This window comes from Amborella trichopoda, chromosome 3 (genome assembly GCF_054954075.1).
Source record: "Amborella trichopoda isolate Santa Cruz 75 chromosome 3, AtrichopodaSantaCruz75HAP2 v2.0, whole genome shotgun sequence".
In the NCBI taxonomy this organism is placed as follows: domain Eukaryota; kingdom Viridiplantae; phylum Streptophyta; class Magnoliopsida; order Amborellales; family Amborellaceae; genus Amborella; species Amborella trichopoda.
Genome location: NC_142338.1, coordinates 22,100,085 through 22,172,173, shown reverse-complemented (window position 1 = coordinate 22,172,173; position 72,089 = coordinate 22,100,085). Strand labels below are relative to the sequence as shown.

Genomic DNA, 72,089 nt, shown 5'->3' with positions numbered 1-72,089 from the left:
GAGGCTGGACTCCCCGAGGAGTGAGGCTGTGGTGCTGGGGATGACCTTCTTGAGAGTATAGGACGATGGTCCAGCTGAGAGTGCCATGGCATGCGCGTAGCACTAAGTGTCAGATGGCACACTTGGCATTAGGCCCCTTGGTGAAGTGTGCAGCAGTGGCCCTTGGCAAAATGCGCAACGATAATTCTTTCGGCAAGGCACACAAAGATGGCCCTTGACGAAAGTGGGCGGTGATGACCCTTTGACGAGGGTGGGTGGCGATGACCCTTGATGAAGGCACGCGGTGATAGCCCTCAGGGTGAAGGGCGCGACGATAGCCCTCTAGGGTCTCGGGCTTGACCCGCCCCGGCCTGGTCTTATTGACGTCAAGAACTGGGGACTAGAGCATCATTTCATGTTTGTCAAGGGTAGTTTAAGACACTGCTGGGTATAAAAGGGGGAAATCCCCACTTTACTATTTTACCAACGAGTAAGTAGAACGGTTTTTAGTGGGGGAGGGCCAAAGCTTTAGGAGAAGGTGTTTCGGCGAGAACATTCCCGGCCAAAATTTGTAGAGACAAGTGGGTAGGAGCTTTTTTGACAAGCTTCAGGAGGTCGTGAAGCTTCGTGCCATGATTGTGAACCTTTTCGGGAAGTGTCGAGGCTTTCTGAGTAGGGAACAAGGCTTCTCCAGGCCATAGTAAGATTTGCAGAGGTTGTTTGCCAGGGTTTGAACGCTTATCAGGTCGTTCTACTTCTGACGGGGAGATTGCAGCGATTTTAGAGGGCTCTGTAGGTCCTCTGGTTATCGGAGGAGAAGAAGGGAGAATAGCAGTGGGCTCACCGGGAAGTCAGCGAAATTTCGGTGAGTTGGTGGTGACCTCATTGAAGTGGGAAGAGCAGGGAGAAGGGAGATCCGTAGGGTCTCAGGGAAGCCTTCTATGGGATTCTGATGGTTTTCCACAAATTGTGACAGTGAGTGAAAGGTGGGGCAGGGGTTTCCCAGTGGACGGGTGGATTCCCAGCGGTGGGGAATTGCCAGTGGGAACCCGAAGGGTTGGGGGAGGAGAAGGTGGACGGGCGCCACGGGTAGGTAGCTGGGGAAATCGAAGAAACACAACGGTTAATGCCCTCTCGAAATTGGGGATGGTGGGAATCAAGGCACGTCAAGGTCATGCACGACATTAAGTCGTATGCGGCGTCGTCTTCGTGTCCCTAGGCCACATACCACATTCAGGAGCATGCAGGTTCTGGCAATGGTCTCGCACGGCGTTGGTTTTCCCATGGTGATGCTAGAATGCAACATTGTGTTGTGCACTGCCATGGCTGCACATGGTGTTGAGTCACACACGACGATGATCATGGACAACGATATCTCTTAGGGGATGGTAAGAGAGAAGATTGTGCCGCTGCGGTCTGTTGGAAGCCAAATCCTTCGGCACAACCGTGAAGTCCATGTCGTTTCGTCGTGGGCCGGTCCCTTGAAAACCAGCCATGCCTCGTCAGATGAATTGAAGCTGACTCGCAAATGGTTGGCTGCTTCTTTTGGCCTGTAACCCTCCTCTTTTTGTGGGAATGAAGCTAACTTCTCCAAGTGGTTTTTCTTCTTCTTCATGAGGAGAGCATTTCTTTGGTTGGTTTGCTTCTTCTTCATGAGGGAGACATTTCTTTTGTGGGTTTGCTTCTTCTTCATGAGGAAAATGTTGCTTTTTGGCCTGTAGCCGTCCTCTTATCCTCAAATGCAAGGGCTTTGTAACTTCCCTACTAATGAGCCTTTGATTGTAACTTGTAACTCTTTTTAATGCAATGAAAGAAAAGAACTTCTTTTGAACTGGCTCGATGTTCTTCTTTTCCTTTTCCTTATTTTCTTGCTACATTTACTACCTTTAGGGATACATCACGGATAATACTTCTTTAGATGTTGTCCATTGATAGGGGATTGGCCTCTCCTCCATCTGAGTTTGCCAACACAAAGGCCCCGTTTGGCGTGACCTTTTTTACTATGAACGGACCTTCCCATTTGGGCTTGAATTTTCCTTTGTTAGTGAGATGAAAAAGAATATTCCACTCCTTGCTTTGCCTTGTGACAACCTATTGTGGCTTTAATGACCTCGAATGGGGGAACAGTTGCTTTCTCACCGCTTAGTGTTTGATTAGAGAGTGGCCTGTAATTCATGATTCTCATGATTTGATGAGCTTGCTCATTGTAAATGCCCCAGTTTGGGGGAGCTTTGGATTCGATTTCAGGTGCATTGGTCTTGAGCTCGTCATAAGTCTTAGTCTCAGGGACAAGCCCCTTTAAGTGGCTCTGGAGGTTATGAACTTCGCTTCTCTGCTCTGTCATGAGGTCTTGTTCCAGGGAGTCGGAGGGATGCATCTTGTCTGACTGTACTTCTTCAACAACCTTCAAGAAGTGTAAGACCTTCTTTTGGCTACTGATGACCCCCTTGTTCAAGGAGGATGGAACTTGGAGAACCTTCCTTTGTGGTTGGTGTGCCAGTTCTGCTTCTAGAAGAGTGATGGGGACATGTAGGACCTTTTTCTGATCTGATGTATAGGTGACCCTCGGAGCTAGAAGGTTTACCTTTGAGGCTTCCTCAGGCTCGGGGGCTTCTTCTAGCTCACCATTTTGCTCTGGCGGAGTAGAAATAGAGGGGGAAGCTTTGTCTTCAGGAGAGGATACCATGACCTCGGAGAGGTGGCAAGGTATGCTTGGGTGGATAAGTGTCAAGGGGAGGATCTTGTCCTGTCTTTCCTCTTCTTTGAACATTTTAGTGATCATTCACCCCAGATTCTCAACGTCATCATGAGACTAAGGTCCTGTCTCTCTCACAGGCTTCCAATCATCATCCTTTGACTTTTCTGACGTTGAAAGTTCTATGAAATAATACTTGACGGTGGCATAGTGAGTCTCAGCTACAAGGAACGGTCTTTTATCTGCATAGACTGTATGTTTCCTTCCATCTCGGCTGTACTTGAAGCATTGGTGAAGTGTAGAAGGAACCATCCCATGGTCGTGAAGTCAAGGACGATCAAGCAGGACGTTGAAGGAGGTATCGGTGTCGATTACATGGATGTGGGCGTAATTGTTGAGATCACTGATCTTGAGACGAAGGCGCACTGTGCCAGCTGGCTTTTCTCTTGATTGGTTAAACCCTTGCGTAGTGCTTGGTTTATGCTCATTAGTCTTATGTGTTTCTGATCTTGTCACTGGTGTGGGTGGTAGGGCAGGCTTAGGAACAGGTTTTGTTTGGGTTTTAGTTTGTGGCACTGACTAACTTTATTGTTAAGTCGGTGCTGTCTGGGTTAATGGGGAAGTAATAGGAGCTTGTATTAGGGACGTAGAGGTTTGAGATTGAGGTTTAGGGGAAGCAAAGGACCAAGAAACTTGAGGGCCTTGAGCTTTTGAGGTGTGAGTTGTAGCTTCTTTCCCGATCTTAGACCATTTGCCCCATGATAGCTGATACCTCCAAGATCTGCACCATGTGGGAGGCTTCTATGGAACAAGAGCTTGAAGATGAATTGGCTTTTGCTCGGGTTGACAGGGCATCGACGGCTGTTGAGAATCCAGCCTCCTAGGCTAGCATCTCTCTGAGGTGCTCTTACTGTGGTTGCGTGAGGCTGGTGCCTCCAAACTCTTTGTTTAGAGTGTCAAAATCTGGGCACCATTGAGCTGCACTAATGAAGAAAATAGTAGAGAATGGAGGAGAAGAAGAGTTAGAATGTTCCCGACAGCTTTTTACATCATTACCCGAATTGGACGCTCCCAGGGGATATTTTAGGTCTTGTCCTGGGTTTGACCATTGTGGGTGCTTTTAACGTTCTCACCCATATTGAGGGAATCACGAGCTGTTGGTGACTCGAGGATGTCCACCTGATTAGAAAAAAAGACGAGGCGAGCTATGCCTGGGATAAAGTCTTGCAAGGTCGGCAATGGAGGAAGGGGCCTGAGGAATTCTTCCTCGACTGGTGGCTGATGAGGACGATTCCTTCTGTAGGCCGACCTAGGTGTCTGTCGTTTCCTTTGGGATCCTTGAGGGGGTGTCTAGATCACCCTATCAGGCTGGTGAGTAGCCCTAGCTTGGTAGACTGCCTCACATTTCTAGGATTTGAGCCTACTCTATCCAAGGTAGACTTTGTTGGGCTAATTGGTCGAACGCTCTGAAGGGTCCAATGTAAACCCAGGAGGGGCTGGTAGTGTGGCTTCCTTTGGAACTGGAGTGACGGACTGGATGCGTTTGGGAGAATCGTACAAACGATGTGGCCTTGCTGGACTTTCTCTGAGACTATAGCTTCGAACCCAGAGCATTCGTTGAGTTCATGGCCCCATACTTGGTGATATGGGCACTAAAGTTTTTTCGTGCCCTAGGCAAGAGGCCTCGGCTGCCTGGCGGGTTTGGGAGAGACAAGGCCTTGTTGGAGCATCTCCTTGAAGAGGGCCTGTAGAGGGTCTAGCTTAGCGCTTCCTTGGGCTTGCGTCAGGAGGTCTTCTTGCACATGCTAAAGAGGGACTCGAGGGTATCCTTTTGGGTTGCCTTGAACTTCTTAGTACTACTGCATCTTCTTTACCAAGAGCTTGTGGAAGCCAGTGCAATCGTTAACGTCATGGCCTCATATGTGGTGATACGTGCACCAGAAGTTCTCAGTTTCTGGAGGTAGGAACTTGGGCTGCCTTGTCGGCTTGGGAGTGACGAGCCCGTCTTTGAGCATTATGGAGAAAAATGCAAGAAGGATAGCGGGTGCCCCGTCATCCTCTTGGATCGTGACTATGTGAGAAACCTCAATTGTCTCGAACGCTTTCTTCAACTCTTCGAGCTTTATCTGACCCTTGTTGATAAGGGTTTCGATCTTGTCGTTGAGCTTATAGCAGTCGTAAGTGGGGTGTAATACCCTTCTATTATAGGTCCAGTACTTCTCATTTGCCTCTTGCCCAATCGACTTCACAGTATTGGCATTTGACAACTGTATCATGTTCTGTTCTAGTAGCAGCCGAAGTAGTGCAGGCGTTCATTCGGTGTCAAAGGGGTAAACCTTATTTTGGTGCTAAGCCTAGAATTTTTAGGAGGCAGGATGTTGCTGCCCCTGGCCAGAGTGGCCTATGGACTGGAATGGTCCAGGGTTTGAGGAACCGTTCCTTTAGTGTCAACCACGATGACAGTCATGTTGATTACTACCCCGACTGTTGGAGCGAGGGTTTGTACGAGCAGGTTGCTGACGAGGGTTGCCATGATGCTTGAATAATCCCTCAATACAAACTGCCTTGGAGATGAGCTCTGACATGGAGGGTGGATTGGATGCCTCGACATGTAGTGCGATCTTTGGAAGCATGTTTGGTATGCAAGTCTGGACTGCTTCCTTCTCGGCCATTGGAGTGGCATGGAAGGTCGCCAACTCTCTGCAGTGGGTGATGAACTTGTCAACCGACTCACCAGGGTCTTACATCAGGGTGACAAGTTCGATGGTCTCCATGTTCTTTTGGACTTCGTAGAAGCGTTGATAGAACAACTGCTCCATCTCTTGCCATGTGTGTATTGAGTTGGGAGGCAGCTGAGCATACCACTGAAAGGCTGGCCCTTCAAGAGTTTTGATGAACTGGCGGAGGAGAAGTCATCCGTCAGTTGTTGTCTCCCAACAAGCCGCCTAAAAGTGAGCAGTATGCTTGTGCAGAGACGTAGTACCGTTGAATAGGGGGGGCTTCCCCTTTTGATAGTTCGGAGGGAAGGGTACTTGGTCTATGTAAGAAGGGTACGAATTTTGATAAAGCGCTGTCTCTTGCATTCCTGGGACCTTGTTCTTGAGGTTATAGGCCACCATAGCATCTATGTCAGTTTGGGAGACCACGCAGGAGGTAGAACTATCTTAGGATGGAGGAGTTTGCATGGGATCTGTGTCCTCAATAGTCAGAGAATTGTTCGAAGAAGGGGACCTGGAGGCCTCTAGGCATTCCATCTTTCCTAGGATGGCTTGCATCATTCCCTCGAACTTATTCATTCGCTCCTCCTGAGCATCGTCCAGGTCATTGATCACCATGACACTAACCGTCTCTTCTGGAGGGCCAAAGCTTGAGACAGTGGACTACCGTGGTCGGTGAGTGGTGCATGGCAAGTTAGTCTAGAAGGGTTGGGCCTGCCTCGACTAGACTCGTGCCTTGTATTGTCGATCTTGTGAGGACCGGTTCTTGACGATCTTGGGACTGTGGTTTCTGAGTAGTGACGACTCAGCAATACTCTTGAACTCAGTCAGGCTCTAGAGTTTGGAGAGGGAAAAAGGGATTACGAGGCAAGAGATCGCCAAGAGTGACCTCAACTGCCTTAGAGGCTCCTTTCATCAGGATCTAGAGACCTCTCTTCTGCTTAACCTTGACACGGCTGTGGATCTCATTCTAGAACCGATCTTAAGAGCTAGATTGCCCTGCCTTCTATGAACACGCAAGGGCCATGTCTATGAGCTGGAGTAGGGAGTGGGGTCCAAGAACAGAAGCCATCCTGGGTTTTTGCCTTGGAGGTTGGAGGCCTCTGTCTGACATCAAGTTGTTGCTCTGAGTTCCTTTGTGGGGCCCATGAGCACGGCTGATCTGAGACTGGCTCAAGATGGTACTCTTAGGAAAGACCTTTGAGTACCAAGGCTCAAGGTGTTTGCCTAGTGTTGGGAGAGCGACAGAGGAAGGAGCGGGCTCACGACTCGGTTTGAGTTGAGGTTGGGAAGGAACCTGTCAAGATAGTGTGTGTGCACCTTTAAAGTTAGTTGTCCAGGTGACATGAGGGTCGACCCAGGCCCCGTCAATGGGTTCGACCTGAGGAGGTCGAGACCCACGAGCTTGTGTCTGTGAGGGGTGAGGCAGAAGCCCATCTCTCGTAAGGTGAAGCTATGTGTGTTGGGAGGGAGAACGGAGTGGTCGACTCTCATGTGCTCGAGGTGGCGTAGAGCTAGTGCTACCCCGAGCTGTGGAAACCAAATGCATGGCACATGTAGGGTTCGACCCTAGAAGGCCTAGCTCTGGATGTGAGCTCAAGGCAACGCGTGGGTTGCCTCAAGGTGCTGATCAAGTGGATGGACCACGACCCCTTTGATGTATGCGAGGGGTGAAGATCTCAGGACCTCCGCCTCTATGTGCCGACCCTCCAAGTGTGGAGGTTCGGGGTGGTGAAGGAGGATAAGGGGTTGCCTTTCGACGGACCTCAGGAGCGATTGTAACTCGCTTGCCTTTTGCGAGAGTGATGGGGGCGGCCTTTCGGCCTGCCTCGACAATATGACTAGTAAGAGACTTGTCGGTAGCAGGGGGTGTACTGTGTGGTGGCAGATGTGCCACCGATACAAGTGGCCTTGGTAGACGGTCCACCAGCACGAGGTAACAGGGAGGCAAGGATTTTTAAGTCCCCTCTCGCACCGATCCAGGTGAGAACCTGGGAATCAGACCATGAGTCCTAACTCATGAGGAGAGTAGGAAAGGAAGCTTGAGCAATTCGCTTCCCTGGGACAGTCACGAGCGTGGGGATAAAGAAGTCCTTGACTCGGATGAATGGGTTGAATAACCTAGGTGCCATAGAAATTAATACAGAAAGTAAATGAGGATATTGGTTAAACAAGAGCAAGCAGACTAAGGGGTAGTAAGTCCTCAGTGGAGTCGCCAAGCTGGTTAGGTGCCTCGATCTCGCCCTCAAAATCTGGATGATCCAGTGGCATGTGTCTCGGGTTTCTGGCAAACTCGGGATGAGATCGCTCTCTGAAAACCTTGCTCGAGAGCAAGGGTAGGTATACTAACAGATGAGAGAGGAATTGAAGATGGATGTGGGACTTACTCGGGCTGGGTCACATGGGCACCATCCTAGATCAAGAAGAAAGCCCCCCAGCTGCTTTAACTAGTTCGGAATTACCTCCCTTGACCTGTAATCCTCTTATTTTCTTCACAACACTTCTATGGTTAATTTTTAGGACAAGTGGGTCAAAGAGACCCACCCTTGTCTTAGGGCAACATACGTTGACGAAGAGGTGAGACTAGCATGACAACCTGGAAGTTATTGACTTGGAGTGGTAGCAAGACGGGTGTGGCTCTCAAGACCAGCTCGACGTTAATACTACTCGAAACCGAGATCAACATGGCGGTGCTAGGCTAAGTCTACCCTCAGTCAAGTGAAAAGAGAAATGGGAATGAAAAGAAGAGACAAGACAACAGAGACATGAGGAATGAACTACGGACGACGCTAGGCATCGCCGTTGACAACATTAGAAAACAACATGCCCCCGCATGGGCAGCGATAGTTTCCGATTAAGTGCGCAGCGATGGTCATTCATGAAGCACGCAATGGTAATCCTCACAAGGCGCATGGCGATAGACGTGGAATGCAGGAAGGACGACGATGAACGCTGAACACACGAGGGAAGCGCACGGACGACGATTGATGTTGCCAAGGCCTATAACGGGCGGCGACAGGTATCGTCGCTTGCTATAGCTGCGCAACAGGGAAGGATCACTATGAGTGACAACGAGTTTCACCATCTGAGTTCTTCACTAAGACGTCCAAGCTACGTCTGTGGATGACGATGGGCAGCACTGTTTATAGGCTCCACTAGATGAAAGAGATAGAAGGAAAGAAGGAGAAGAAGGCTCGCGCATGGCGCTACCATCGCCATGCACGACCTGTGTGATCTCAGGGGAGGCATGCACGGCACTGCCATTACCGTGCATGACCCCTACGAGGAGCTAAGGCGGGGAAGAGGGAGAAGAGAGGAAAGAAGAGTGAGAGAAGAAGAAAAAGAAAAGAAGAGAGAGAGATTTACCTCAAACCTAGGGGTACCAGTAAAAATTTTCTCCCACCTCACTCTCTCTCTCAAACGTGAGCCAACAATGAGAAGAAAGAGAAGCATGCATTTAGTAAAAACTCTCTCTCTTTTGTGAAAGGTTGAGTCCTCCGGTGCGTATAATGCTGGTACATATATATAGAATTTATCCCAAACATACGTGGAAGATCAAAAGTAACCCTAATTGTTCAAAATTAAGATTGAATTGAATTTAAAGAATTTAGAAAATAGGGTGCAAAATGATAGATTTGCCCCTTCCTAACAATTCCTGGAATTCTATAACAGTTCCTATGTTGCCCTAGAACTTGCGTGATCTTGCATGATTGATCTGGGGTCATTTTTATGCTCAGATTATTGGTTTCTTGAAGGGATTGGCATGGTGATCGATTTGATATCAACTTTGAGCCATGGATCGTGTTTTTAGTGCACGATCATGTCACTTGAAATTTGAATGGATCATGAAACTTCGGATTGATAGTGTACTCCTTCCTTGATGTTTTTCAGTGATTTCTTTTCTGAATTACACTGATCATGCCGTTATGATCGTGGAGAAACAAACGCAGCTCGATTCCGTGCCTAAACGAAGATTTTGCAACTTTAGAATTTTGACAAGAATCTAGAATTTTGATATATAGAATTCAACTGTTCATCACGTATGGGGTTTTTGTCAGTGATAGCCCGAGACTTTATGCACACGATGGAATTTGTCTCGTGACGATCGGGCTCTCGAGCGGCATGATCTGGCGGCTCGAGCGAGGCACGATGCTGTTGAATTTCTTGCTCTTTCTTCCTGGATCAGCAACTTCTCTCTACCTTTTCTTATCTCTTGGATGTCGTCACGGGGCGTGCCACATCTCGAGTCTCTTTTCTTGACAAGACGAACATGCTCACCAAATTTGAGAGCGATCTGACTTGGGACAGGTGAGATATGAGCGTCGAAAGTCACTGGTCCTGATTGTCCCTTCCATGGTGTGGAGTTGTAGGGTGGCCGCACAGGAATAGCGTGCAACCCCTCCAGTTTTACTATTTTTCCTATAACTTCTTCCTGGAGTGTCCATTCAGGCCAAAACCTAGGAGGTTTTTGACCGTGTCGGATCCAATGTAGCTCTAGTTATAGGGGTCATTTCAGGGTGTTAGAGGTCGATTCTGCTGGAATCGTTCCTCAGTCTTCACTGCCTTAGACATGTTGGACTACAACAAAACTTGGCAGGAAACTTTTGAGAGACCTTATGAAGATCCTGGCCAATTTCAGGGCTATTTTGGGACTGCTAGAATTTTCGCTGTTTGCTAGTCCACATATGCCTGAGTGTATTTCTTCCAGCACCTTGTTTTCTTCTTGTGCGTCCACACATCTAAGAAGGATACCGTCAAATGACCGTCTGAGGAGAGCATCCCCTTCAAGGAGGGTATACTTGGTAGACAATCGTCGCACACTAATGCGCTCGACAAGATCTTCCGAGAGTCTACCATGTTTTATTAAATTAATTATGGGCTCTCTCTAATCTTTTACCTGCTCGACTTCCACACATATTGGGTCAAAGAATTCTGATTCCCATTTTTGAACCTTAGCTCCTTGACTCCATACCATTTCATGTGCAGTCTTAATAACTTCTTTGGCTGATAGAAGTACTCCAAATTGATAAGGTGGACACTTGGGAAAGAGAATTCTCTCATCATCTGCGTTCACTTCGGTTCTCAGTTCAATATGTCTCCACCCTGCAACCCAAACAGGCATACTCTCTGGTGAAGACAGTTGAATGTAGTGCCGAGCTTTGCGAGTGCATCAACCTGCAAGTTTAATCTCCTGGGGATGTGACTTAGAGAAACATTCTCAAGCGGAGCCATATATGACTTTGCAGTATCATGATAAGGCTTGAGAGTGTCTTTTCTCATATCATATATTCCCTTAAGCAACCGAATAATCAACTCAGAGTCACCATAGATCTTGAGCTTCTCCAAATCTAGATCAAAGAATATCTCCAATCCAATTATAAAAGCCTGATATTCTGCCTCGTTATGGGAACCAACTTCGGTGAGAGAGAAAGAAAGATGCGGTACTCCTTTTGGAGTCATAAATACCACTCTGGTGCCTCCTTGATCAGATTGGAAGGCTCCGTCAATGTACATCTCCCATGCATGAGTAAGTTCTACACAGAATACTTCTTCATCAAGAAGGTCCCTTGATAAAGGGGATTCCGCCTGTACAGGGTGTGCAGCGAGAAAATCATCAAAAGCTTCGCCCTTGATAGCCTTTTGTGGCACATATGTGATGTCAAATTCCATCAATAATAATGCCCACATAGCAAGACGTTCTGACAGTCATGGGCCTGTCATCAAAAACTTTACAGGATCTGCCTTTGATATAAGTTTACTTCATGACCGAGCAACTAGTGGCGGAGCTTTTATACTGTGAAGATTAGGGACAAGCACATCTTCTCTATAGGGGGATAATTCTTCTCGACCCCTTGCATCCCACGACTGAGAAGGTACAGTGCGATTTTGCGTCATTATTTTTGGCCAACAGTGTCCCGAGGGACTTGTCTAGAGAGGTCACGTACAGGATGAGAGGTCTTCCTAGTATTGGAGGGTTGAGCAAATAATGCTTGATGTCATCAAAGGCTGCCTGACATGCTTCATCCCAGATGTATGGGTTATCTTTCTTTAACAGGTGCGTAACAGGTTTACAGTGACCTGAGAGGTTTGAGATGAACTGCGGATGTACACCAGCTGCCCTTGAAGAGATCGCAGCTCTCACAGTGTAGTTGGTGACGGCATTTCTTGGATTTCCTTGATCTTAACTAGCTCAACTTTCAGCCCTTGGTGTCTAACAATGAACTTTCTTGAACGCATGCCAAAAACTCATTTCAGTGGGTTCATTTTAAGCTGATGAAGGCGTAACAGCTCAAACACCTGCTCAAGGTCTATCTTATGAGCGTCTTTCTCATCGGATTTTACCACCAAGTCATCTACATAACATTTGACCTCCTTGTGCATCATATCCTTAAAGATGGTTGTCATCGCTCTCTAATATGTGTCACCAGCATTCTTCAATCTAAAAGGCATCATTGTGTACTAGAAGACCCCTTTTGGAGTCAAGAACACGGTGGCATCATCTTCTGGTGCCATCCGTATCTGATTATACTCGGAGTATCCATCCATGAAGGATAAGATCTGACAGTGAGCTATAGAATCAATGAGAATATCTGTGAACGGCAATGGAAAGTCATCCTTTAGGCAGGCAGTATTGAGGTCATGGAAATCGAGGCAAACCATGATTTGGCCATTCTTCTTCTTGGCTGGTACTTGACTTCATGGATGAAGCCTGCTTGTATGAGTTTGGTCACCTCGGCATCTATCTACATTTCGAGGTCAGGCCTAAACCTCCTTGATTTCGACTTGAAAGGTTTGACAGTTGGATCGATGTCAAGATGGCGAACCACGACTTGACAATCTAAACCATGTATCTCATGGTAATGCCAAGCAAAGACGTCTCGGTTTGCTCTTAAGAAGGAGGTGAAATTTTTGTTCTCCTCCGAAGACATATTTTCCAGACGAAGTGGGCCCGGGGTTTGCTTCGTCTCCTATATTTATCTCCTCGAGCTCATCAGCAATGGCTTGACCGCCTTCTTCCCATTCTTCTAAGGCCTCCTGCAACACGTCATCATTGGCTTCAAAGGTTTTCTCATTAACCTCGAATGCAAAGACCCATGATCCTGATATCTTCGCTTCCAATAGAGTTCTAGCGTAGGTCATGATTTCTGCACCTTTCTCAAACTGGGGCACATAAGGGTTGACCACAAATATGGACGACATATCAGGATGCAAGAGTTTGATTTGAAATTATTGGGAAGTTGAGATTCATTGATTGCGTGGCCAGAGGCATCCTCATATGAATCGTTTGGTCTTTGCATGGGTGTCTGCAGTGTTTGCCCTGTGCTAACTGATACTTCATAGACGTGTACCATGTGGAAAGCCTCCTAAGAATAGAAGCTCTGCCCTGTTGATTTTCCTAGTCTTTGCTCAAAGTCAGGTTGAGGAGGCCACTGGAGTTTCTTTGATTTGAATTTTTATGCATCCCGGTAGAAAAGGATGGTTTTGACTTAGCTCGAGCTGCCAAGGTGTCAGCAACTGTTAAGAATCCAGCAGCCTGGGCTAACGTCTTTTTCAGCCGTCTCCGGTGCGTCCAGCTGATATTGGTTCCTTCGAGCTCTCTGTCAAAAGCCTCAAAGTCTGAACATTTCAAGGTTGTACCTACAGGAGACATAGAAGAGGCATGATAAGAAGAAGAAGAATAAGAGGAAGAAGGAGAAGGGTTAGTAGGTGAGGACTTTTAAGGTCGTTCCCCTCATTGGACCGATCCCGACAGCTTTTTGTGTTATCACTAGAATTAGACATGTGCAGAGGGTCTTTTAGGTCTTTCCCTTGCTTAGACCGTTGGGGAGGGCTTTTAACGTCATCACCCTCATTGGACATGCCCCAAGTAAGAGATGACTCAGGGGTATCCTCTTGATGAGATGAAGGAATGAGGTCGGTGGCGACCGGGATGAAGTATTTTAAAGTTAGCAAGGGAGAAAGAGCCCTGAGGAATTCTGGCTCGAACGGTGACTGAGGGACCCGATGAGCAGCCCTTAGTGCTCGTCTTCTTCTAGTCACCTTTGGGGCTGCTTGGTCTGTCTTGCTAGGTTTGTGAACAGCCCTAGCTTGACGAATTGCTTCTCGCTTTAAAGACTTGAGCCTACTCTGCCCTTGATGCACTTTCCATGGCTGGGAAGTCGAGGGTTCAACGAGATCAGAGGCATCCTTCTGGGACCCTTGTACTGGGACACTCTCTTGAGTGGAAGTATCAACTTGTGGGCATTCAGCATAAGCAATGTGACCTGCCCGGACTTTTTCTGCAACCATAGCTTCAAACCCATAACATTCGTTCAGCTCATGGCACCATATCTAATGGCATAGGCACCAATGAATCTCGGTCCCCTAGGCAAGGTGTTTGGGCTACCTGGCCAGCTTAGGAGTGATGAGCCCTTGTTGAAGCATCGTCTCAAATAAGGCTAGAAGAGGGACCGAATTATCATTTCCCGAGTCTTGAGTCAAGGGGGTCCTCTTGTACCAGTGGAGAAGAGATTTGGGGATCTCTGTCTGGAATGTCACCTACTTCTTGGCCTCTCTGCATTTTCTTTGCTAATAGCTTGTAGAAGTCAGAGCATTCGCTCAAGTCATGCCCCAATATTTGATGATATGGACACCTGAGACCCTTGGCTCCTAGAGTCCGGTGCTTGGATTCTCTTGCTGATTTCGGCATGATGAGGCCTTTTTGAAGCATCATGGCAAACAAGGCACGAACGATGTTGAGTGCCTCATCTTCTTGTTGAACTGTCACTGCGTGGGACGCTTCTGCTGCCCCGAATGGTTTCTTGAGTTCTTCGAGCTTGATCTGACCCTTTTGGATCAGAGCCTCGATGAGATCTTTAAGTGTGTGGCATTCTTGTGTTTAGTGGTTTACCATTCGATGATAAGCACAATATCTTGTGTGTGTATCGAGACCAGCTTGATTGGGAAACTTGATCTTGGGTAGCCCAATCATGTTCTGTTCCAACAATAGTCAGAGCAGCGCGGGAACCCATTCCTTTTCAAAAGGATAAACCTTGTTCTGATGTCTTGTCCAATAGTCATCTCAGTTAAGGTTTGCAGGTGGGGTACCTAGTTGTATGATGGCTATCGTTTGCCTATCTATGGTGTTGTCTTTATTGTGCCTACCCCTTTAGAGAGGTCCAAAGTTTGAGAGGCAGCCTTATTTAGAACACTGACAATAATAGCTGCACTGATTAGCAATTTTTGTTGGTTTCCCAAGGTGTTGACCCGAGAACTGCCATTGCCCTGGTTGTTTCCCAATCTTGAGGACTGTTGTCGTGACCCACCATGGTGGCATTACAGACTCTTTATGTGAACTGACTTAGAGATCATCTCTGACATGGAGGCCGGGTTGGAGGCCTCAACACGTAGAGCGATCTCAGGTCGCAAGTTTCGCACACAGGTCTAAACTGCTTCCTTCTTAGGCATGGGATTGGGATGACGAGTAGCCAAATCTCTCCACCTTACTATGAATTGATCTTCGGGGTTCATCTAGATCTTGGGTCAAGGTGAGAAGCTCGATGGTTTGAACCTCTCTCTCAACCTTATAGAAGCGCTGGTGGAATCATTTCTCCATTTCCTCCCAAGTATGTACTGAGTTTGGGGGAAGCCGAACATACCACTGAAAAGCCGGGCGATCAAGGGATGAAATGACGGAGTAGGAGTCTCCCGTCAGCTGCTGTCTATCGACACACCTCTTGGAAGTGGGAGATATGCTAGTGCGGGAATGTGGTACCATTGAACTGGGGAAACATCCCTTTCTTGTAGTCTGAGGGAAACAACACCTGATCAATGTATAAAGGGTACGGCTTTTTGATAAAGCGTTGCACCATGTATTCTTCAGATTTGTCTGTTCTTTAGACTGTGAGTTACCATGGCATCGATATCTGCCTATGAGATGGAGTGAGGGACAGAATTGTCTTGTGCTGCACGAAGACGAGGCTACCTTGGAGCTGTATCATTTGAATGATGGGAATTGACCTCATGGTTAGTTGAGTGATGTGCGACCTCCATGCGATCAACCTTTTCCATCATTGCTTGCGCAATCTGTTCAAACCTTTCCATGCGAGCTTCTTGGGAGTCGCCAGGCTCATTTACAACCATGACGCTGACCATTTATCGAGGGAGGTCAGCCTTAGGTGCAGTTGAGGGTTTTCAAGCTTGGCGGATCGCACATGGCAAGTTGGTCAGTAAGCGGTCAGCATGCCCCGATTGGACTCAAGTCCTATATGTGGACCGTGTGAAGACTGGTTCTTGACGGTCGTGGGATCATGGCTGTTGGGTGATTGAGTCATCTTCTATTACACTGACCACGATGCAAGATTCTCACACTTCTTCACAGTCTCTATGATTCAAAGAGGGTAGAAGGGATTTTGAGGGAGGAGACCCTTGGAACGGGGTTCCTCGACTTTTCTGGTCGACTCTTTAATCAGAATCTGTAGTTCTTTATCTTTCTTGAGATTTAGACTGCGATAGACCTCTCTTCAGAACAGAGACTGAGGTCGAGGCTGACCTTCCTTCTTAGAGCATAAGAGGGCGTTATCCATAAGGTGGGGCAGCGAATGTGGACCTTGGACGAGGGCCAGCTTGGGCTGCTGCCTCGAAAGTTGAAAAACTTCACCAATTATCAGGCCTTTACTCCGAGCTCCTTTGGGGGTTCTAGAGGCATAACAGACCTGATGAGGCTGGCTGAGGATAACACTCTTAGTGAAAACCTTTGAGTACCAGGTCTTGAGATTTTCGTCGAGAGGAGATAGGGCAGAAGAAGAGGGGAGTGGCACTCGACGATGTTTAGGTCAAAAGCAAGCAGTGGCCTGGGAAGGCGGTCCGTGTACGCCCCTTGAAGTAGCATTCTAGGTGACTTGGGGGTCAGCCTGGGCTTGAACAGGTGGTTTAGTCTTAGGAGGCCGAGAACTGTGAGCACTTGTCTATAAGGGAACAAGTGGAAGCCTGCCCCTTACAGGGTGCGCGAGTGTGTGTTGAGTGGGAGGACGAAGGGGTCATCTCCCATGTGCTTGGGTTGACGCAGCAATGGCGTTGCCCTGAGCAGTGGGATGCTTATGCATGCGCACAGGTTTCGACCCAAGGAGGCTTGATCCTGAACGCTTAATCGAGGTAGCACAACGGCTGCCCCGAGGTGTGACTCGAGTGGACGACCCACGAGCCCTAATGTGCATGCATGAGGTGGAGGCCGCAAGGTCTCCTCCTCGATGTGTTGAGTCTTTAATCATAGACACTCGAGGTGTTGCAGGAATATGAGGGGAAGCCTTACGGAAACCCATAGAAGCAATGGCAACTTCCTTACCTTTTGCAGTAAGGGACTGGGACTGGGCAACCTTCCGACGTACTTCGGCAATGCGACCGACAAGTGACTAGCCGGTGACAGGGTGCATGCTGTGAGTGGCAGCAGACGTGCTACCAATGCAGAGCGCATTGGTGGATGTTTCAACAGAGTGAAGAGAGTAAGGGACCTTTAAGTCCCTCCTCACGCTTATCCAGATTAAGACCTGGGAGCTAGACACTAGGTCTTTCCTCAAAAGGAAGGTTTGGAACGAAGTTCGAGGAACTTGTTCCCAGGGGAAGTTTCTGGATGCGGGGATAAAAAAATCTTTGATTCGGATAAATGGGTAAGAGAACACAGAAGCCATATGTGGTGTGTGAAACAAACAAAGGAGAAACTAGCAGAACAAAGATGATCCGATGAATAGGTAACAAGTCCCCACTGTAGTTGCAAGCTCGTTAGGTGCCTCGATCTCGCCCTCCGAATCTGGATGATCTGGCGGCACACATCTCGGGTTTCGGGAGAACCCGAGACTTTGAGATCGCTCTCTCAGAAACCTCGTTCAGGAGCAAGGGTAGGTATACCAACCGATGAGAGAAGAATTTATGGTGGATTCGGGACTTACTCAGGCTAGATCGTGTGGGCGCCCTCTTAGATCACGAAGAAAGCCCCCTAGTTTTACAATTGGTTCGGAATCACCTCCCATGGCCTGTAGTCTCCTATTTCTGCAATCACACACACATGGTTAATTTTACAATACAAGTGGACTGAGAGACCCCACCTTATCTTTGGGTGAATGTACGCAAGCACACACATTCAAAGGAGAAAAGATAAGAAATGATGAGATGCGGGTTGGGAGACGGAAGATGAGAGAAGAAAAGAAAAGAAAGAGACATTTGACCAGGTGATTAGCCTAACAAGTGGCTAGATTGACATGATGATTGACCTGACATGATAGCAAGACGGGGCATGGTAACACTGACCGGCGCAGCGTCAATATTACTCAATGACAGAACACCAACACCGATCAGCCTGGCTCAATGGGTAGTTCGATGTGGTAGGAAGATGGGCACGGTAACCTAGACCGTCATGGTGGCAATACTGCTCGACGACGAGGTTACCGTGATAGTGTTAGACTTATCCCTTAGTCAAATGAGAGAGGAAGAAGAAGAACAAAGAGAAAGAACAGAGATAATTAAGAGAGAGAAGAAGAGAGAAGAGAAGAGAGAGAAGGAACATAAAAGGGAGAAAAGAAGAGAGAGAATAAACTAGAAAGAAGAGAGCAAAAAGCATGAATGGCGATGGACTTCTATTGTCCATGACAGAGAAAGAGGAGACAGAAAGTACATGGACGACGATGGACTTTCGCCATCCATGACAAAGAGAAGATGAGAGAGAAAGAGCATGAACGGTGATGGATTGCTGCCATTCATGATAAAAGAAAGAGGAGAGAGAAAGAACATGGACGACGATGAACTTCTGTCATCCATGATAGAGAAAGAAGAGAGAGAACATACTTGGATGGCGATGGACTTCCGTCATCCCTGATGGAGAGAAGATGAGAGAGAAAGAACATAGACGACAATGGACTTCCATCGTCCATGACAGAGGAAAGAGGAGAGAGAAAGAATATGGACGGCGATGGACTTTTGTCATCTATGATAGAGAGAAAGAGGAGAGATGGACAGTGATGGACTTCCACTGTTCATGATAGAGAGAGAGAGAGGAATGAGAAATAACTGTCATGTGCGGTGATGAGCATCACCGTCCATCACATGAGATAGGGGAAATTTAGACAGAGGCCCGGCCCGTCACTCGGGTTAAGGCCCGGCTCACTGCGCATATTTCCAAAAGATAAAGGAAGGTTGAGAACGTCATACCCGGCAATGCGCATCTCCGTATATGACTGGAGGGGAGAGAGAAAAGAAATCAGAGCGAAGGTAAGAAAGATAGGGAAGAGGAAAGAGGATTTTAGGAAAGAGGAAGAGGAAAGGAAAGTAGAAAGAGAAGAAAGGAAAGAAGAGAGGGCACAGGAAAGTGAGGAGAGAAATTGGGAAAGCGCGGGAGAAGAAAGAAGGAAAGAGAGAAAAGAGATTAGGAAAGAGAAAAGAATAATAAGAAAAGAGAAGAGGAAGGAGGTATGCACGAAGCTGCCACCGTTGTGGGTGTCAGAGAGAGGGGAAAACAGAAAGAGAGATTGATGCACGGTGTTGCCATCACCGTGTATGTTCAGACAAAGAGAGAGAAAAAGATAGAGCAGAGAGAAGAAAGTAGAGAAAGAGATTCATGCACGACGTTGCCATTGCTGTGCATGTTCACATAGAGAGAGACAGAGCAGAGATAAGAAAGTAGAGAAAGTGATTCATGCACGGTGTTGCCATTGCCGTGCATGTTCAGACAGAGAGAGACAGAGTGAAAGACAAAGTAGAGAGAAGAAAGTAGAGAAAGAGATTCGTGCACGGCTTTGCCATCACCGTCCATGTTCGGACAGAGAGACAGAGAGAAAGATAGAGCAGAGAGAAGAAAGTAGAGAAAGAGATTCGTGCACGGTTTTACCATCGCGGTGCATGTTCAAACAGAGAGAGACAGAGAGAAAAATAGTGCAGAGAGAAGAAAGTAGAGAAATATATTCATGCATGGCATTACCATTGTTGTGCATGTTTAGACAAAGAGACAGAGAGAAAGATAGAGCACAGAGAGAATAAAGAAAGAAGTAGAAGAGGAAGAAGAAGAGAGAGAAGAAAATGTACACGGCGCTGCCATCGACGTGTGTGTGAGATAGAGAAAATAAAAGAGAGAGAGAGAGAGGTTCATGCATAGTGCTGACATCGCCATGCACATTCAATCAGAGAGAAATAGAGAGAAAGATCATGAAGAAGAAGAAAAAGAGAGAATGGGATACACACAGCGCTGCGATCGCCGTGTAGGTTAGAGAAAGAGAAGGAAGAAGATGACATGCATGGCTCTACCATAGCTGTCTGTGTTCACAAAGAAGAAGATAGAAAAGCCGAGAAAAGAAGAAGAAAGAAAAGAGAGAAGAAGCAAGAGAGAGAAAAAAAAAGGAGCCAGAAGGAGATAAAGATGAGAGGAGAGAGAAAGAGATAGAGACGAGAGGAAGAGAGAGAAAATTACCCTATCAAAGGGTACCAACCCTTTTCTTCTCTCTCCTCTCTCTCTCCGAGATGCACCCACGAATTCAAAGAATAAACACGAACTTTATTGATCAATGGAATGCCTGAGGGCGAATCAGGGAAGAACCTTTACAATTAGGTTTAGCATGTATTTATAGAATTGGGCCCAAACATGGGTGGATGCCCAAACACTATCTCAATTTATGATAATTAAAATTTAATTGAATTAAAATAAATTCTAAAAATGGGTGCAAAATGACTGTTTTGCCCTAGCCTAACAATAAATGGAATTCCAAAACAATCCCTGCTGCTGCCCTAAAACATACGTGATCTTCCGTGGATGATCCAGGGTTGCTCTGGTGCCCATTTGACCAAAAGATGATTTTCTTATTGTAGGGATCTACATGGCGATTGATTTGATATCAACTTCGAGCCATAGATCATAGTTTTAAAGCACGATCATGCGACTTGTAATTTGGGTGAATCTTGAAAATTTAAGATCGATGGTGTGCTCGTTCCTTGATGTTTCTTCATAATTTCTTCACTGAATCACACTAAGCATGCCATCACGATCATATGACACCAAACGCAGCTCGATTTCGTCCCTGAACGAAGATTTCGTAACTTTTGGGTTATGGCCGGAATCTGAAATTCCGGAGCCAGAATTTACAGATACTTTATTATCTTTGTGTGTGAAATATGACCATTCATCACGTACGAGGTTTGAATGATACATAGTCCTAGACCTTACGCACACGATGGAACTAGTCTCGCATCAATCCGACTCTCGAGCGCCGTGATTTGATCGCTCGAGCGAGGCGTGTCGCTGCTGATTTTCTTGCACCTTTCTTCACGTATCAGCAACTTCTCTCTAGCTTTTCTCCCCTCTCGGGCGTCGTCACGGTACGTGCCACATATCAAAATGCTCATCTTGACGAATATGCTCCCAAATTTTGATCATGGTCCGACACGGGCAAGTGAGATATGGCCCCGAAAATCACTGCCCGAGATTGTAAAAACATATACCTTTAATGGTGATTTGGTGTAGGGAGGGCACACGTGAATAGTTTTCTGCCTACCATATTTGGTCTTTTACCCATAACATTATCCTAGAGTGCCTGATTAAGTCGAAACTTGACCCATAAGGGTTTTTGCCATGTCGGATCCAATGATGGTGGTCCCATAACAATTTGACGTACCAAAAATAGAGCTCTAGTTACAGGGTCCATTTCAGGGTATTAAAGACTGATTTTTTGGAAATTGTGTATTTGTTTGTATTACCTTAAGCATGTCAGAATGCAACGAAACTTGACAAGTGGCCTTTTGAAGTGCTTAAAAACATTCTGACTCGTTCTTGAGAACTTCTAAGACCTTTGAGAATTCCACTGTATGTCAAGACTTTATTGACCGGCTTCTCTTTTTATTCCGCATAGATGACCTAAGGTGCTGAAAAATGACTTCAAACACTCATCTCTCCAAAGATCAAGCCAAAGGGGCTTGAGCAAGACTAAGGCATTGAGGCCTTAGGTAGTTGATTTTTGATCGAGATCTATATGCCATTGAGAGGGTTTTGCCATATGTAGGAGAATCAAGCGACCGATTATAGATCCCGAGCACCATTGCAAGGAAGAGACCCCATGTGGGGTATACTAAGTTTGGTTGAGGTAATCTCCGACACTCTCTTTTTGTTTCTTGCTATATTTAATTATATTGTATTTATATTCTCAAGCAGAAGAATTGTGGATATTTTCTTTATTTAAAGAAAATTGGTTTAATGGCATCAAAGTTTTTAAGATCTTGGATTTGTTGGTTTTATTTTCTTTGAAGCAAGAGTTATTGTAATAAGACTACTGTAAGTGATATTTGCCAAAAGAAAAGAAAAAAAAAAAAGGTGAAAATAAGAAATATAAATAAATATATTCCCCGACAAGATCACAATAGTCTTTCTTTCAGAACCGACACACTATGATGATGGTAGTGAGTTAGAAGCTGCTTTCGAGAACGCGTTCTGTATGCACACTCTGCGTCAGAAGTCTCATAGTCGCGAGAGTGATCTATCTAAGTTTGATGAAGGTCTAGTTAAAGATGAAGAGCAAGTAGGTTTAGATCTTCAATTGGAATTATCATTCATTGATGTCATATAGAACTCTATTTTTTATGAAAGTGTTATATTTGATGAAAAACAAGAAGAAAGGAGAAAAATTGACTTTGAGGAAGCAAGGATATTTAACTTTCTCATCAATGGAGAGATGGCTAAGAAAGATATCGACCCAAACCAAAAGGAGATCGAGCCCATGGAGACTCTTGACAAAGAAAAAAAGGTGGATAGCCTCAAAGGACAATCGATAAGTGAAGTTAAAGCAGTCATCGAAAGTGCTCATCTTGAAGATGCTCCCTTAGTATGTTTTAGAGCTGAGCATCAACAATTTCTATGGCTATACAATGACCCATTCCTCGAGGGTTTATCACTTTCACCGCACAATCATTGTGTTTTGATTAATATAGTAACCACAAGACACATGATCGTGTTTACAATATTCGAGTCGAATAAAGTTGCGGGACTAATTCAAATTTCATTTTAGATCATTTTAAAACTCGATGACGAGTTTACTCCAACCATAGAAGAATGATGCAGTCGAAATTATCGCATCATATTTTTTTGGAGTTGTCAGATCGCAATTGCAGGAAGAAAAATTAGTGAAGAGCTATCATGTTTATTTTATTTATTTTTACTTCTAGCCAAGGCTTCGCCTTTATTTAAATTTCTTAGTGAGTTGTTTTTTCTTTATTCTTTAGAGTTTGATGTTTGTTATTCTTTGATTAAGTCCGTTTATCTTTTATGGCAAGACAATTTTTAGTTCGATAAAGTCAATCTGGACTATGATAAGTCGTTATTTCTTTACAGTCCATTTAAGGAAATCTTTGGAGAAAATATTTAGATCGCATTTTAGAGCTTTGTTTCCTAAGATAAGGTGCGTATATGGTTATTTATTTAGAGTGGAGGGTTTCTATTAGATGGGGTTTTGTCTTTGGACACGTTTTCTATGCGGCCAGCCCGTATATTTTAGAAATGTAGGCTTGGCAATAAATATTCTTTAAATATAATTTGTTCTTAATTTTTAGAGAATATATAATCTTTAACATGGAGATCATGAATATGAAATATTTTTTTTTTTAAACTAGAAATAATAATTATATTAAGAAAACATTTGCACTGTTAGTTATAATTATTTTTAGATGAACCACTTATTTGCATCCATCTTTAAGATTGATGCTTTATACCTGTGGACAAAATATTATAGAAATGCGGTCCAGCCCGCATGAAACAATTTTTCTTTATCTTTTAGGTTAGGATGTGGATAGAAATAATCTAAAGATATATTTGTTTTAGTTAGTTATCATATTGATTATTTAGTAGGGAGATATATTAGGAGTTATCTCTTGAGAGTTACATGAGATAGAAACCAACCATTAGGATTAACGTTGAAATGGTAGTTGTAATGTAATGTTAAAAAAAAAAGTTATAATGTGTGTGGTGATTATTTTAAGGAATAAAATAAAGTTATTATGTAGAAAGAGAGAGAGAGATCGAGAGCCCATTTTGTGGGTTTTGTGCTCTAGTGGTGCATGGTGGACTCAGACTCCCACGTCTGTGATTTGTTCTTGCCGAGGTCTTCTCAATTTTTTTATTTCTCTCTCTAAAACATAGTGGTTTTGCCGGTTGTTGTTTCTGGTAAATTTTCAACTGTCAATTATTTTTCGAAGAGAAGCTAAAATATCTTATGCTATGAGAAAGGGACAATTATTATATATTGAAAAAAGGATATTACATGCCTTGAGTCAATTTGGATCATAAAAGAATTATTCTTGGAGGACCCAAAACATATGGCTGTCACTAGAACTAAAGGAGCTAGAAGTATTCAACTCAGTAATATTCTTTGTGATGGGGCTTGTGGAACTCTTGTAGCAAATTTTCCTAGTCATGAAAACAGAAAAATAATGGACCTTGAATCTAGAAAGCGGTCAGCTCTTTTCTCCATTTTCTTCTTTGAGTTTACTTTGGCTCCTCTCCCTACTCTTCCTCTAGAAAGACGCTTCCCTCTCCATTTTCTTCAATGATTTGCTTACTTTGAGTCATCTCTTCTCTCTTCCTCTTCATGGCCTCAATTAGGCTTTGGAGTACAACACAAACATCATCACTTCTCATAAGTTGTTCAGCTACCTTAGCTGGGGTTACCTCCACCTCCTCAATCAATCCTCTAACCTCTTCAAACAAGGGGTGATCATCCACTAAATGGTAATTTGAAAATAGTTTCTTGAAGCTAAAGAAGTTGCAATACCCCAAGTGTATGTGCTTGTCCATCCTGCCTGGCCGGAGTAATGCCGGATCAAGCTTCTCCTTGTTATTTGTTGTGAACACGATTATCCTTTCGTCCCCACAACTTGACCACAATCCATGAACAAAATTGAGCAGCCCTGATAGAGTCACCCTCCTATTGTCTCTTTGCATGAGATATTCGACCATGGGTTTCTCTCTCTCCTTTAGGTCCACCGTGCGATCAATATCCTCAACCACCAAGATTGATCGGTTAGTGGTGGTAATGATGAGCTTTCGGAGATCGGAATCAGATCGAAGAGAAGAAAGTTCAAGGTCATAAATGTCAAAGTTTAGGAAGTTGGCCATAGCGGCTATTAGGCTAGACTTTCCAGTGCCTGGAGGGCCATGGAGCAAGTATCCACGTTTCCATGCCTTACCGACTCTCCTATAGAAGTCCTTTCTCTTTGAGAACCTCTGAAGATCAAGCATGATTTCCTCCTTTAGAGATGCATCGACGGCAAGGGTATCAAATTTTGCTGGGTGGTTGAAAATCACATGGCGCCATAATTCTCCAGTGTTACTAAAGTGGATTTCAGGGTTCAGGGTGTGGAGCTTCACCAGGCTCTTCTCTTGTTTTATGGCCTTGACATGGCCCACGATATGAGAGAAGTAGGAGTCCAAAACCATGTCTTTGTGCTTCTTATGAAAGGTAAGCTCAAAGAACCTGGTTTCTTTCTTGGGAATCATTCTCTCATGATCAGTGACCATACGTGGGGTTTCATAGCAAAATAGCCTCCATTTGAACTCGACACATTCGAAGGTGTCTAGGATTTCCTCATTCCTTTCAATAGTGACTTTGAAGCCCTTCTCTTTCTCTGATTTTGCAGCCCTTAGCCTCTTGACGGTTGGTGAGACTTTGTTGCCCAAGTAGATTTCAACAGCTTTATAGATCTTGTTGATCTCAAAGCCCTCATAGTCTTCAATGACCATGGACAATTGTGATGAGAAACGTTTACTGAGCCAATGTATCCTTGAGGATATATAGTTTGTGGATTTCAGGGGGGAGGTAATCCCTGATTATTGTACGCATGAGCATTGCAGAGGCAGCTGTTGAAGCGATCATGGATAGAATAGCTTTCGCCGAAGACATGGCCAAACGGTTCTCTCCGGAGAGCACGACCAGACTGCAAAAAATTGAAGGTAGCTGTAAAGAGGTGAGTCTTACTGTTGAGAACTAGTCTTAGGCCCAACAAGGAAGAACAAATTAAGGGACACTACAGATTTTCCAGGTAATCCGAGGTTTATTACAGTTGATACTAGAAAGCAGTATTGCGAATTTCAAATGAAAGTGGAGGAAAATAGTGGTAATGAGAACTTCACCTTAGTAGTGGAGACTTTCGCTAGGAAACAGTGAAAGTTGCAATACCAATGAAGAAAGCAATGGCAATTCCCAAATGAAGTGTTCCCTAATCGAGTTGTGATGCCTAACTATGATTGATTCGTTGGGGTTTTATGAGGTGCGAGCTTAACGGGTTCTACAAGGCATCGTGAAGAATGGAGCAAAGACTCTTGCCATGACTTGAAAAAATGCGTAGACTTTAGTCTTCATCGAAATTTTCCACAAGGGCATTGATAGAGGGGAAACAATATTTGAACTATTACATTTGACTAGTAACAGTCCCAACTCTGCCCCTAAGCCTCACGAATTTGAGAATTTATTTATTTACTGAAGATAAGTTAAATCATAGGGGAGAAGAGGGCTCTATGGATATGATGGGCTACAAAATAAGTCAATTATTTTCCACTCTTTTAAAGGAAGAAGATACAAAGTCGATATGCAAAACCTAACCATTTGGTGGGTCATAAGGTTTGAAAATTGTGGCGCTCTGAATTGACAAAGAAAATTTAAAGAAACTACTTTGCTCCAAAATGGTCGATTTTCTTTGGGAAATCATTTGAGGGGTCCCCAACTAAACAGGGTCAACGAAAAGATTGTCATTTCTAATAGGAAAAATAAGAAAACTTTACAAAGATTATTTAATGGTTCAATTTTTAAAAGAAATTTATGCAAAGGTCTTACCTTTCCGTACTTTTATTTATTTTTTTGACCCCAATCTTATGTTGCAATCAACGGACTGGTTTTTTACACTATTCTTTTTTATTTTTTTGAAATCTAGGGGTATCTCGGAGGCCAAAGCTCAATTCTAGGTCGATTTGATGTTTGAAACATCTGTCTACCGTACAGTTATTTTGTTTGGTTTCAGAAACATCATACCACTCCATAGTTCTCTTACCTTGAATCTAGGATTCAAAATCAAACCGACCCTTTCAAGCATGTTTGATTGCGGGAATGAAAACATTCTCTAGAAATTCCAAGTTTTTATTCCAGGGAGGTAGAATTCTATCTTTATAGAATTGCTAGTAATTGTGTTTGATAATTTGCTGGAATATTTAAGAAGTCATGTGTAAATGTAATTGATAACCTGCTTGGATGTTTACGAAATTCTGGATACAGTTTGAATCGTTCATTCATTTTATAACTTTAACAAAATGAATGGTTCACATCGAATGTTTAAGGAGTCTGTATGTGCTTTCTTTCCCTCACCCTAGAAGTGTTATTTTAGCTCAATCGACTTAAGCTGTCCATTTTGTTAAGGTGCTTAGATCTAGGCCTTAGAATGATTTATCTCTTTTCAAAATTTTTGGGTAGCTTTGTCATCATTAGATGAACAACGTTGAAAAATAAAAAAAAATTGGTTTTGAGTTCATAAAGGCCTAGATCTTGAAATTCATAAAATGGACGGTCTAGATTCAATGTTGGAGAGGACTCATTTTAACCACATCTATGATGAAAATTAAATTTTATTTTTTTGAAAATGGACTATTGGGATGAAGTGTGGGTATGTGCAATTTTTGGATACAAATGCTACAAAAATGGTTTTTTAGAAGTGTGGTTGCATTATATATATATATATATATATATATATATATATATATATATATATATATATATATATATATATATATATATATATATATATATATATATATATATATATATGGGCAGTGATTTCATGCAGCGGTTGTTTTAATATAGGGCTACCACACTTCTAGAAAATCATGTTTGTTGTATTTGATAACCCAAAATTTTGTATACACACTCTCTTCATCTCAATAATCAATCTAAAAAAAAAAAAACTAAACTTCACTGTATATTTGGTCAAAACGAATTCCTCCAACAATGAATCTAGACTACCATTTAGTGAATTTCAATATCTAGGCCTTTATGAATTAAAAATCATTTTTATATTCTTTTAATATTATTAATCTAATGAAAATAAAATTATCGGAAAAATTTAGAAAGAAAAAAGATCCTTCTTATGTCTAATTGAAGTGCCTCACCAAAATAGACGGCCTATGTTAATTGGACTAGAAAGACACTTTCTAGGTTGCATTTTCAATTTGTTTTTTTTTTTTTTAATGTTCATTAGAATGAAAAGAGTCTATATTTTAAAATTTGGGTCAAACAAATGGCCCTAACATGGTTTTTGAAAATTGTTGCATTATATTACTATGCAAATGTTGTATGAAAGCACTGCTTCATTATATATATATATATATATATATATATATATATATATATATATATATATATATATATATATATATATATATATATATATATATATATATATATATATATATATATATGAGAAATGGTCCAATGCAACGGTGGTATAGTGGTATAATGCAATCACAACTCTAGAAAATCATAATTTTGGCATTTGTATAAACCCAAATTTTGCACACACATTTTCTTCATCATCATAATCAATCCTACGAAAAAAAATTTAATTTTCATCCTAGATATGGTCATAATTAGTACCCATCCAACTATGAATTTCGACCATCCATTTGTATTTGATGAATTTCGAGATCTAGGCCTCAATAAATTCAAAATCACTTTTTCCTTTTTTTAGCAATATTAATCGAATGATGATAACACTATATAAAAAATTTGGGAATAAAATAATGCCTATGAGGTAGATATCTAACCATCTCAATAAAATGGACGGCTTATAGTAATTGGGCTAGAATGAAAACTTTTTAGAGCATTTTTTCAAAATTTTCTTTTTTGTGATTGTTTTTCAGATTGAAAAGAGTGTACATTTAAAAAATTGTGTCAAACAAATGTCACTAACATAGTTTTTGAAGATGGTTGCATTATATTACTATAGCATAAAATCACTGCCCTATATATATAGGGCAGTGATTTCATGCAACAGTTGTATCATAGTATCATGCAACGACACTTCTAGGAAGTATGTTTTTGATATTTGTATGACCTAAAATTTTGCACACATACTCTCTTCATCTCAATAATCAATCCAAAAAAAAAAATTCAATTTGAACCTTAGATATGCTCAAAATAGGTCCCCTCCAAAAACAAATCTAGACTATTCATTGGAGAATTTCAATATATTAGCTCTTATAAAATCAAAATTATTATTATTATTATTAACATTGTTCATCTAATGATAGTAAATCCATCCAAAAAAATTGGAAATGAAAAGTCCTTCTAAGGCCTAGATCTAAGCATCTCACCGAAATGAATGGCCTATGTTACTTGGGCTAAAAAATACTTTCTAAGTTGTGTTTTCAAATTTTTCTTTTTGTGATTGTTTATTAGAATAAGAAGAGTGTATATTTCAAAAATTGGATCAAGCAAATGGCAATAACATGGTTTTTGAAGGTTGTTGCATCATGTAACTTTTTTTAAAAAATAAACTACAAAATTAATAAATCCACCCTTTACAACTCTCTCTATCTTGAACCTTTATAATTTGAAGGGTTGTGAAGTTTAGATTCTCCCTATATATATATATATATATATATATATATATATAGTACAATGATCTAATCTAATAGTTGTATCATAGTATAATGCAACAACATTTTTAGAAACCCATGTTTATGGTATTTGTATGACCCAAAATTCTGCACACACATGCTCTTTATATCAATAATTAATCTTAAAATAAAAATAAATTTTTTTAATTTGAACCCCTAGATATGGTCAAAATGAGTCCGCTCCAACAACGAATCTATACCTTTCATTTAGTGAATTTCAGGATCTTAGCCTTTACAAACTCAAAATCATTTTTTTTCTTTTTTTAACATTGTTCATCTAATGACAATAACGCCATCTAAAAAATTGGAAAAGAAAAAAAATGCTTCTAAGGCCTAAATCTAAGTATCGTATTGAAATGGACAACCTACATTAACTGTGCTAAAAAACAAAACATTCTAGGTTGTGTTTTCAAATTTTTCTTTTTTGTGATTGTTCACTAGAATGAAAAGAGTATATACTTTAAAATTTGGATCAAACAAATGGCCATAACATACTTTTTGGAGGTTGTTGCATTATATTATTATACAACCATTGCATGAAATAATTGCCCACATATATATATATATATATATATATATATATATATATATATATATATATATATATATATATATATATATATATATATATATATATATATATATATATATATATATATATATATATATATATATATATATATATAACGCCTATATGTGAAGTTCTACAATACTTCACCTATTGGTTTATCGCCGTTCAAAGTTTATCACACAGTCACAAATGTCTGATAGTGTTTGACTTTTAATATTTTTTACAAATCGTAATGATGGATCTGGATCCCTCTACACCGCACCACGTCAGGTATGTGGTGCCTGTTAACATCACTTATAATGAACATCAAACTATCAAATTTTATATGGCCATTTCATCCTGCAATCGTTCGATGTGGGACTGTGATCACAAGGACTGTGATTTTATTATAAAGGTTCATTTGGACGCCATTTATTATAAAGGCGAGCAATGATTTCATGCAACGGTTGTATAATATAATGTAACCATCTTCAAAAACAATGTTAGGCCATTTGCTTGATCCAAAATTTAAAATATACACTCTTTTCATTCAAATGAACAACCACAAAAAAGAAAATTTGAAAACTTGACCTAGAAAGTATTTTTTTAGCTCAATTAATTAGGCCATCCATTTTGAGAAGTTGCTTAGATCTAGCCCTTTTAGGTATTTTTTCTTTTCCAATTTTTTCTTATGGCTTTATTATCATTAGATGAACAATGTTAAACAATTTAAAAATAATTTTGGTATTTAAAAAATTTGGAGATGAATTCATTTTGACGATATCTAGGTGTTCAAATTGAATTTTTTTTTTTATAGGATTGATCATTAAGATGAAGAGAGTGTTTGTGTAAAACTTTGGGTCATACAAATACTACAAATATGGTTTTCTAAAAGTTTGGTTGCATCATACTATAATATAACCGTTGCATGAAATTATTGCTCTATGAAGGCTCATTTGGACCCCGCAAGCTAAGGCAATAACCATATAGTGTGTACGGAAAAGCTACAAAATACCTTTCTCTCTCTAGCTTGTTTTTCTACTTCATGCCACTTTTTTTCCGTTATTGTTATAGCAATAAACATGCTTGGAGTGTGGCAACGTCGGGTAATTAACAAGCCACTTTTTTTATTTTTGAATTTTAATATCTTTATTTTCTATGTTTTAGGGTAAAGTTTTTTTGAAATTTTTTAATATCACAACATTAAAATTTATAGAGGGTTTTATTTTTATTTTTATTTTTATTTTTAATCATGTGATATGGAATCATTTTCTAATAATTTTGGAATAGGGCTTAGAGCCAGAGTTACATAGTTCGAAGAAAGCAATACAAATAGGGCTTAGAGCCCAGCAACCTACAAGATCTAAAAATCCTTCTACGAATGGTCGCTTTAATCTTTACCTTTAACCCACACTCCCAACTCTGAATTTGTCACTTTCAGTCTACAAGGAGGAAAAATAATGGAATGAGCTTTGAAGTTCAGTAAGCAGATCTAGTGTTATACTTTGGTAGCAAGTCTACCCATGTGCAATAAACAGTTTACTGGATCATAATCAATGGCAGTGCAGTAGTCACGTCTACTGGTCATCAAATCAGTGCATCAATTATAAACAAGATATCCAAGCAACAATACATCAATTATAGGCAATATCATGCAGTCATTATAAGTAATAGAAATCACAATCACAGTTTATTTGCTAAACACTCACTCCCTAGTTCACCTACTCCTGCTAGTAGAAGTCCTATCCATCAAGCCAAGGCAAATTCGTTGCTTAGGACTTCTACCATCCCACAGGAGGGTGGGTAATGACAAGTGGGGTAATCAGCTTCGTAATACCCTCAACTCACACACAGAGTCCCCAGCCCACATTGGGGGTTCGACAGGCCTTTACCTTACAAGGCATCAATCAATCACATATCTCATCTCATGAATCACAGGGAGCGACCCTCCTTTCTCCCCTAACCTGTTCCTATCATTTTCTAAGGAGCACAGGTTTTTCGAGTCCAGTGACACGTACGGTGAGGGAGAGTAAAATAGAGGCCTAGCATCGTTTGGGGCAACGCCAGCTATGTAAAGGAAACTCAGTGCTGGCTGTGTAAGAGAAGAGGGAGCACCGACTGTTAACTTGAAAATAAGAATTTTGAGAACTGTGATGGTTTTTGTATCAACATGTTCAATGAACAAATGGCATCCAAATGGAACCAGATCAATCCCAATTGAAAGACATATATCTCTACACTAAGTTTACTTTTTATGTCATCATTAAATTGTGCATGGATTAAAAGATATGCCCCAAGATGTCAAGATACGACACCGCTCACAATCGCTGCTAATTTCAGCAACTGTGGCCCTCATTGGGCAATGCTTTTGACCTAGACAATGATATCCAAAAACCTTAAAATTGCTACCATTTTAAAGATCTGTGAATGTACTCAAAGTTGCATGTTTTGGGATTCTTGAAATTCCCCATGGATTTTGAATTATGCCCCGAAATGCGTAAACTTGTCATTGCGCATTGTTGTAGGGAAGATTTCCAACAACTAATGCTCACCTTGTGCTGAGCTATAGACCCATCAAATAGCAACCAAATTACTGTATTTGTAATGATCTGCAGGTAAGCTTCAAGCTTCATGTTTGAGGCATTCTGAAACTCCCCCTAGATTGGGAGGTACGGCCTTGCAAGAGGGGCATGTCACTGCACCAGTTTTACATCCATGCAACACTAAGCTTTCTTAATTTGTGATAAATGGGAATACCATATGATGAATTTCATGTGAATGCCATATAGATATGTGAACGATATCTTATGACTACGCTATGTGAGAAAAGGGGTCACGAGCACAATAGTGATGAAATGAATTCATAAATGAATGTCAATTGCTACTAAGAAAAAGTATGTGCAAATGCCCAGTGAAAGCTTATGAAATAAATGACTTTGGCTAAATGATATGATGATGTGATGAAATGTGATTCATCTGTATGAGACATTGTCTGATGTGAATGAATTGAATGCTTGAATATGATGGATGGCCACTGCTTATATTGATATTGACCATTACGCGGTGGGACACTCACCGGCAGTGGATATTGTTATGATATTGTGATGGATGGCCACTACATATATTGATATTGACCATTACGCGGTGGGACACTCATCGGTAATGGATACTATTATGACATAGTGATGGATGACCAGTACTTATATTGATATTGACCATAACACGGTGGGACACTCAAGTGGATGTTGTTATGATATTGTGATGGATGGCCACTGCTTATATTGATATTTACCATTACACGATGGGATACTCAGCGGTAGTGGATACTATTACGATATCGCCTGCTACGCGATGGGACACTCATCGATAGTAAGGAAAGTGATGCCGATTTATCTCCTAACCTACATAATGATAGGAATGGGTTAAGGGAAAGGATAAAGGGCACCCTAGATTCATGAAATAAAATGAAATGATTGATGCCTTGCAAGGTAAGGGCCTACCGAACCCCCAATGTGCGATGGAGACCATGTAAGTGTGTTGAGGGTATTACGAAGTCGCCTCCCTCACGAGTGATGGTAGAGGTCTTAAGCAATGAGATTGACTTAGCCTGATGGATAGGGCCTCTACTACGGGAGTAGGTGATTTAAGGAGTGAGTGGGTAATAATCGAATTTTTTAATAAGGAATGTTTAGGATTGCACTGATTGGATGTTAATGATGTCATTGATTGAATGCTCATGATCGCACAAATTTAGTGATAAATGTCATGTAAATGAAATATTCATGCTCGTTGTCTTGATCTATTATTCGTATATGCTAAACTATGATTTTATATTGATGGATTGAACTGTTATCACGCATGGATAGAATCACTATAGATGCATAACGCTAGATCTACTTATTAGGCTGTATAGCTCATTCCATTATTTCTCATCTCCTTGTAGATTGATAGCGACAGGTTCAGGGCTTAGAGCTCGTATTTTGTGGCGGGAAGTTGAAGTTAGATTTCGCGACCAAGATGCATAGATCTTGTTTATGTCTGGGCTGTATGACCCTGAGTTTTTGTTCTTTGTTGATATATGTAATATTTAGACTAGATGCCCTGAACTGAATGCATCATTTTGGATGAAATATTTATATATATATATATATATATATATATATATATATAATGGATTTTTGGTGTTTGAGATTGTCCATGTTCACCTGTTAGTTGAGTAGTTGATTTAGTTCTTTTTCCATGGTTTGCTCGAGTACCAAAAATAAAAGCATCGAGTCCACTCCTTCTTGAGTGACGAACGTTACATTGGATCACTCATTCGCTCGTCGCTGCGTAAGGTACGTTGGTCGGGGGTGGGGTCCTGATAGCTATGGTATCAGAGTCAGGTTAGGATTCTTGGCCTAAGGAGTTTAGGTGAGTCCTTAGATTAGTAGACAAGTGATTGGGTATTCTTGTGACTAAGTTAAGGATGCCGAGAGCTCGTACCCACAACGCGAGTTCCACTAATGACATTACCAAGGCATTCGGCGAGTTTTATAGAACTCTGGGTGCTATGACCCAAATGATTAAGGAATCGATGCCAACCCAGTCTACCCCTACACCATAGCAGAATGACAGTAGCCTCATGGAGAGGTTTAGGAGAATGGCACCCCCCAACCTTTTTGGGGCATGGAGGAGTGGAGAAGGCTGAGAGGTGGAAGAAACAAATGGAGAAGATTTTAGAGGTGTTACACTGCTCGGATGAGCAAAAAGTCAGGCTAAGGGCCTTTATGCCTGAAGGGGAAGCAGAGTACTGGTGGGACTCAGTGAAGCAGACTTGGACGGAGGCATGGACCGAGGTCACCTGGGAAAACTTCTTGGCAGCATTTGACGAAAAGTACTTCCCCGACTCAATCAAGGAAAGGGAGAAATTGAATTTATTGAACTTCAGCAAGGGGATATGACAGTTGAACAAAGTACTGGTGGGACTCGATGAAGCAGACTTAGATGGAGGCATGGACCGAGGTAACCTGGGAAAACTTCTTGGCAGCATTTGACGAGAAGTACTTCCTCGACTCAATCAAGGAAAGGAAGGAAATAGAATTTATTGAACTTCAGCAAGGGGATATGACAGCTGAATAATACGCCGCCCGGTTTGCAGAGCTCTTTAGGTGTGCGCCCCACATCATAATATAGAGGCACGAAAGGCGACTAAATTTGAAAGGTCCTTGCTGCTGGATATCAGGAGTAGAGAGAAGTCGGCCAATACAAAGTCGTACACCCCGATGGTAGACCATGATGCCCGGAAGATGGAAAAAAACTGTGAGGATCGACGGTTAAGGAAGGAAGGAAAAATGAAAGTAGTGCCATTGGGGAGTTTAGGTAGAAACCCAAATAGTTTTCGAGGAGAAACACCAAAGGGAAGCCCTGCCCACCTAACCCAAGGATCTCGAAGAGTCTTCCAGGAAATATGGGTATTGACCGACGCCCAATTTGTACATATTGTGGGAGAAGCAACCACAATGCCACGAAAGGCTACCGAAAGAAGAATGTATGTCTGAAATGCGGCACGCCTGGCCACTGGGCTAAGGACTGCCCTATGATGAAAGCCGAGGATCGCCCGAAGACCCAAGGGCGAGTGTTCGCACTCACTGAACAAGAGGCCAAGGCATCCACCTTGGTAATCAGAGGTATGCTCTCAAATTTTGATGTTAATGCTAAAGTTTTAATCGACCCTGGTTCCTCTCACTCATTTGTTGCACCCCATTTTGCCCATTATATGAATGTTGCACTTGCATCTCTCAACTATACTTTAGTAGTACGCACACCTGTGGGAGGTTCTATAAAACCTGATAGAGTATATATGCAGTGTAAGCTTACGATTGATGGGTGTGACCTACCTGTGGATCTAATCCACCTAGATATTCAAGACTTTGATGTGATTCTAGGCATGGATTGGTTGTTTACACACCATTCCACCATCAACTTCCATGGTAAGATGGTAACTTTTAAATATTCCGATTAAGCAGAAATACAGTTCGGGGGCATTGGGGACAATCCCCCACTGCACCTGATCTCTGCTCTCCGAGCCTCTATCCTTTTAGCTAAGAAGTGTGAAGGGTACCTAACTTATGTGGTTGAGAATAGGGGTTTCAGACCCTATTGGAAGGGATACTAGCAGTAAAAGAATGCTCGAAGGTGTTTCCAGAGAATTTTCATCCCTACCTTCAGAAAGAGAAATCGAATTTGAGATAAAAGTGGTACTTGGCAACGCTCCCATTTCTAAAGCTCCATATGGAATGGCTCCAATGGAATTGGAAGAGGTAAAAGAGCAGTTGCAGGAATTATTTGATAAGAGATTTATCCGACCTAGAGTGTTGCCCTGGGGTACGTTTCTGAAGAAGAAGGATGGGTCCTTGAGATTATGCATTGACTATAGGCCGTTGAACTAAGTGACGGTGAAAAATAAGTACCCTCTGCCTAGGATTGATGACCTCTTTGACCATCTCCAAGGTGCCCAAGTGTTTTCGAAGATTGACCTCCGATCGGGTTATCATCAATTGCGGGCCAAGGAGTGGGACATCCCAAAGACTGCTTTCAAAACTCGATACGGTTACTATGAGTTTCTTGTGATGCCGTTCGGGTTAACCAATGCCTCCGCTGTGCTCATGGATTTGATGAATAGGGTGTTTAGACCCTTCCTAGATGATTTTGTAGTGGTTTTTATCAATGATATCATGGTATATTCTACGAGTCAGGAATTATATGAGCAACACTTAAGGATTGTCTTGCAAACTTTGAAGTCAGAAAGATTGTATGCTAAGTTGAGCAAGAGCGAGTTTTGGCTCCCCAGTGTGGCCTTTTTTGGGCACATTATTTATAAGGATGGAATTACGGTCGACCCCCTCTAAGATCGAAGCCGTACTTAAATGGTAAAGATCAACAAATGTGACTGAGGTTCGTAGCTTTATGGGATTGACAACGTACTACAGGCGCTTTGTATAAGGGTTATCAAAGATAGCGCTTCCCCTTGCTTGATTGACCCAGAAGAATGCAAAATTTATTTGGTTAGAGGAGTGTGAGAAGAGTTTCCAGAAATTTAAGAAGAGACTAGTCACGGTCCCAATACTTGCCTTACTTGAGGGGAATGAGCACTTGGTGGTTTACATCGATGCATCTCATAAGGGGCTCGGATGTGTACTCATGCAGAGAGGTAAAGTCATTGCTTATACCTCTAGACAACTAAACTGTATGAACAAAACTACCCAACTCATGACTTGGAGCTCGCGGCAGTAGTGTTCATGTTAAAAATCTGGAGGCACTACCTCTATGAGGCCCATGTTAAGGTGTACAAGGACCACAAGAGCCTCAAGTACCTATTTTCCCAGAAAGAGTTGAATATGAGGCAAAGAAGATGGATGGACTTATTGAATGATTATGACTGTACAATTGATTACTAACCAGGCAAGACTAATGTAGTAGGCGACGCTTTAAGTCGAAAAGCTGTGATCTCTATGACACATTTGATGGTTCGAGAAATGAAGCTATTAGAGGATGTGGTGGAGTGGCAGCCATCTCAGCCCCGTAGTTAGAGGGAAGGAATGCTATCGTCTCTAAGGATAGAACCCCAACTCCTTCAACAAATTCCAGCAGCCCAAAAAAGAGATCCCTAGCGAATAAAAATCCTTGAAGAATTGAATATGGAGGGAAAAGTAGATTTCTCTATAAGCAGTGATGGCTTGTTAAGGTTTAAGGACCGAGTGTGTGTCCCTAATGACGAGAAAGTAAAAAAGGTTGTCCTAGAGGAAGCACACCACTCCTACACGGTACACCCAGGGAGTACAAAGATGTACCCTGATTTGAAAAAGACCTTCTGGTGGAACAACATGAAGCGAGATGTAGCACAAGTTATCGCTAGGTGTTTGATGTGCCAGCAAATGAAGGAAGAACATCAAAAACATGCTGGACTATTGCGGCCCCTACCCATACCAGAGTGGAAATGGGAACACATCACTATGGATTTTGTCTCTGGATTACCAAAATCAAGTGCAGGACGTGATAATATCTGGGTCGTGGTGGACCGATTAATCAAAGCTGCTCGCTTTGTATTAATTTGCACAACCTATACTCTAGATAAGCTGGCCCAGTTGTACATCAAATAAATTGTGAGATTGCATGGGGTGCCCATCAGCATTGTGTCAGACAGGGACACCAGATTTACCTCTAGAGTTTGGGCAAGTCTGCAATCCGCTTTGGGGACCAAACTTACTTTTAACACCGCCTTTGACCCCCAAACTGATGGACAACCAGAGAGAACTATTCAAACCTTGGAGGACATGTTAAAGGCGTGTACAATTGACTTTAAGGGATGCTGGGAAGAACATCTACCTTTGATAGAATTTTCTTACAATAACAGTTTCCAAGCCAGTATTCAAATGACACCTTATGATGCCATGTATAGAAGGAAGTGCAGGTCGCTTATCTATTAGGATGAGGTGGGAAAAATAAGATTGTTAGGGCCCGAGATAGTGCAGGTGACTTCTGAGAAGATTGCCTTAATCATAGAGCGGCTCAAGATCGCCTAAAGTCGACAAAAGAGTTATGTCAATAATAACCGGAGAGACCTCGAGTTTGAAGTGGGGGATCAGGTCTTCTTAAAGGTAACACCAACCAAGGGTGTTATGAGATTTGGTAAAAATGGGAAATTGAGCCAACGATTCATTGGACATTTTGAAGTCCGGGAAATAATTGGAAGTGTAGCTTACCGACTTGCTCTACCACCTGAACTGGCCAGCGTCTACAATGTATTCCATATATCACTGTTGATGAAATATCAACCTGACCCGTCCCATGTCTTGAAGTATGAACCAATTCCACTCAGGGAAGATTTGACTTATGTTAAACAACAAATTGGGATATTAGATAGGAGGGTACAAGTGTTGCGCAATAAAGAAAGTCCTCTGGTTCGGGTGCAATGGCAGTATCATTCAAGAGAAGAATCAACATGGGAATGGGAAGATGAGGTTAGAGAGAAATACCCCAACCTTTTTAGGTAATAATTAATATGATTTTGAGGACAAAATCCTTTTTAAGGGGGGGATGATGTAAGGACCACAACTTTTTCCAGTCTAGTGACGCGCACAGCGAGGGAGATTGAGATAGAGGCCTAGCGCCGTTTGGAGCAACGTCGGCAGTGTAAAGGAAACCCAGCACCGGCTGTGTAAGAGAAGAGGTAGTGCTAGCTGTGTAAAGGAAACCCAGTGCTGGCTGTGTACAGGAAATCCAGCACCGGCTGTATAAGAGAAGATGTAGCGCTAGCTGTGTAAAGGAAACCCAGCGCTGGTTGTGTAAGAGAAGGGGTAGCACCGGCTTTGTGAAGGAGACGCAATGCCGGCTATGTAAAGAGACCCATCACCTCTTGTGAATTCAAGACCTAGCGCCGCCTGAGTAGAAGGGAGAGAGAAGAGCATTACCATGTGTACGAGAGGTAGCTCCGCATGTGGAGGGCTAGCACCGGCTGTGTAAGTGAATATCGCCGGCTGTGTATGAGAGCATCGTCATATGTGTTTGGTCAAATTCTACAGCTGTCACCTGTCAGCGTCGCTCCATACGTGTCAGATCTGCATGCGATTGCATTAACCACAGTGTTTTTCCAATCACCCTCTCCTTTTTAAGCTTTTTCCTCCCATGGGCAGCACCGTCTCTCCCATTTTCTCAACTTTTTCTCTCTCTCTTGAAGTTCATTACTGCCCCTTGAAGACAACCCACTGATGGAGCTAGGGGAAAGCCCGTGAAGGTAGTGAGTGGGCATTTGAGATATTGTGGGAGTTTAAGGTAAGTGGGTTTAGCTTTTATGCATCCATGGTTTATGTAAAGAACAAATATTTAGAATGGGTAAGATGATAGAATAAAAAACGTGAAGCATGAATGGGTTAACGTGAGGTTGAAATTTCAAATTTATGCATCTAAATGCCATGGCTGTTTTATCACATATATGATCTTTCTATTTATGGAAACTCATGAAATTGTTCAATGTGAGACTCCTTATCATGAACAAGGTTCCAAGCCCAAAGTGTAGCTTGGCTAGGAAATATTAAGTGTTCTTTGAAAGCATGTTAACTTGAGAATAAGAATTTCCAGAACTGTGATTGTTTTTGTATCAATATGGTCGATGGCCAAATTGTATTCAAATGAGACCAAATCGATCCCAATTGAAAGACATATATGTCTACTCCATGTTTACTCTTTATATAATGGTAAAATTGTGCATGGATTAAAAGATATGGCCCAAGATGTCGAGACACAACACCACTCACAGTTGCTGCTAATTTCAGCAACTATGGCCCTCTTTGAGCTGTACTTTTGACCCAACCATTGGCATCAAAAAACCTTCAAATTTCCACCATTGGAAAGGTCTGTGAATGCACTCAAAGTACTTGATATTTTTAAAATTTCCCATGGATTTTGAATTATTCCCCGAAATACGTGAACATGTCATTGCGCACTATTGCAAGAAAGATTTCCATCAAATAATGCTCACATTGTGCTGAGCTATATACCCATCAAATCATGCCCAAATTCTTTCAAATTATTGTCTTTGCAATGATCTACGGGTAAACTTAAAGCTTCATGTTTGAGGCATTCTGAAACTTCTCCTAGATTGGGAGCTACGCCCTCGCAAGAGGGGCATGTCATTGTTACATGTCATTGTACCAGATTTACATCCATGTAACACAGAGCTTTCTTAATATGTGATAAATGTGAATACCATATGATGAATTTCATGTGAATTCCATAAAGATACGTGAATGATGTCTTATGACTGCTCTATGTGAGAAAAATGGGCCACGAGTACAATAGTGATGAAATGAATTCATAAATGAATGCCATTGCTACTGAGAAAATGTATGTGCAAATTCCCTTTGAAAGCTTATGAAATAAATGAATTTGACTTTGGGTAGATGATATGATGAAATATGATTCATCTGTCTAAGACATTGACTGATGTGAATGAGTTGAATACTTGAATATGATGGATGGCCACTGCTTATATTGATATTGAACATTACGCGGTGGGACACTCACTGGTAGTGGATACTGTTATGATATTGTAGTGGATGGAAACTGCTTATATTGATATAGACCATTACATGGTTGGACACTCACCAGTAGTGAATACTATTATGATATTGTGATGGATGGCCACTGCTTATATTGATATTGACCATTACGTGGTGGGACACTCACTGGTAGTGGATGCTGCTATGATATTGTGATGGATGGCCACTGCTTATATTGATATTGACCATTACACTGTGGCGCACTCACCGGTAGTGGATACGGTTATGATATTGTGATGGATGGCAACTGCTTGTATTAATATTGACCATTACACGATGAGACACTTATTGGTAGTGGATATTATTATCGTATTGCCTGCTACGCGATGGGACACTCATCGATAGTAAGGAAAGTGATGCCGATTTATCTCCTAACCTACATAATGATAGGAATGGGTTAAGGGAAAGGATAAAGGGCACCCTAGATTCATGAAATGAAATAAAATGATTGATGCCTTGCAAGGTAAGGGCCCATCGAACACCACCAATATCCGCTGAGGACAGTGTGAGTGTGTTGAGGGTACTACAAAGTGGATCACCCCACTTGTCATTATTCTACCTCCTGTATGATGGTCAAGGTCTTAAGAAATGGGATTGGTCTAGCTTGATGGATAGGGCCTCTACTGCGAGAATAAGTGATTTAAGGAGTGAGTGGGTAATGATCGAATTTCTGAATAAGGAATGTTTAGGATTACACTGATTGAATGTTAGTGATTTCACTGATTGAATGCTCATGATCGCACAAATTTAGTGATAAGTGCCGTGTAAATGAAATGTCCATACTCGCTATCTTGATCTAATATTCATATGTGCTAAACTATGATTTTATATTGATGGACTTAACTGTTATCACACACAAAAATAATCAATATAGATGCATAGAACTAGATCTACTTACTGAGTTGTATAGCTCATTCCATAATTTCTCCTCTCCTTATAGATTGATAGCAACAGGTTCAGGGCTTGGAACTCGTGTTTTGCTATGGGAAGTTGAAGTTAGATTTCTCGAAGAAGGAGCTTAGATCTTGTTTATGTCTGGGCTATTTGACCTTAGGTTTTTGTTCTTCGTTGATATATGTAATATTGGTCCTAGACGCCCTGAACTAAATGTAACATTTTGGATGATATATATATATATATATAAAATGGATTTTTGGTGTTTGGGATTGTCGATGTTCGCCTACTAGTTGACTATTTGTTTAAGTTCTTTTTCCACGGTTTGCTCGATTACCTAAAATAAAAGGATTGAGTCCAAGTTTGACGAGAAAGACAAATAATAGTCACTCATCATAGAAAAAGAACTTAAATAAATTCATACACACCATTTACAAGTCGAATTAGCAAGTATGGAAAGAAGATTTCCTTTATAATTTTTCGAAGTCCATTTTCAATGGATGAATACTCATTCTTTTTATTTTCCATGTATTTCTATGTTCTTGCATTTTAACCTACCATTTTCCTATTCTTCGTATCCCATCACTCCATGGAAATCTTAAGGCATAGCGTTAAATCCACTTACCTAAGGGTCACGGTGCCCCCTAAACTTCCCTACGCAGGTCACCACTTGCTCCCCCATGGTAGCCTCACTCCTAGGCCTTCACGCATAGGTCGCCCCTTGCTCCAGTTCGCAGCCTCGCAATCAGCAGCACAAGGCTCTCTAGAAAGAGAAAATTTGAGGGAAAGAGAGGGAAATGATGCTGAGGGTGAGGAGGGTTGCGATTTGTAGGCGCGTGGGTAGGTGAGGCCAACTGTGGCTGCAGGGTGTTTAAGAAAAGAGCTGTGGCTAGCGCCACTCGCGCGGCGCTGACAGGTATGGTACGACATTGACACCACTGACGACTACACACTTGTCCAACCGTGCACAGCGTTACTCCAGGCGGTGATGCTCTCGATGGCAACACACTTGTGGTAATGCTCCAGACAGCGACACTCGCTCGTGGTGATGCTCCTGACAACAACACACTTGTGGTGATGCTCCTGACAACGACATACGCTCGTGGAGTTGTTCCAGACGGCGACACACTTGTGACGATGCTTCAGATGGTGACATACGCTCACGACGATGCTCCAGACGATGACACATGCTTGCAGCGATGCTCCAGACAACGACAGAGACTCACGACGATGGTTCAATCGGTGATGCTTCAGTTTCCCTTTCTCTCCTCACTCACAACGCTAGGCTTCCTCACGTGCTCGGGGTTACGCTTCCTTCCGCCGACGGCGGTGCACAGATGGAGGTACTCAATTCCATGTGCGGCGTCATTATGTCTCATGCCCAGCATTGCTTCTATTCACGCTCGGCATTATATCTCCCACCTTTTGCGTGCAGCGTTAGCCTAGGCAGCATTACTCCAAACGACGATGCTAAGGACTTTTCGCTTTCCCTTCAATTCTCAGATAGTGCTACCTCACGCCGTGCACGACATTACTCCTTATGCTTGTGGCGATGCCTCCATTCGTGCACGACATTAGTCTGGCCTACGCATGGCATTGACCCTTATACCTGTGGCAATACCCTCATTTGCACGCGGCGTTGCCTTCATGTTACATGGATGACACTAGGTCAAATGACACGGACGACGCTATCATTCGCCCTTAACACCGGGCATGCGCTCCCATCTCTTTTGACTTCCTTCTCTCTACTGCCACGAGTGATCAGGCTCAGTTGAATTTTAGCCCTTACATCATCCCCCCGTTAAAAAGGATTTTGTCCCCAAAATCATTAATCAAAGAGGTGGGGGTATTTTTCCCTAATTTCATCCTCTCGTTCCCACTTTGATTCTTCCTTTGTATGATATTGCCATTGCACACGTATCAGGGGAATTTCTTTATTGTGCAACACCTGCGCTCTTCGGTCCAATATCATAATTGGTCGTTCAACGTAGGTTAGGTCTTCCCTGAGTGGGATTGGCTTGTATTTCCAAAAGATGGGACGGTTCAGGTCAATACTTCCTTAGCATGGATACATGGAAGACATTATGGATATTGGCCAAATCAAGTGGTAGGGCAAGTCGATATGCCACACTGGCAATTCTTTCAAAAATTTTGAAAGGCTCAATGAACCGTGGGCTTAATTTACCTTTCTTATTAAATATCGTAATGCTCTTGGGCTGCGATACCTTCAGGAAGACCCGGTCCCCTACCTCAAACTCGAGGTCTCTCCTATGATCATCAGCGTAACTCTTGTATTGACTTTGGGCGAGCTGGGCCAACTTATCCAACTTATAGGTCGTGCAAACTGATAAGAAGTGAGCATCCTTAGTTAGTTAGTCCACTATGACCCAGATGGCATCATGCCTTGCACTTGACCTTGGTAACCCAGAGACAAAGTCCACTGCGATGTGTTCCCATTTCCACTCTGGTATGGGCAGGGGTTGTAATAGTCCAGCAGGTTTCTAATATTCTGCCTTCACTTGTTGGCATGTTAGACATTTAGCCACAAACTACGCCACGTCTCGCTTCATGTTGTTCCACCAGAAGGCTCTTTTCAGATCCAGATACATCTTTGTATCCCCAGGGTGTATCATGTAGCGAGAGTGGTGTGCTTCTTCTAGAATAGCCATTTTCGCACTTTCGTCATTAGGAACCCATATTCGGGCCTTAAACCTTAACAGTCCATCACTACCTATGGAGAAATCCTCTTTTCCCTCCACCTTCAATTCTTCAAGGATTTTCATAAGTTGGGGATCTTTTTTCTGAGCCACTCGGACTTGTTGAAAGAGTTGGGGCTCCACCCTTAGACATGACAATACTTCAGTCTCTTCACCAAGAAGTTGAGATGGGTTCCACTCCACTACATCCTCCAATAACTTCATTTCTCACACCATCAATTGTGTCATGGAGACCACAGTTTTCCGACTTAAGGCGTCGGCCACTATATTAGTCTTGCCTGGATGGTATTCAATTGTGTAGTCATAGTCGTTTAGTAGGTCCATCCATCTCCTTTGCCTCATATTTAACTCTTTTTGGGAAAACAAGTACTCAAGGCTCTTGTGGTCCATGAGCACCTTAAGCTGGGCCCCATCGAGGTAGTGCCTCTAGATTTTCAGCACAAATACTACTGTCGTGAGTTCCAAATCATGAGTGGGGTAGTTCTGCTCGTACGGCCTTAATTGCCGGGAGGCATAAGCAAGAACCTTACCTCTCTGCAATAGTACACCCCCGAGCCCCATATGAGATGCTTCAGTATAAATCACAAAATCTTCATTTCCCTCAAGCAATGCCAGAATCGGGGCAGTGGTCAGTCTCTTCTTAAATCTTGAAACCTTCTCTCACAATCTTCTGAGCACATAAATTTTACACTCTTTTGGGTCAGTTGAGTTAGGGGAAGCACTATCTTTAAGAATCCCTCCACAAAACGCCTGTAGTATCCAGCTAGCCCCAAGAAACTATGAACTTCAGACACATTTGCTGGTCTCTCCCATTTAAGTACGGCTTCAACCTTGGAGGGGTCGGCCGTGATCCCATCCTTGGAAATAATGTTACCCAGGAAGGTTATGCTGGGAAGCCAAAACTCACTTTTACTTTATTTGACATACAACATTTCTGACTTTAAAGTTTGCAAAACAGATCTTAGATGCTGCTCATGTAAGTCCCTACTTTTTAAGTATACCAAAATGTCATCAATAAAAATTACCACAAAGTAATCTAGAAAAGGTCGGAACACCCTATTCATCAGATCCATGAATGCAGCAGGGGCATTGGTTAATCCGAACGGCATCACAAGGAGCTCATAATGACCGTATCGAGTTCGAAAGGCCGTCTTCGAGATGTCCCCTTCCTTCACTCTTAGTTGGTGATACTCTGATCAGTGATCGATCTTTGAAAACACCTGGGCCCCCTAGAGCAGATCAAAGAGGTCATCGATTCTAGGCAGAGGATACTTATTCTTTTCCGTTACTTGGTTCAATTGCCTATAGTCTATGCATAGCCTCAGGGACCCATCTTTCTTCTTCACAAATAGGATGGGTGCACCCCAGGGTGACACACTAGGTCGGATACATCCCTTATCTAACAATTCTTTCAACTTCTCTTTTAATTCCTTCAACTCTGCTGGGGCCATTCTATATGGTGCTTTAGAGATGGGGCCATTCTATACGGTGCCCGGGACTACATCTATCTCAAATTCAATTTTCCTTACCAGAGGTAGGGACGACAGTTCTTCAGAGAATAGCTCAGGGTACTCCTTCACCACGGGTATCCCTTCTAACAAAGACTGAACACCCCGATTTTTCACTACATAAGCCAGATACCCTTCACATTTCTTAGTCAAAAGGCGATGGACCCGGAGAGTAGAGAGAAAATGTAGCGGGGAAGAATCTCTAATGCCCTCGAAGTGCAACTCCACTTGGTTAGGACTCCTAAAAGTCACGGTCTTTTCATGGCAGTTGATAGTAGCATGGTGTGTATACAACCAGTCCATGCCCAGAATGACATCAAAGTCTTGAATGTCTAGGTGAATCAGGTCCACTGGTAGGTCAAGCCCATTAATTGAAACCTTACACTACCTATACACTCTACGTATTCCATAAAGCCTCCCATTTGTGTGCATACTACGGGGGTGTAGTTAAGGTGTGTAGGTGCAACGTTCAAATGGCAAGCAAATTGGAGTGCAACAAACGAGTGAGAAGATCCAGAGTCAATTAAGGCTCTAGCTTTAGTATCACAAATTGAGAGTGTACCTCGAATCATTGAGGTGGACACCTGGCCTCTTGTTTCGTGAGGGCAAACACTCGTCCTTGAGACTTTGGGCGGTCATTAGTGTTCATTATAGGCCAGTCCCTAGCCCGGTGACCGGGCTTGCCCCACCTTAGGCACACATTCTTCTTCCGGTAACAATCTTCGGCACTGTGGTTGTCCTTCGCACAATGAGGTCTACCAACAGGGCGTACGACTTTAGGTTAGCCGACATCACTCTACCCCTTTTATCTGGCCGTAGGCCCCTTTCAAATTTAGCTAACTTCCGTTCCTCGATGTTTATAATATGGGGCACGTACCAAGAGAGTTCTGCGAACCTGGCGGCATATTGCTCCACAGTCATGTTCCCCTACTAGAGCTCAATAAATTCTACTTCTTTCCTTTCCCTGACTGAGTTTGGAAAGTATTTCTCATCAAAGACCGTTAGAAAGTTCGCCCAGGTGGGTTCGGTTCCTAACTCTCTCCAGGTTTTCTTTACTGAGTCCCACCAGTGCTCAGCTTCTCCTTTTAGCAAAATGTCCCAAGTCTAACTTTCTGCTCATCCGAGAAGTGCAATAATTCTAGAATCTTCTCTATCTGTCTCTTCCATCCTTTGGCCTCCACTACCCCTCCTTTCCCCAAAAAGGTTTGGGGCACCAGCCTTTTAAACCTCTCTAAAAGGCTACTATCATTATGTTTTGGGGTAGAGGTAGACTATGCAGGCATCGACTCCTTCATCATCTGGGTCATAGCCCTCAGAGTTGTATAGAATTCACCGAGCAACTCAATGTTCTCGTTGCTGGAACTAGCATTTTGGGTATAAGCTCTCGACATCTTCAAACTAACCACAAGAGCACCCAGTCACTTGTCGACCCCGAAGCTATTTTAAAGACCGGCCAAAGACCCTATCCGGGCTGGTCTGATACCATAACTGTCATGATCCCGCCCTCGACCTCCTTGTCCTTGATGACGAAGGGCGACCAGATGCAGGTTCGTGATCCCAATGTAGCGTTTGTTACTCGAATAAGAGTAGACTCAACGCATTATTCTTCGTAATCAAGAAAACCAAGCAAAGTCGATGCTCATAAGCCCAAAAAAATTTAAAACTTAGCAAATTCATTCATAAGAAAAGATGTTTCATTACATTACATTTCACCCCAAAAGTAGTTCAATAGAGTTCAGGGTGCCAGGGCCCATAGTTACTTAGTTCGAAGAAAGCAGTACAAATAGGGCTTAGAGCCTAGCTACCTACAAGATCTAAAAATCCCTCTCCGAATGGTCGCTTTGATGTTTACCTTTAACCCACACTCCTAACTCTGAACCGGTCACTTTCAGTCTACAAGGAAAAAAATAATGGAATGAGCTTTGAAGTTCAGTAAGCAGATCTGGTGTTATACTTTGGTAACAAGTCTGCCCATGTGCAATAAACAATTTACTGAATCATAATCAGTGGCAGTGCAGTGGTCACGTATATTGGTCATCAGATCAGTACATCAATTATAAATAGGATTTTCAAGCAAAAATGCATCAATTATAGGAAATATCATGTCGTCATTACAACTACAAGAAATCACAGTCACAATTCATTTATTACATACTCACTCCCTAGTTCACCTATTCGTGCTAGTAGAAGTTCTATCCATCAGGCCAAGCCAAACCCTTCGCTTAGGACTTCTAGCCTCCTACAGGAGGGAGGGTAATGTCAAGTAGGGTAATCTTCTTCGTAATACTCTCAACTCACACGCACAGTCCCGAACACCCATCGGGGGTTCGACAGGTCTTAACCAATCAATCACATATCTCATCTCATGAATCACAGGGAGCGACCTTCTTTTCTCCCCTAACCCGTTCTTATCATTGTGCGGGATAGGGAACATGCCAGCATTACTATCTCAATGCATCAGTCTCCACTATCGATAGGTGACCCATCGTGTAATGGCCAGTATCCATAAACAATGGCCATTCTCACATTGATATAACATAGCAGTGTTCACTACCAATAGGTGTCCCATTGCGCAATTGTCATTATTAGGGCCTCATCTCTTGCTCCAGCATTCTATTCCTTCATGACAATTCAATGCTTCGTAACAGATAAATCACATTCTTTTCGTATCAGTATGGTAATTAACATGAAGCATTCGTTATATGAATCGTAGCATAACATTTACACATGGATATCATCAACGACATTTTGGCACTTATCATGAAAATTTCATCATGAAATAATCACATCAATATAATGCTTATCACTTTTCACATAGCACACTGTTGTGGAGCATCATTCACATAACCTTGTGGCATATGCATGGTAATTATCATATAGCATTCACACTGTTGTGGAGCATCTTCAATTAATAGCTAGATGAAAGAATTTTAATGTTTAACTTATCACAGAAATCGGACCTCATTGGTTTGGTCGAAAATTTAGTTTTGAGCAAATAATAGTTGCTGAAAAATAGTGGGCAGTGAAACACTCACGCATTGTGGGGTATAACTCAAAATTTATAGAAAATTTCGAAAATCTCTAAACATGCAAATTCAAGCCCATTCATAGACCCATAGGGGTAATTTAAGGGCATTTGGAAGCCATTTTCTAGGGCAAAGGCATGGTCCAAAACAAGTCACAATTGCTTAAATGTATGGCAATTATGAACAGTGACATGTCTCAACATTTTAGTTCACATTTTTCAATCTATACAACATTTTACTATGGCATATAAAGCAAACATGAAGTGAGCACATATATCTCTCATTTAAGACTAGTTTGGGCACCGTTTGGCTAGCGAAAATCTCAGAGAAAGTGCCCTCATGGTTGCGGGAAAATTCTCCTTCCCACAAGCATTAACATGTTACTACCATGATACACACCATTTACAAGTCAAATTAGCAAGTTTGGCTAGAAGATTTCCTTTATAATTTTTCCACGTTCATTGGCATTGGATGAATACTCATTCTTTTTATTTTCCATGCATTTCGACGTTCTTGCATTTTAACCTACCATTTTCCTATTGTTTGTATCCCATCACTCCATGGAAATCTCAAGGCATAACACTAAATCCACTTACCTAAAGGTCACGGTGCCCCCAAAACATCCTTGTGCAGGTCGCCCCCTTGCTCCCCCACGACAGCCTCACTCCTAGGCCTCACGCGCATGTCGTCGCTTGCTCCAATCAGCAGCCTCCCAGTCTGCAGCACAAGGCTCTTTAGAAAGAGAAAGTTTGAGGAAAAGAGAGGACAACGACACTAAGGGTGAGGAGGGGCACGATTTGTAGGCACGTGGGTAGGTGAGGCCATTTATGGCTGACGTTGCGGGGTGGTAGAGAAAAGAGTTGTGGCTGGCGACACTCTTGCGGTGCTGAAAGGTACGGTGCGGCTCTGACAGTACAGCACAATGCTGACTCTGCTGACGGCTTCACGCTTGACCAACTACGCATGGCTTTACTCTAGGCGGCGACGCTCCTAACGACAACACACTTGCGGCGATGCTCCAGACAGTGACACATGCTCGTGGCGATACTCTTGATAGAAACACACTTGCGAAGATGCTCTAGATGGTGACATACACTAGTGGTGATGCTCTAGACGATGACACACTTGTGGCAATGCTCCAGACGACGACATACGCTCACGACGATGCACCAAATGGCGACACACGCTCACAGCGATGCTTCAAATGGTGACATATGCTCGCGATGATGCTTCAAGGTGATGCTTCGGTTTCTATTTCTCTTCTCACTTCCGATGCTTGGCCTCCTCACGTGCCCAGTGTTGTCGACAGTGGTGTGCAGACGACGGTACTCGATTCCATGCGCGATGTCAATGTGTCTCATGCACGGCATTGCTTCTCTTCACGCTCGACATTACATCTTCTGCCTTTCACACACGACGTTAGCCCAGGCGGTGTTACTCCAAACGGTGATGGTAAGGCTTCTTAGCTCTCTCTCCAATTCTCAGACAGCGCTACCTCACACCGTGCAAGGCATTACTCCTTATGCGCCCGACGATGCCTCCATTCGCGTGTAGCGTTAATCTGGCCTGTGCAGATCATTGACCCTTATACCCGCGGCAATACCCTCATTTGCACATGGCGTTGCGTCCATGTTACATGGACGACACTAGGCCAAATCACACGGACGACGCTATCCTTCGCCTTTAGCGTCGGGCATGCACTCCCGTCTCTTTCGAGTTCCTTCTCTCTGTTGATGCTAGTGATCAGGCTCATTTGAATTGTGGCCCTTACAATGAAGAATTCAAAGAGAACTTAACAATTTGGTATGCCATATTAACTATGACCACGATTAAATAAGTGCATGTCCTTGTGCTCATTCTGAAGCTTTGCTGCCAATGTTTGCTAGTCCTTCAAGCGTCACCAAACATAAAGTAGGTTACCAGTAAGTATGAAAGTGTTATGTTGGAATGTCAAGGGCCTTAATAATGCTCAACACAAGAGAGATATTCTTTTTTTGGAAAGGAAATGCTTGATTTCTTGCTTCTCCAGGAAACTAAATTAGAGGCCCCGAATCTTCTTACTGCCAGATTGGTTTGGGGAAATAACTCCCTGGATTTTTTGGGGCTAGATGCTTCTTGTTCTTTTGGTGGTATTTGGGTCCTTTGGGACCCTTTAGTTTTGAGTGCGTCACAAAACTTGTTTTCAAGTAGACACATTTCCATTGTTTTCCAAGGGCCTTTAGATAATTTTCTTGGTTTTTATCTATGGCACATGGGTCTAAGAAAGCTACTGTCAGATCTGCTTTTTTTGTGGAACTAGCAAATATTAAGTTAAATTCGAATGTGCCTTGGAATCTACATCTTCTCCTTCTATGTCTTCTTGTATGAGATTGTTTGAAGGTTTTATACAGCACCATGAATTGATTGATCTTCCTTCTACTGAGGCTAACTATACTTGGTCCAATCATAATTTACAAATATCCAATTTTGACAACGTTAAACAAGTTTCTTTTATCTTCTGAGTTTGTTACTCGTTTTCCAAAAATAAGTATGAAAGCCGTTCCAAGAATTTCTTCTGATCATGTCCCTCTTCTCCTTAACTTTGACGGTTTCTTGTATGGACCACCCCCGTTTAGATTTGAATTGGCATGGCTATCAGAGAGATCTTTACTCAGCCTGACTAAAGATTTTTGGAAAAATACTACAATTGATGGTTAGAAAGGTTTCCAAATTTCAAAGAAGCTCCAACAATATATATATATATATATATATATATATATATATATATATATATATATATATATAGGGAAAAGTTTTAATAAGGTTGCAACCTTAAAATGTAGGCACATATGCACCTCAAAAATCTATCGAAAATGTTGCTTTAATGTTGAAAAATCCCCCTAATCGATCATTTCGACAACGAGATGTATGAATATGAAAAAAAAAGGTTTTTGAGTCCTGAAAATAGTGCATCGTGAAACACAATATCTAGAGCGCCCATTTTCAAGATTTTCATATATTTATAGATCTACTTGATTTTAGCCATTTTGGATTTTAAATTTTTTTAATTAGGTATGAAAATAGATTTTAAGAAAATACTAAGAATATTTTACTACAAAATTACATGTTATGATAAAATTTTAAGGTGCGCCTTAATTGGATTGCTTAAGGTTGCAGCCTTATGGAAACTGCACCCAAATATATATATATATATATATATATATATATATATATATATATATATATATATATATATATATATATATATATATATATATATATATATATATATATATATATATATATATATATATAAGGAAAAGTTTATATAAGGATGCAACCTTATAATGTAGAACTACGGATGCACCTCAAAAGCAATCGGAAAAAGTAGTTTTAATGTTGAAAAATGCTTTGATTGATCATCTCGACATCGAGATGTATGACAATGAAAAATAAAAAGTTTTTAAGTCTCAGAAATAGTGTATTTTACAACATATTATCTACACCATCCATTTTCAATATTTTTATAGATGTACTTCATTTGAACCAGTTTTGAAATTTTAAATTTTATAAGTACAAATAAAAATAGATTTTGAGATAATCCTAACATTTACATCAAAATTATATACCATGATAAAATTTGATGGTGCACCTTAGCTCTATAGCTACGTATGCATCTGTATTCCAACTGCACCTATATATATATATATATATATATATATATATATATATATATATATATATATATATATATATATATATATATATATATATATATATATATATATATATATATATATATATTAGATGTGCCTTGATGAAAACACACGACTAAAATTTCAAGTGATTTGGATTTGTAAAAAAAAAATTTAAATTCAGACACGAAATGAGGTCGTGACCGTCAGATCGGCCTAGATTCAATCTAGGCCATGGGTTCATATGTTCATATGAGTAAGTGGGCTAATCCTAGTTTTTTCCTATATATATATATATATATATGAGTAATGACACTATGAGACCCTCCCACACCCATGTGAGTAGGACCCCAAAGGATTACCATTAAGTTTTGACACAGATCTCTAGAAAAGTTATCATATGGGTGAGAGACTTGGGTGAATAGGTTTATTGATAAAATTTCTAGAGATCTGTGTTAAAATTTAATGGTGATCATTTGGGGTCCTACTCATATGAGTGTGGAAGGATCTCATAGTATCATTACTATATATAAATAAATAAACAAATATATATATATATATATATATATATATATATATATATATATATATATATATATATATATATATATATATATATATATATATATATATATATATATATATATATGTGGTGTGGTTTGTGTATAGAGCCTAGGCTCTAAACAATCAAATTAGAGCCTACCTTCAAATATTGTTGAGAAATGTGGTTTCATTATTGGAAATCTTTGTGATAGCCTTAAAATATATTTTCATATTTATTTATAAATTTCAAAGCTTCAAAAATAGTGTAGATCTACATATCTATGAAAACTTTAAAATCTTTAAAATTGACGGACTAAAAATGTGTATCAAAATACACTACTTCCAAAACTTGAAATCTTTTTCATGTTCAAGCATCTTAATGTCGAGATGAACAATTTGAAAATATTTGGGCATCAAAACAACCTCTTCTAGTGAACTTTTGAGGTCGGCTCAAATTTGATTGTTTAGAGCCTCGGCTTTATATAAACCCATATATATATATATATATATATATGGGTGTGGTTTGTATAGAGCCGGGCTCTAAATAAGCAAAGTGAGACGCACTTTCAAATAGTATCCAGAAATATGGTTTCAATACTGGAAATCTTTGTGATAGCCTTAAAATTTATTTTCATCTTTAATTATAAATTTTAAAACTTAAAAAATAGTGAAGATCGGACAGATCTATGAAAACTTGAAAATCATGAAAGTTGATGGTCTAAACATGCTTCACAAGATGCACTATTTCCAAAACTTGAAATCTATTTTTTTCTCATGTTTATGCATCTTGATGTCGAGATGATCAATTTGAGGATATTTGAGCCTCAAAACTACCTCTTCTAGTGAAAATTTTGAGGAGGGCTCTAATTTGATTTTTTTGAGCCTCGGTTCTATAAAAACTTTTCTTAATTTCATGTCACCAGATCATTGTAATGTAATGAAACCACACTTCTCAAAAAACATGTTTCTGGCATCACACACTTTCTCTTCATCGCAATCGTCATCCCTCAAAAAAATAAAATTCAATTTGCACTTTAGATATGGTAAAATGAGTCCCTTCTTACAATGAATTTAGACGGTCTATTTGGTGAATTTCTAGATCTACCCTTTATGAACTCAAAATCATTCTTTTCCTATTTAACATTGTCTATCTAGTGATAATAATGCTATCTAAGAAATTTGGAAAGGTAAAAGATCATTTTTTAAGGCCCAAATCTAATCATCTAACTAAAATTGATGAATTATGTTAATTGCTAAAAAAAATACTTTCTAGAATGTGTTTTCAATTTTTTTTTTTTGGTGATTGTACATTGGAATGAAAATAGTATATATATAACAATTGAGGTTAAACAAATGGCCCTAACAAGAAAGAGTGTTTCATTACATTATTACACAACCATTGCATGAAATCACTCCTCTATATATAAATATACAAATAATTATACGGAACATGAGTGAATTTGGATCATAAAAGATTTCTTCTCGGAGGTGCCCAAAACTTGGGGATGTAACTTGAACAAAAGGAGCTAGAAGTATTCAATTCACAAATATTTTTTTTGATGAGGCTTGTGAATATTTTGTAGTAAACTTTGTAGTAAAATAATGGACCTTGAATCTAGAAAAAGCTGATTGTCCATTTTCTTCTTTGAGTTCTCTACTTTGGGTTATCTCCTTCCTTTTCCACTTTCTCCATTTTCTTCATTGATTTGCTAACTCTGACCATCTCCTCTCTCTTCCTCTTCAAGGCCTCGATTATGCTTTGAAGTACAACACCAACATCCTCACTCCTCATAAGTTGTTCAGCTACCTCAGCTGGGGTTACCTCCACCTCCTCAATCAATCCTCTAGCCTCTTGAAACAAGGGGTGATCATCTACATAATGATAATTGGAAAACAATTTCTTGAAGCTAAAGAAGTTGCAATACCCCAAGCGTATGTGCTTGTCCATCCTGCCAGGCCGGAGTAATGCCGGATCAAGCTTGTCCTTGTGATTTGTTGTGAACACGATTATCCTTTCGTCCCCACAACTAGACCACAATCCATCGACAAAATTCAGCAACCCTGATAGAGTCACCCTCATTCTCTCTCTGGATGGGATATTGGTCCATGGCTTGCTCTTCCGCCTTTAGCTCCACCGTGCAATCAATATCCTCAACCACCAAGATTGATCGGTTAGTGGTGGTGATGAGGAGCTTTCGTAGATCAGAGTCAGATTGAAGAGATGAAAGGTCAAGGTCATAAATGTCAAATTTAAGGAAGTTGGCCATAGCTGCAATCAGGCTCGACTTTCAAGTGCCTGGAGGGCCATAGAGCAAGTATCCACGCTTCCATGCCTTACCAACTCTCCTATAGAAGTCCTTTCTCTTTGAGAACCCCTGAATATCAAGCACGATTTCCTCCTTTAGCGACACATCGATGGCAAGGGTATCAAATGTTGCCGGATGGTTGAAAATCACATGGCGCCATATTTCTTTCGTGACACCAAAATGGAAGTCAGGGTTTAGGGTGTGGAGCTTCATCAGGCTCTTCTCTTCTTTTATGGCCTTGCCATGAGCCATGATGTGAAGCAAGTACGAGTCCAAAACCATGTCTTTGTGCTTCTTATGAATAGTAAGCTCAAAGAACCTGGTTTCACTCATGGAATCCGTTCTCACATGATCCATGACCACACTTGGAGACTCGTAGCACACAAGCGTCCATTTGAACTCCACACCTTGGAAGGTGTCTACAAGTTCCTCATTCCTTTCAATGATGACCTTGAAGCCCTTCTCTTTTTCTGATTTCACAACCCGTAGCCTCTTGATGGTTGGTGAGTCTTTGTTGCCTAAGTAGATTTCAACAGCTTTATAGACCTTGTTGACCTTAAAGCCCTAATAATCTTCAATCACCATGGACAATTGTGATGAGAAACGTTTGCTGAGCCAATGTATCCTTGAGGATATATAGTTGTGGATTTCACGGGGGAGGTAATCCCTGATTATTGTATGCATGAGAATTGCAGAGGCAGCTGTTGAAGCGATCATGGATAGAATAGCTTTCGCCGAAGACATGGCCAAACGGTTCTCTCCGGAGAGCACGACCAGACTGCAAAAAATTGAAGGTAGCTGTAAAGAGGTGGGATTTCTTACTTTTGAGAACTAGTCTTAGGCCCAACAAGGAAGAACAAATTAAGGGACACTACAGATTTTCCAGGTAATCCGAGGTTTATTACAGTTGATACTAGAAAGCAGTATTGCGAATTTCAAATGAAAGTGGAGGAAAATAGTGGTAATGAGAACTTCACCTTAGTAGTGGAGACTTTTGCTAGGAAACAGTGAAAGTTGCAATACCAATGAAGAAAGCAATGGCAATTCCAAATGAAGTGTTCCCTAATCGAGTTGTGATTCCTAACTATGATTGATTCATTGGGTTTTATTGAGGTGTGAGCTTAACGGGTTCTACAAGGCATCGTGAAGAATGGAGCAAAGACTCTTGCCATGACTTGAAAAATGCCTAGACTTTAGATTCAAAGTCTTCATCGCAAATTTCCACAAGGGCATTGATAGAGGGGAAACAATTTTTGAACTATTACATTTGACTAGTAACAGTCCCAACTCTGCCCCTAAGCCTCGCGAATTTGAGAAATAAGTCAAATTATTTTTTTCCACTCTTTTATGAATATTATGATCTACAAAATAAGTCACATTTTTTTCCACTCTTTTAAAGGAAGAAGATACAAAGTCAAGGGATATGCAAAACCTACCCATTTTGTGGGTCATAAGGTTTTAATATTGTGGCAATCTGAATTCACAAACAAAATTTAAAGAAACTACTTAGCTCCAAAATGGTTTGGGAGAAGATTTGAGGGGTCCGCAACTAAACATGGTCAATTGTCATTTCAAATAGGAAAAATCGGAAAAGATTTGAGAGGGGCTCCATTTTCCTCCATTCCTATTCATTTTTCGATTTTTAGAGAGAGAAAGTGTGAGACTTTTCTAGAATGAAAAAAGTGGCATTGTAGAGAGTTTTGAAACCATGGCTAGCTCCTCCAATCCTCAAGGTAACAATTTCTTCTCTTCTTCTTTCTTTCCATGATTTCTCATGCTTTTTATCATCTCATGCTTCCCATTTCCATTTCTTGTATGCTCCATGCGTAACCTTATGCATGAATATTCATTTTTGAACATTGTCTAGCATAGTTTTGAATTCTTTGAGCATAGTCTTGATGATTGAGCATCCATGAACATATTTTAGCATTTTTTAACATCTTGATCATTCCTTGAACATTCATTTGGCATCTTGAGCATATTTTGAGCATCTTCATGATTATTTGAGCATCTTCAAGGCCTTTTCACGCACCCCTTCATATTCCCATGTATTTTCGAACACCTTTATGATTTCCATAGCATCGTCGTGCATACCTTTGCACTCCCATACATTTTCGAACATGGACCAGCATCTTTTAGCATCTTGAGGCCATCTTCTTGAACATTTTGGCACTTCGCATATATTGTTTTGAATATTTGGGCATCTGGGAGCACTTTGAGCATATTTCTTGAGTCTTTTGGCATCTTAGAGCACTTTTATGCACTTTTCAAGGCATTTTCGTGTGCCCCTTAGCATTCTTGAACATGCTTTAGCACTTCTAGCACCTTCATGGCATAGTTTTGCATTTTTATGCACAATTTGGCTCTTTTAAGCATAGTCATGCATAATCATGCACTTTTTAACATCTTTATGCATAGTTGTGCATTTTCTAAGCATTTTCTTGCATTTTTTAGCATTTTCATGCATATTGAGTACATTTTATGCTAGAAAAGAGAGCTCTTCAAGGTCATATTTTGTGATAGGCTTGACCCACGGACTCGTGACCTCTTTGAACCTCTCGGGTGCTTTGGATTAGCCGATAACTTCTTATGCAAACCTCCGGCTTACAAAGGAGATGCTGCTGAAATTTTTCAAAAACTCTGATACCCTCTTTTCTTCTTTCTTGAATTGTAAGCTCTTTCAAACTTTTGCTTTGCTCATTTCTCACTCTTCTCTCGTACTTCTTATGCAGTAAAAATTCTTGATGTGATTCAACTACCATGCTCTAGGGAGTTGGGCACTGACTCTTATATCAGTGTTTCCTTCAATAGGAGTTCATCTCTCGGAGTTCTTAAACTTACTTGCGACATAGAATGACCATTGAGCATCTCCTATTCAGGTGAAAATGCCCTCTTTTATCTCTATGAGAATGAGAATGGTGAACAAATAATGCAACAAGATGGTATACCCATATACCACTCCATTCATAAAAAGTATGACTCAAGTGCAGACATTCCCACCTTAGGGAAAAGAATGATCGTGAACAATGACATCCACCGGTCTGCTCGTGGGATTCGGTTTGAGGGAGAGCGCTAGTAAATGAGAGGGTACAACAACTGGACTTTTAATATCCTACGATCTCATTCTAAAGATCTTGAATCATGCTCCTTAGATGCAGCTTGTGAATGTTCGGCTAGATGCCCCAATACGATAAGAGCTCTATTGGAAACCTGAAGCTTCATGAGAAATAGCTGGCTTCTTGATCACAGTGAGGGGGGAAATACTCTCCTTGATATGCATTTTACTCGTGGGCTGCCAAACATAGGAGCAATGTATGAGGAGTTCATCCTTAGTAATGGGGTGATTTTTGGAACTCAACTCATCAACAGCGAAGCACCGCCTCCCAGACTCCACGAGCTCTTTGAAATTTATCAACTCTTACTCTCAGAGAATAATGGCTAGATTGTTCATTTGGTCTCTTGGAAAGAATTCTTCCATGGGATCCGACAAGATAAGGAGGAACCCAATTCTAGTGCCACCTAGGATGATGACAATCAAGAGAGGGAAACAAAGAGCAAAGAACCTATGATTCCTCCTTGAAGGCCTGAAAAGGATCATGTATACCTGGCAGCTTACCTCACTCTTTTCCTGAGCAAATTTGAACTTTTGGGGTCAAAGAGCAATGCAATCCATCCCGGATGCTTCTTTTTGGCATGCGAGCTTGCACAAGGGTGTTAGTATGCCCTAGCTCAGCTAGTTCTTTGTAGTATATACCATGGCCTAGGGGCAATTGCTCGTGACAAGGCAATATTCAGTGAGGGCAGTAGTGAATCTTTCAATGGGGAGGTCCTTTCCATTCGTTTTACAACTGGCTTCCCTGTCCACTATATTTTTGGTTGGCTCTAAGCTTATTTCCCAAAGAAAGATTCTCCTTATTCCCCAAGGGCATACGGGATCAATGATGACTTGTCAGGGTACGCTTACCCCCAAATGATGAGAATTACTCAGAAGAAGGCCATCATATTCAGGGGCCCTAATGAGGCACGCTGACTTCTTGCTGATAGCTCTCTTTTCTCTCGTGGGAGCCCTTTCCCTTAAGGTGGCCCCATTGACCATTTCTTTATTAATGCCTTTTGTGATTTTTTGATGGACACACCACTGAAACTTGGGAAGTGATGTAACTCTTAAGTGTTAGGGGATGAATTCTGCCTTATTGGGGTGTCGATGACAAGAAGCTCGAGGCCTACTTCCCTCATAGATTTGCACGCCAACATGGTTTAGGCCAGGGGTGTTCGTTCACGGTGCTCTTTGAGAAGAGGTATGGGAAGAAAAGGGCTATACAAGACCCACATGCTCCAGGTTCAAGGAGTGAATTTTGGACAGACAACAATATGTGAATGGCACGAGAAACTTGCCCTACTCTCACTGGATTGAGCAAGTTCGTTGTTCCTCATTATGATTGAGTCGGCCATGCTACTGGTGGTGGTGGAACCCCACTTATTGAAAGGTGACACATGAGTGGAAAGATATCAACGCCAGTAAGGGTGATACGAAGCATGGGAAAAATTTCACCCCTCCCATCTTTTCTAAAGTTTGTGAGCTTGGCTACCTATTAAACTAGAAAGTACTCAGTATGCCTCAGTCATTTGTTGTATACCACGCTTCCATTCAGTAACTCGCCCTTGAAGGTGATACTGAGTCTCTCTTTGATAATCTCTGCTCTATCCTCAATTGGACTAAGGGCCATGTTGTTCCTGGCCACGAGGGACAACCCACATAGGATGTAAATGCTTTGATAGGGAGTGGGTCGCACTTAGCCCCAACTGTCAAGTCTTGTTATGGTTAGCGTACCAAGGGTGTTTCTATGGAGCCAGGGAACAGGGAAACTTAAGGGAAAAAAGCAAAGAAGAAGAAGGGGGCATCAGAGAGCGCCAAACCCAATGCTTCCTTTAAGCTTGTGGGTCATCAAAAGAGTGCTTGATCTAGCAAACAAGCTTCTTGAGGTCAAGATGCATCTCCCTCTATGCAGCATGCCTTAGGTGAGGTACATGATTTAGCTAAAAGACCTAAGAAAGGTGCATAGAGCAAGGGTTCTCCTAGCCCGACTCCGCTATCAGAGGTGGTACCTCCCATTCAAGATCTAGTTATTGCATCTCTAGAGGTTATCATTGCTCAACCGACTCCTTCTGGTCAAACTTCTTTCAATCTGATTTGCCGTTCAGAGAGCATTCTTGCCTCTATGGTAGAGACAGTTTGCATGGTTATGGAGGCACCTAATGATGGTGGCCCAACTGATGTTGTGAGCACTAAGCCTGAGATAGTGCAGCCCTCGACCATCTCACCACAAGGTCAGGCAGACTTTCCTTGCACAATTATTGAAGAATCAGGCAGTCTTGATTATGATACTGGGGCAATCAGTGCCGTCACAACTATAGAGGTAATGACATAAAAGTACCCACTTCAGCAGTTTCAGACGTAGAGCTTAGATCCGAGCCAGATGCTCCTTCAAGCAAGATTTTGAACCTTGTGGATGTTACAACTCCAGAAATGCCCACTTCAACAGTTTCAAATGTAGAGCCTAGGTTTGAACTAAAAGCAACCCCAGATGAAGCTCTTGTTCCATTCGAATCATCCATTACCATTGAAGCCCCATCTTTAGCCATGGCAAGCTCTCTTTAGCTCCTTCAGTATCAAGTCATTTATTAAACAAGAAGGCTTCTTTGGAAATAACTTTATCACAAACTAGCCTTCAACAATTAAAGGGATGCTCTCTCTCTGATCTTGAACTTGAGATTGTCGTTGTTAGAAGTTGTGTAGCTACCCTGAGCTGTTTCACCTTCGAAAAAGAGACATCCGACATATTCGAAGGTCATTTGAATGACATAGAGTGGTGGAGAGTCTAGGCTTTGCAAAGTGAATATGATGCACAAGAGCTATGCAGAACTCAACTAACTTCCTTAGAAGATTCCCTAGCTCAACAGCGGAACTTGATGGCAGGCTATAATGAAAAGAAAGCCCTTCTCATTGCTTATAAAGATAGCATCAAGAATGAAAAGACAACCTTTCTTGCAAAATTAAAGGGTATGGAAGAAGAAATGGCGAGGCTGTAGGCTTATCACTGCGAATTGAAAGCCAAGTTGGTTCAAAGGCAAGTAGAAGCCCAGAGTAAATTTCAAGAGTTGAAAAAGGTAAACTCTGAAATAGAATTGATTAGTACGTGGTGAAGTTAGATCACTGAAGCAATCTCCACCCTACAAGAATATATGAAAGCTACCTCAAAACATTTAAAAGCATTGAAGACAAGGATTCGTGAAGCCCTTGATAATTTCTAGGTACCCATGAACTCCTTACCCTCTCACTTGTTTTATCTTCTTCTTGGTTAGGTGCTTCGATCTCGCCCTCTGAGTCAAGATGACTTGGTGGTGTGGCTCCAAGTTCGCGTCAAGCTCAGGACTGGAGATGGCACTCTCAGGAACCCTGTAAAGAGGACGTGAGTAGGAATACCAACTGGTGAGAGAGGAATTTGGTCATGAGGCGGGACTTACCTCAGGTGAGTTCGGGACACACTTGGGCTCCTCACGTGGGCCCCCTCTTAGATTACGAGGAATGCCCCCTGGCCTAAGGCCGGTTCAAAATCACCTCCCTTGACCTGTTTCTTCCTTCTTGCATCCACATACACACATTAAAGGTACAGACAAGTGTGTCAGAAGACCCCACCTTGTCTTTGGGTGAATGCACACAAGTGTGTACATTCAAAGGAAAAATGGGGGAATGGTGCCATTGAGTTCATGTTAATTAGACAGCCTTTCAACGTCCTTTTAACAAGGGACTCATGGTAGCGTTCCTTAGTAGAGAATGAGAGAAAGGATGTGAGATAGAGAGAATGAGAGAGGGAAGAAAAGAGATAAGGGACAAAAAGAGAAGAGAATAGAGAGGAAAACGAGAAACAAAGACTAGTTTGGCTTTCACTTAGTTCTTTAGAAAGAGATAGAAAAAGTGGAGAGAGAAAAGAGAAACGAATGCAAGTTTGGTTTTCACCTAGTCCTTCAAAGAAGAGAAGAAAAGATAAAGAATGGGAGAGAAAAGAGAGACGAAGGCTAGTTTAGTTTTCACCTAGTTCTTCAGAGAGAGAGAGAAGAAAGTAGGAGAGAAAGAGAGATGAAGGCTAGTTTAGTTTTCATCTAGCTCTTCAAAGAAGAGGAGAAAAGAGAGACGAAGGCTAGTTTGGTTTTCACCTAGTCCTTTAGAAGAGAAGAGAGAAGAAAGTAGAAAGAGAAAAGAGAGACGAAGGCCAGTTTGGTTTTCACCTAGTCCTTTAAAAAAGAGAAGAAAAGAGAAAAAATGAGAGCGAGAAAAGAGAGACGGACGTTAGTTTGGTTTTTACCTAGTTCCTTCAGAGAGAAGAGAAGAAGAGAAGAAAGAAAGAGAGGGAAAAGAGGAGATTTTAAATAGAAATAAAATACTAGAGAGAAGAGTTCTTAGAGAAATCAGAGAGATTAGAGAGAAAAGAAAGAAGAGACTTTAAAGAGATGAGAGATTAGAGAGAAAAGAAATTAGAGAAGGAAAAGAGATGACACATAAAAAGAAGTGTAAAGCAAGAGAAACAAGGGAAGAAGAAGTTTCGGAGAAAGAAGAGAGGAGATTTTAGAGAAAGGAGAGATTGCAAAGAGGAAGAAGAGAGAGATTGTAGAGATAAAGGAGAAACAAACGGAGGAAGTGGGAAAGAGAAAGAAGAGAGAGAAAGAGGGAGAGGAGAGAAGAAGAAGAAGAGAGGCGTAGATGGTGGGCTTTGCTAATATTTGGGAAAGAGAGAGAAGAGGAGAGAGGAAGACGAGAACGGAGCGAAAGAGAGAAAGAAAGAAGCAGAGAAAGAGAAAGAAGGGAAAGAAAGAAGAGAGGGAAAGAAGAGCGAGAGGAGAACAGGGATGACAGCTCAGACTGTCGTTCAAGGGAGGAGAGGGAAAGAGAGAAGACAGTTGAGTCTGCCGTCCCAGAAAGGAAAGAGAAAGAGAAAGAGAGAAGACGGGACAATAGCTTGAACTGCCATTTAGGGGAGGAGAGGGACAGCAGCTTGAACTATCGTCCAAAGGAGGAGATAGAAAGAGAGAAGGTTTGAGACAGCAAGTGAGCCTATCGTCTCGAAGAGGAGTGGCAAAGAAGGTTGGGGATGACGGGTGAGCATGCCGTCCCGAAGAAGAGAGAGAAAGAAGAGAGATGACAAAGACGACAGTTGAGTCCGCCACTTGGGAAAGCGCTCGGACTACCATCTCAGTCATGAGAGAAGACAAGAGAGAGAATACATAGATGATGGTTGAGCCTGCCACTTGGGAAAGGGCTCGGGCTACCATTTTAGTATAGAGACAAGACAGGAGAGAGAGAAAGGAAGACACATAGAGGTGACAGTTGAACCCGCCATTCAGGAAATCCCTCAGGCTGCCATCCCGATTATGAGAGAGAAAGGAGAAGGAAAGAAGAAGAGAAAGAGTAAAGAAGAAGAGAGAGAAAAGGAAGGAAGAAGAGAGAGAAAAGGAAAGAAGAAGAAGAGAGGTTGGGGACGGCGGGTAGACCCTACCATCCCAAGGAAGTGAGAGAAGGGGAATGAGTTTGGGATGACAGTAGACCCTGTCGTCCTAGAGAGTGAGTGAAGAGAAAGTGTTTGGGATGGCAGCAGACCCCTATCGTCTTAGAGAGGTGAGATGACAGAAAGATTTTGGGACTGCAGTAGACCCTGTTGTCTTAGAGAGGTGAGAGAAGAAGAGAGAGAAATGAAGAGGAAATTTCAGATGGTAACAGACCTTGCGGTCTTAGTGAGATGAAGGGAAATGAGAGAGATAGTATGAGACGATGGGTAAGACTATCATCCCAGTGATGAGAGAGAAGAAGAAAGAATAGAAAGAGAAAGACATGGAAGGCAGTTGAGCCTGCCACTTAAGAAAGGGCTCAACTTGCTATCTCAGTAAAGAAAGAGAAGGTAAGAGAGAGAAAGAGAGAAAATAAAGAAGAAAGAAAGAGAGAGAAAGAAGAGAGAAAGAAGATAGAAAGAAATAAGAGAGAGAAAGAGAGAAGAAGAGAGAGAAATGAAGAGACGACAGCAGACCCTATCGTCCTAGTGAGATGAGAGGAAATGATAGAGAAAGTTTAGGATGGCAGGTAAGACTGCCATCCCAAAGATGAGAGAGAAGAAGAAAGAAAAGAAGAGCGAAAGACATGGGCGGCAGCTGAGCTATCCACTCGAGAAAGGGCTCAACCTGCCATCCTAGTCAAGGGGGAGAGAAGATAGAAAGACAAGGGCAACAGTCGAGCCTGCCACTCAAAAAAGGGCTCGGCTTGCCATCCCAATCAAGAGAGAGTAGGTAAGAGAGAGAAAGAAAAGAAAGAAGAGAGAGAAAGAGTGAGACAAAAGAGAGAGAAATAGAGAAGAGATAAGAGAGAAGAAGAGAGAAAGAGAGAATAAGAGAGAGAAAATAGAGATAAGAGAGAGAAAAAGAGAAGAGAGAGTAAAAGAGAAGAGGAGAGAGAATGTTACCTCAAAGGGTAGCAGCCAAAGTTTTCTCTCTTCTTTCTTTCTCTCTCTAAGAGGGGAAAACGTGACCCAAAGATTGAACAGAAGCCAAAATTTTTTAATTAATCTAAGGGCCCTTTTCATGTTTACATCACATGTATATATAGGGGAGTTATCCATATATGGGTGGATGCCCAATAGTTGACCTAATTGTTAAAAAATAGCATTGAAATGATGATTTTACCCCTTACCCACAATTCTTGAAATTTTGATTTCGTCCCTGTCACAGCCATGCAACTATTGCGAACTTATGTGGCCCGTTTCAAGTCTTTTTAACCTCTATCTGGCTAAAAGAATATCGCTTTCTTGTTCAGCTCACAGAGACGGTTGTTTTGGTATGCATCTCGAGCCCTGGATAGGGGTTTTAGGCCGCAATCATGACATGGAAAAAAACATGAGAAACGTGCGATCTTCGATTCAAGATTACACCCGTTTCCTAATTTTCTTCTTTGATTTCTTTACTGCATGTCGACGAGCATGTCCTCATGAACATTTGGCAATGATCGTGGCTTGATTGGGTGCCCGATATACTGGCTCTTGAATTGGGGGCTATTATCTGTTGTTATCCAGTTAGGCACTCTTAATCGATAGACAATGTGATGCTCCATGAAGTTGGCTACCGATGTTCTGAGGACATGTCTGAGGGGAATTGCTTCAGCCCATTTGGAGATGTAATCTGTGGCAGCTAAGATGAAGGTGTGGCCCAATGCTGAGGGAGGGTCAATGGGTCCCACAATGTCCATGCCTTAATGTGAGAAGGTCCATAAAATCACCGTAGGATGCAAAGGCTCTGGTGGCTGTGTATTTGACACACTTAGCATCTCTTAGCATATGCCAACAAGTCTGCGACCATTGATGGCCAGTAATACCCCCAACCTACATATTCGCTCATAGAGCTTGAGGCCCGACTGGTGAAGTCTGCAAATCTTGACGTGCACCTCTTCTAGTACATGCCCTGCCCCCTTTGGGTCGACATACTTGAGAAGGATTCCATCGAAGGAACGTCAGAAGAGAGCATCACCTTCAAGAAGAGTGTACCCGGGGGACATTCTTTGTGTATTGTTGCGCTCAATGCGATCGTTAAGTAGTCGACCCTGTTTAATAAAGTTGATTATTGGTTCCCTCCAATCCTCAACTTTCTCATTCTCGATGCATATCAGATCAAAGATCTCCAAGTCTTGTTTCTCGGACTTATAGCCTTAGACTTGCTTTGCCCCTCTTTCAGCTTTGAGGGAATCCTTTGCAGTGAGGAGTGCCCCGAATGCGTAAGGAGCGCATTATGGGAAAAGAATCCTTTCATCGTCCCCATCTATCTCTTCAACTAGCTTGATGTGTGTCCACTCTGCTACCCATATAGGCATGGGTTCCTTCGAGGAGACTTGGATAGTGTCACCGAGCTTGGAAAGGGGATCAGCTTGGGAATTCAGCCTTTTAGGGATGTGCCCTAAGGAAAGGTCATCGAGGCACGCCATCAAGGTCTTAGAAGTGTCGTGATAGGGCTTGAGGCTGTCATTTCTCACATTGTATATCCCTTTGAGCTATCATATCACCAACTTAGAATCACCGAATATAGCTAGCCGTTCCAAGTCTAGGTTTATGGAAATCTCGAGTTCTATTATGAGCGCCTGACATATAGCCTCATTGTGTGAGCCAGTCTTTGTGAGAGAGAAAGACAAGGGGATGATGCCATCTTGAGGGGTCGAAAACACCATGCCGACACCACCTCGTTTAGACTAAAAGGGCCCATCAAAATACATCTTCAAATCATAAGCTAGCTCGATGCAAAACACCTCCTCATCAAGGAGATCACTCGATAGAGGAGATTCTGCCGGTAGGGGATGTGCTGCTAAGAAATCAGCCAAAGCTTGGCCTTTGCTGGCTTTATGTGGTACATACATGATGTTAAATTCCATCAATAATAGTGACCATTTTGTCAGGCGCCCTGATAGGCAAGGATGTGTCATGAGGAAGTTGACAGGATTAGCTTTTGAGATGAGCTAGACTTCATGGACAAGCAAGTAATGGTGGAGCTTCTGAACCGTAAAGATCAAAGCCATGAACATCTTCTCGATTGGTGAGTAGTTCTTTTTAGCTCCCTGCATTCTATGATTGAGGTAATATATAGCAGTTTCTCTCCCTTCTTCATTGTTTTGTGCCATGAGCTCATCAAGTTACTCATCAAGGGCGATCACATACAAAATGAGGGGCTTCCCTAACACTGGCATGGAGAGTACCGGCAGGCTTAGCATTTATTCTTCGATATCATCCAAGGCTTTGACATGCCTCATCCCATATAAAAGGCGAGTCTTTCTTTAACAGGTGTGTAAAGGGTATACAATGACCTGAGAGATTAGAGATGAAACTTCAAATATAAGCAAGCTTGCCTTGAAGAGACCGGAGTTCCTGTCGGTGGTGAAATTTCTTGGATTTCCTTGATTTTAGCAGGCTCAATCTCCAATCCTATATACTTGACAATGAACCCAAGAAATTTTCCCGAACACACGCCAAACGTGCATTTCAAGGGGTTCATTTTGAGCTGGTGCTGGTGGAGTCACTCGATCACTCGCTCTAGGTCATGCATATGGGCATCCTTTTCTTCTGATTTCACCACCATGTCATCTACATGACATTCCACCTCCTTATGCAGCATATCTTTAATGATGCTAGTCATGGCTCATTGATAGGTAGCACCTTCATTCCTCAAACTCAACAACATCATTGTATAACAGAAAACCCCTTTTGGAGTCAGGAAAGCTGTGGCCTCCTCATCCTCCGGTACCATCCTTATCTGATTGTACCTTGAATACCCGTCCATGAAGGATACAATTTGACAATGAGAAGTGGAATCAATAAGAATTTTCGTGAATGGTAATGGGAAGCCATCCTTCGGATAGGCAACATTCATATCATGGAAATCAATGCCGACCCAGATTTGCCCATTTTTCTTCTTAACTGACACGACATTGGCGAGCCAGTTAGGGTACTTGACCTCTCTGATAAAGCCTGCTTCCTTGAGTCTACTCACTTTGGCATCGATCTGCATTTCAAGATCCGGCTAGAACCTTCTCGATTTCTGCTTTACAGGCTTGAAGGATTGGTCAATATCGAGCCGATGTACCACTACTTGGGGATTGAGACCAGATATCGCATGATAGTGCCAAGCAAAGATATCTCGATTTGCTTGCAGGAACGCGTTGTAGTTTTCTTTTTCATTCGACGACATGTTAGCCGAAATGAACGTCGACCTTAGGTCAGTCTCATCTCCCAAGTTTATCTCCTCCAAATCATCTGTCATTGCTTGTCCACCTTCTTCCCACACTTCAGGGGCTTCTTGAACTTCTCCTTCGTCGGTGGTTGGCGACCCCAAGGGTTCTTCATTGACCTCGAATACCCAGGCCTCCGAGTTGGTAGGTACTCATGATTTTGACATCTCCACCTCAAATTGGGCTTTGACGGTGTAAAGCATGGTTGCTACTTCAACTGCTTGCATGCCCGAGAAGGGGTTGGTTTCAAGGAGAGGGCATGCATAACGTTGAGAGAGCGGATTCTGAAGGACCTGGGTCAGTTGGGGAGAGCAAGGCTTAGAGAGTGTAACAGGAGAGTTCTTTGATTCGCTGATCATAGAGATAGCCACCAAGTGATCCCTAGCTTTAGGATCACCATTTCGAAGTACTGCTGGATCTGCCACGGGCTTTTGTGAGATGGGAGGTTGAGTGGTTAGAGATGGTTTGGTGTACGGAATCAATGGTGGTCTCGGGTTTTTGAGGAGTGGTAGTGGATTAATGGGGGTATTTGGGTATGGGATGAGTGGCAGACCTGGATACTTCAAGAGTCTGGGCTGCTGAGGTTTCTGCATGAGTGGCTACAAATTCCTCCCTGACCTTAGGTCAATTAGGTCAGCCTCTATGACTCCTCTAAAGATTTGCACCATGTGACATTCTTCTTGAGAGTGGAAGTTTTTCCCTCTCGACTCTTTCAGTCAATGTTTGAGCTCAAGCTCAGGAGGCCACTTGGATTTCTCGAGCTTAAAGTTCTTGTGTTGCTCGATAGGCTCCTTGGTAATGGGAGGAGACTTCTTGTTGGCTCTAAAGGCCAAGGCTTGAGCCACTATCTTTTTCAGCTGTTTTCGATGCCTCCTGCTAATGTTGTAGATTTTTAGTTTTTTTCAAGAGCCTCAAAGTCTGAGCATTCAAAGGTCTGACCTGCAAATGACATGTTAGAAGAAGAAGAAGGAGGGAGAGAGCTTTTAAGGCCATCACTCGAGTTGGACCGAACCAGGTAGCTTTGAACGTCATCACAGGACTTAGACATGCGTTGGAGATCTCTTAGGTCTTCACCCTGCTTGGACCATTGAGAGGTGCTTTTAATGTCGTCACCCTTGTTAGATATGTGCAGGGGATCTTTAATGTCTTTACCATGCTTGGACCATTGAGGGGTTCTTTTAATGTCATCACCCTTGTTGGACGTATTGGGAAGCTGAGTAGAGGATTGCTTAGGAATTCCCTCTTCATCGAGATATGGGTCTTGGTCGTTGGAAGTGACTGACAAGGGGAAGAAATCCTACAATGTCAATAATGCAGGAATGGGCTCCAAGAAATCTGCCTCAGTTGGGGGTTGAACGGTCCTCCTCCTTTGACGAGCCCTTGGTACTTCTCTTTGCTTCCCCTTTCTTGGCCGGCATAGGTTCACCAGGTTCACGAGGCTTTGAAGCTTGCCTTGTTTGGCGAACTGCCTACCTTCTCATGTATTTCATCCTATTCCACCCTCGATATATTTTCCATGGTTGGGAAGTGGAGGGTTCTCCAGAACCAGAAAATCCAGGCAGCGCGCCGTCACAAGAGGTCTACGTCTGAGTGACCTCTTGTGTTGGTGACTCAGGCTTGGGCATCATCTTTTGGGATGTGGGCGGTGAAGTACCATCTTAACACTTTCTCAATCACTAAGGTTTGGAAGGCAAAGCTCATATCCAGACCATGGCCATGTTGTTTGAAAACATTTTTCAGCACCTTGGGTCCCCGATGCGGAATAAAGAGGAAGCCCGTCAATAAAGCCCTGACTTACAGTGGAATTCTCGGCACTCTCAGAATTACCCCAAAATGAGTTAAAATATTCTTAAGCACTTCAAAAGGCCATCTGCCAAGTTTTGTCATAATTCAACATGTCTAAGGCTGTGCAGATAAAGAAACAATTTCAAAAAAATCAGCCTCTAACACCCTGAAACGGACACCATAACTAGAACTCTATTTTCAATGCGTTAAACAATTTTGGGACCACTGCCATTGGATCTGGCATGGTTGAAAACCCTTAGGGGTTAAGTTTCGGCTTAATCGGACGCAGTAGGACAATGTTATGAGTGAAAACTAAAAAGGGGTAGGTCGCACACTATTCCCGTGTGCCTTCCCTGCACCAAGTCACCATTAATGGTGTCTGCTTTCACAGTCATGAGCGGAAACTTCGAAGACTCGTGTCTCACTTGTTTTTAGTCGAATTGCACTAAACCCTTTTGAAATGTGTTCATCTCGTCAAGACGAGCGTTTCAATATATAGTACGCCTCTTGAAAATATTCGAGCAAGGAGAAAAGCTAGAGAGAAGTTGGCGATTCGTGGTAAAAGTTACAAAAACTTCAATAGCACCACGACCCACTCAAGTGGCCATATCACGGCGTTCACTCTACGGATCACCGCTAGACCAGTTCCATCGCATGCGTAAGATCTAGGGATATCTCTGGTCCGAACCCTACACGAGATGAATGATTGGATAAGGCACACGAAGGCATTGAAGTTGCGGTAAATTATGGCACTGAAATTCTAGATTACGACCAAAACCCAAAAGTTGCAAAATCTTCGTTCAAGGAACGAGCACGCTATCCATCCAAAGTTTCCAAGATTCATGAGAATTTCGAGTCACGTGATCGTGGCCTAAAAACACGATCCGTGGTTCGAAGATGGTATCAAAGCGATCGTCATTCTGATCCTAACGAGAAAATAATCACCTTTCGACAAAACGAGCAACAGAGCAACCTTGAATTAGTCACGAAAGATCACACACGTTCTAGGGCAGCAACAGGGACTGTTTTAGTATTCCATGAATTGTTGGGCAGGGGTAAAAATATCATTTTGCACCCTATTTTTAGATTTTTTTTAATTCAAAATAATTGTAATTATCATCAATTAAACTAAATTTTGGGCATCCACCCATGTTTGGGCCCAATTCTATAAATACATGCTAAACTTAATTGTAAAGGGCTTCCCTCATTCTTCAATTTCATGAATAAGATTTGAGAATTTTACACTGAGAATGTGGGTGCGTTTTGGAGAAAGAGAGAGGAGAGAGAAGAAAAAGTTTGATACCCTTCAGTGAGGTAACTTTCTATCTTCTCTCTTCTCTCTCTTTCTCTCTCCTCCATTTTTCTCTCTCTTTCTCTATCCTCCTCTCTTTCCTCTCTTCTCTCTCCTCCTCTCTTCTCTATCTTTCCTTCTCATCCTCTCTTCTCTATCTTTCTCTCTCCTCCTCTTTTTCTCTCTTTCTCTCTCCTCCTCTCTAATGTTTCTTTCTCTCTCCTCTTCAGTCACGTACAGTGGTACCTATTGTCGTGCATGACCTTCTCTTTCCTTTCTTGTCTCTTGGAACATGAACAGTGAGTCGGGCCTAACCCTAGTGGCGGGCTAAGTCACTGTCCAAGTCTCTTCTCCTCTTATCATGTGAGGCGGAAGCTCATCACCATCCATATTTACCTATCTCTTTCAATTTCCTTCTCTTCTCTTTCCCATGTCATGGACGGCGGAAGCTCATCGCTGTCCATGTTCTTTCTCTTCTTTTTCCCATGTCATAGACGACGGAAGCCATCACCGTCCATGTTCTTTCTCTCTCACTCTTCATGTCATGGATGATGGAAGCCATCGTCCTTCATGTCTGTTCTCTCTTTCTCATATCATGGACAGCAGAAGCCATCACCATCCATGTTCTCTCTCTCTCATGTCATGGATGGTAGAAGCCATCACCGTTCATGTTCTTTCTCTCTCTCTCATGTCATGGATGGTGGAGGCTATCACCGTCCATGTTCTTTCTCTCTTATCTCCCTCCCATATCATGGATGACGGAAGTCTATTGCCATCTATGCATCTTCTCTTTCCTTTCTTCTTTGTCATGGATGGTGGGAACCTATTGTCATTCATGCAC

At 42.0% G+C, this 72,089-nt stretch overlaps 2 protein-coding genes, 1 non-coding gene and 1 pseudogene across 4 annotated transcripts; 1 reads left to right on the top strand and 3 right to left on the bottom strand.

Moving 5' to 3' along the window:
- Positions 1–23,607: 23,607 nt before the first annotated feature.
- LOC18437256 (protein HYPER-SENSITIVITY-RELATED 4) lies at positions 23,608–25,695 on the bottom strand. The gene is made up of 2 exons (XR_016052288.1): positions 25,520–25,695; positions 23,608–25,323 (listed from the first exon to the last, which is right to left on the bottom strand). It is a non-coding gene; the product is annotated as a protein HYPER-SENSITIVITY-RELATED 4 (transcript).
- Positions 25,696–35,049: 9,354 nt separating this feature from the next.
- LOC148782808 (uncharacterized) lies at positions 35,050–37,171 on the top strand. The gene is made up of 3 exons (XM_088860355.1): positions 35,050–35,449; positions 35,727–35,966; positions 37,044–37,171. Exons 1-3 carry the CDS (start codon positions 35,050–35,052, stop codon positions 37,169–37,171), a joined length of 768 nt encoding a protein of 255 aa, XP_088716481.1.
- Positions 37,172–44,142: 6,971 nt separating this feature from the next.
- LOC105420898 (uncharacterized) lies at positions 44,143–44,514 on the bottom strand. The gene has a single exon (XM_011626236.1). The coding sequence runs from the start codon at positions 44,512–44,514 to the stop codon at positions 44,143–44,145; it is 372 nt and encodes a 123-aa protein (XP_011624538.1).
- Positions 44,515–54,417: 9,903 nt separating this feature from the next.
- Positions 54,418–61,010, bottom strand: LOC18437255 (protein HYPER-SENSITIVITY-RELATED 4 pseudogene; annotated as a pseudogene). The gene is made up of 2 exons (XR_016050985.1): positions 60,803–61,010; positions 54,418–55,885 (listed from the first exon to the last, which is right to left on the bottom strand). The product of XR_016050985.1 is annotated as a protein HYPER-SENSITIVITY-RELATED 4 pseudogene (transcript).
- Between the last annotated feature and the right edge of the window lie 11,079 nt (positions 61,011–72,089).

Coding starts and splice junctions, on each gene's coding strand:
- LOC148782808 (XM_088860355.1), top strand. CDS start 35,050: ATGGGTATTGACCGACGCCCAATTTGTACATATTGTGGGAGAAGCAAC. Junction 35,450..35,726: donor TGATAGAGTATATATGCAGT/GTAAGCTTACGA, acceptor GGTTGAGAATAG/GGGTTTCAGACCCTATTGGA. Junction 35,967..37,043: donor ACCTAGAGTGTTGCCCTGGG/GTACGTTTCTGA, acceptor ATTACTAACCAG/GCAAGACTAATGTAGTAGGC.
- LOC105420898 (XM_011626236.1), bottom strand. CDS start 44,514: ATGAAGTTATTGGAGGATGTAGTGGAGTGGAACCCATCTCAACTTCTT.